The 71940-nt window shown below is 34.8% G+C and overlaps 6 protein-coding genes and 1 pseudogene across 9 annotated transcripts in view; 5 read left to right on the forward strand and 2 right to left on the reverse strand.

Moving 5' to 3' along the window:
• Positions 1-11257: 11257 nt before the first annotated feature.
• On the forward strand, positions 11258-12272 carry LOC147507392 (uncharacterized). Its single transcript, XM_086599045.1, has one exon. The coding sequence runs from the start codon at positions 11351-11353 to the stop codon at positions 11945-11947; it is 597 nt and encodes a 198-aa protein (XP_086455171.1). The 5' UTR covers positions 11258-11350; the 3' UTR covers positions 11948-12272.
• Positions 12273-13266: 994 nt separating this feature from the next.
• LOC147507393 (golgin Putative 1) lies at positions 13267-23714 on the forward strand. 3 transcript variants are annotated; one of them, XM_086600109.1, is made up of 20 exons: positions 13267-13450; positions 14011-14096; positions 14221-14916; positions 15054-15116; positions 15374-15451; positions 15549-15752; positions 16082-16138; positions 16256-16330; positions 16414-16485; positions 16583-16645; positions 16730-16828; positions 18073-18150; positions 18439-18507; positions 19019-19066; positions 19173-19262; positions 20060-20139; positions 20525-20570; positions 20655-20753; positions 20910-20954; positions 23303-23714. In XM_086600109.1, the coding sequence occupies exons 1-20, from the start codon at positions 13423-13425 to the stop codon at positions 23372-23374; spliced, it is 2148 nt and encodes a 715-aa protein (XP_086456235.1). In that variant the 5' UTR covers positions 13267-13422; the 3' UTR covers positions 23375-23714. The 3 variants fall into 3 exon arrangements, with proteins under 3 accessions (XP_086456235.1, XP_086456236.1, XP_086456234.1); XM_086600110.1 differs by lacking the exon at positions 23303-23714 and adding an exon at positions 21127-21276 and having other exon boundaries at positions 13281-13450; positions 19173-19268; XM_086600108.1 differs by having other exon boundaries at positions 13282-13450; positions 19173-19268.
• A 2617-nt stretch (positions 23715-26331) lies between these two features.
• LOC147507394 (casein kinase 1-like protein HD16) lies at positions 26332-30967 on the forward strand (annotated as a pseudogene). Its single transcript, XR_015217643.1, has 16 exons — positions 26332-26748; positions 26898-27032; positions 27156-27229; positions 27336-27405; positions 27511-27566; positions 27681-27752; positions 27919-28013; positions 28129-28195; positions 28336-28463; positions 28549-28767; positions 28866-29005; positions 29090-29264; positions 29810-29900; positions 29979-30136; positions 30234-30422; positions 30505-30967. The product of XR_015217643.1 is annotated as a casein kinase 1-like protein HD16 (transcript).
• Positions 30968-31613: 646 nt separating this feature from the next.
• On the reverse strand, positions 31614-35357 carry SHH1 (SAWADEE HOMEODOMAIN protein). Its single transcript, XM_086600111.1, has 9 exons — positions 35178-35357; positions 34635-34720; positions 34479-34524; positions 34208-34388; positions 33884-33947; positions 33396-33447; positions 32367-32510; positions 32147-32266; positions 31614-31930 (listed from the first exon to the last, which is right to left on the reverse strand). The coding sequence occupies exons 1-9, from the start codon at positions 35223-35225 to the stop codon at positions 31886-31888; spliced, it is 786 nt and encodes a 261-aa protein (XP_086456237.1). The 5' UTR covers positions 35226-35357; the 3' UTR covers positions 31614-31885.
• Positions 35358-37333: 1976 nt separating this feature from the next.
• On the reverse strand, positions 37334-37735 carry LOC147507396 (putative ubiquitin-conjugating enzyme E2 38). The gene has a single exon (XM_086596271.1). The coding sequence runs from the start codon at positions 37733-37735 to the stop codon at positions 37334-37336; it is 402 nt and encodes a 133-aa protein (XP_086452397.1).
• A 3909-nt stretch (positions 37736-41644) lies between these two features.
• Positions 41645-57996, forward strand: LOC147507397 (putative RNA-dependent RNA polymerase 5). Its single transcript, XM_086600112.1, is given in 23 exon segments — positions 41645-41963; positions 42160-42303; positions 42563-42823; positions 43868-44044; positions 44653-44848; positions 45923-46061; positions 47161-47235; positions 48596-48773; positions 49405-49597; positions 49676-49763; positions 49898-50041; positions 50269-50343; positions 50455-50526; positions 50935-51041; positions 52029-52180; positions 52432-52654; positions 53426-53651; positions 55322-55405; positions 55407-55468; positions 56137-56299; positions 56907-57045; positions 57382-57551; positions 57711-57996. Coding segments are annotated over 23 exon segments (3561 nt in total). The 5' UTR covers positions 41645-41692; the 3' UTR covers positions 57933-57996.
• A 12884-nt stretch (positions 57997-70880) lies between these two features.
• The window catches only part of LOC147507398 (ABC transporter G family member 36-like), a 10305-nt gene continuing 9245 nt past the window's right edge, over positions 70881-71940 (forward strand). Inside the window, exons 1-2 of the mRNA XM_086600114.1 lie at positions 70881-71181; positions 71672-71940. The exon at positions 71672-71940 is cut by the window's right edge and continues 132 nt beyond it. Coding sequence (XP_086456240.1) covers positions 71690-71940 — 251 coding nt within the window. The 5' untranslated portion in view covers positions 70881-71181; positions 71672-71689. The remainder of the gene's footprint in view (positions 71182-71671) is intronic.

The following is a 71940-nucleotide window of genomic DNA, read 5'->3' on the forward strand; positions in this document are numbered from 1 at the left end:
GTTGCATTTCAGGATATGTTTTGTTTTTCCTTAAGGTGTAATAGATTTTAGTTGAGACAAATTTTGTTTTATATTTTCAGTTGTAATTGTAACTAAAAAGGGTTGAAAGGAGATTTGTAACTTAATCAGATTTGTGAATTTTTGTAATGAAGATGACTTTTGTTTATTTGAAATTTTTATTGGTTTTTAATTATCCGCGTATTTAAACTGATTATGGGTTTTTGGGAGTTGAGAGTGCATCACACCTCGAAAATCGAAGAGTCGGGAACAAATATTGTTTTTCCGAATTCTGTCGAAATTCGGGGTGTGACACGTTATTAATTAGATTGATGTCTAAGTGTCATAGCGTCGTATATCCTAACAGAATTTTAATAATAAATGAAATTCACATAGTAGTTAATACACTTACACACTTAGGAAAAAAAACTATAGACTTAGCCTAAAGCCCAACACCCTAATAGCCCTAGATTTATCCTACTGGACCTAATCCTAACAAAAAGTCAAAATTCACACCTGGTCCACTAGTCAAAATCAACCCTAGTCAATTGGTCAAAGGGTTGACTGGTCAAGCAGTCTAAACTTATCTAACCCCAAAAACCCAAAGACTAAGGCCCATAGTCTTTAACCTTTCCAAGCCCAACTAAACACTTAAGCCCATAATTGAAATAGAAAAAAAAACACTCAAGCCCACCTAAACTAATCTCGGCCCAAGCCCAACAGAAAAATAGAATCGCTAGTCATCTTCTTCCTCACCTCACCAGCGCCTCCACCACCACAGTAGCCCCCACAACCACCACTCACCACCACTATTTAACCCAGTGGTTTGGTTCCTTGTGAAAACCCATACCCAATGATACCAACAAATCTCAATTCCCTTATACTGCGAAAATCGCGATCGACGCCATTAATGCTCTGTAAAAACTTCCCTCGAACCTAAACCCACAACCCATCTATTCTTCACCAGCCAACAACCAACAACAAAAAAAAACCCACCACAACCACCATTCAATTCAATCGACAGAAAACAAATCCAAGATATAGAATTCATCAGACATCAATGAAAATAGTTTACACTCACACAACCAATAAGTTTTGATTCAATCTAAGAACAATGAAATACTTCATTCAATGAAAACTCGATTCCATTCATGGTTAAACAAAAAGATAAAGTCTTCAACTTTCCATCGATATCAGATGACGAGGTTGCAGTATATCTGTTCTGCGTTATAAATCTTGTTTTTCTTTGTTAGACCATTTATTTAAGACCATTTGGTTCAAAACAATACATGCGTATACAACCACATTTCCAAAACTTTACAATCGACAAAAAAAAAACGATGATCCAGTAGTAAAACAGTGTTTTAAAGATTTTCAAAGTGTAACTTTTTATATCGTTGAAAGTAGGGGTGGGAATTTGGCCCTAACGACCCTAACCCGGCCCTGATCGACCCGACCCTAAGCCCTATAAAGCCCTCACAGAGTTTAGGGCCGGCCCGGCCCGGCCCTAATGCCTTCTAGGGCAGGGCTAGGGCTAAGATTCTAAAACATAGGCCCGACCCTAATTCAGCCCCTCATTAGCCTCGACCCCTAACCAAGCCCTAACCGGCCCTGTTTCACACTTTCACTATAAATACACATACCATAATTGTCCAACTCTTTGTTAAATATTTTCAATTAAAATAACATTGTCCTTTGTAATTTATCACTTACACCCAAGGGTACTTCCAATAACTTGTCTTATATAACAAAAATTTGTCAACTTAATGTACCATGAAGAACAACATGAGCACTAGCCTAATAAAAATATGACTTTATTTCTTTGATCATCAAGTCAAAGTCCATAACTTATTATTCTCAATTTTTTTTCTCACTTATTTCTTATAAATTATATTTTTATTCACATCCAAGCCAAGTCTAAAACTAAAGATTTCCTTCCACACCATTAAAGCAAAATACAGAGCAGACATTTGTAACATAGAAACCAAAAAACAACCTTTGTCAGAAAAATAACATTTGTAATCTCAAACCTTTCTCCATCACTTGTTCAAAAGCCAATATTTTCATTTCCATATACAAAGCTTGAATCACTTTTAAATTAGAAGAAAGATAATATTATATTTGTTTGAATCTATTATAGAAATAATTTATGATATTACAAATAGTTTAACAACTTCCATGACCCTTAACCAAAACTATTATGTTTCTTCTTTATATCTATTACTTCTTCCTTTAAAATGATAATATAATTATTTGTCTATGTATTTCAATTTAAAATGTAATTTTAGTGAGGTTTGAGTACAAGGAAGAACAAATTCCGAACTCTCGATGTACTTCAGTTCATTAGATTGTGGACGTGCATTTAAAACTTTTGGACTTATACAGGATTATTACTAGATTGGTTGGACTTTGAGTTTGTAGATTATTGTACATTTTTGTAATATAAATGAGTTTTAAAACTGATGTAGTAAAAAAAAAGAAAATATATAGGCCCGGCCCTAAAGCCTTTAAAGAGGGCTTAGGGTAGGGTAAGGGATTAAGGTTTAGACTTGTGACCCGGCCTGACCCGACCCTATGTTGACTTTAGGGCCGGGCCGACCCGGCCCTAATATTTGAAGGGCTTTAAATGTTTAGGGCCGGGCTAGCCCGGCCCAGCCCATTGCCCACCCCTAGTTGAAAGTATCTACTCACCAATACATAACTTATTTGCTCCTCCTGTTGTCAGCAAGATCTCCAACAAGAAACTTCTCTATTTTCTCTCTGTGAAACTCTCTTTTCTGTAAAACTCTCTGTTTTTGACAAACCCTATTTTTTTTCTTCTCTGTTTTTAAAAACCCCGAAATAGAGAAGACGGTTTATCCTATAAACCCACGTCTCCTATTTCCACTAACACTTATCCTATTTTATTTTATTTTATCTAATATTAATACTAATCATATATACTAAAAATAATAAATAAGAAAAACAGTGTGTTATAGGTGAATTCTTTGTCTGTTGCATTCTATTTTATTTAGAAATTTTCGATTTTGATTCAGCTTTGAGTTATTCCATATCACTGTTTTTCTTCCTGTTTTTTACATCCCATGTCACCAAAATGGACTAAGCCAGTTAAGTATAGTTGACTCTAATAATTTTATAAAAATTAAGCCCAAAATACAGGTAAACCCAAATGTTTAAAGCATACAATGAAACAATCCCGGCGTGGCCTGGTGAAATGCTAGTCTTTCTCAAACAAGCATTTAGCATTTAGTATTCACCTTGCTAATTGTTTTTCCCTTTTAATTTTTATTTTTTATTTTTTTATAGGGGCACATTTGATTATTGAGATATATTATATATATCTATTTGAGAGGATTGTTAATTTTGAGAAAACGAGTTACTTATTTTGGTCATTTTTTGTGTATAGACATTTAAATTTGAAAGAATAGTTGCTACGCCATACTTAATTTTTGACGTCTCTTTGGTGCCTTTTGAGATATTATAGTTGTTCGTGAGGGTGGAATTTGAACCGAGGGCTCGGGCTCGACTCGTTTAAGCTCGGTTCGAGCTCCGCTTGTTTAACTATATGAGCCGAGTTCAAGCTCAAATTAAAGCTCATGTAACAAATGAGTTTGATAAAGCTTGGCTCGTTTAGCTCAAATAGCATCTTTGTAGTGTAAAACAACCGAGCTACTCAGGCTCGACTTGGGCTCAGCTCGTTTAAGCTTAGCTCGAGCTTGTTTGTTTAGCTATATGAGCCGAGCTAGAGCTCAATTTTAAAGTTCGTGTAATAAACGAGCCGAGCTTAAGCATAGTAAAACTCGACTCGTTTAGCTTGAATTCCACCTTAGCTGTTCGGACTTTGGAGCAATCCAAATGCATAATTTCAAGATTTATTTTGTATTTTTGTCGTTGTTTAGTCCTATCATATTTGATTGTTTGATAAGACTAGCTAGAGGCATACGGAAATGATATACGCAATCCTACCTACCTACACAATAATGAACTAAAAGCTGGTTTTCTGGGGATGTGATCTCTACAGTATGGAGATCATCTCCACAAAAAATCAGTTCCTTTGAACATGTCTAACTCTACCAAAAGTTGAATTTATCTTATGATCCATAATTTAAACACTTTTTTGACAAGACTAGATACATACATCCAATTGAGCTGTTTATTTGTGGAGATATTATCCATGGTTGGTAAGTCATCTCAACCAAAAATCAGCCATTAGTTCAATGCGTGTGTGTTCGATCGACAGTTAGTTAAAAGGGATAGCCGTGTGGGACTTTACATCCAAGGTGCGTGGTGCAAACATTCCAATATGAGTACTCTTCAATTCCCATATATAGATTGGTGCATCAGCTGAGTTGTTGAGAAGAAAGAAAGGGGCAGCGTTGATTGAAACTTCATTGTCTTTCTATAAGAAAATCTCTGCTACTTATCTCTATATATATATTATAGCTCTACCCTCTTCAATTGAGGAAGCGTTTCTGGAGTGTCCACGTGTCATGGCTAATTAAGAAAAAGTAGGAGATAAAATAGGAAATAAATATATATATTATAGTTATACTCTTATAGAGATTCCAATTTTTTCTAAACTCTATTACTAAATATAAAAAAGTATGATATAAATAAGGAAACAATCCCATCTATAGTTTCACAGACTCTCCAACTTTTCCTAAACACTATAGCTAATTATGAAAAAACTATCCCATCTAGAATTTCACCGAATCTCCAACTTTTCCTCAACAATATAGCTAATTACGGAAAAAAAAATAGAGACAAAAAACTAAATTGTTAAAAACAATAACTTTCACCGAAAACGATTTTTCTAAAACCCTTTCGATTTGATGCGTCATCCACTGTGTGATTTAGACATTTATTCAGTTAAGAATTCAAAAAATCACAATTACGGCCACAATAATTACGACGTATTCTAATTCCTTAGATCTATATTATAGTTATACCCTCACCAGTCTGTTTTTTGGAACACTCGCAAGGACTCCAGTTTTTTCTAAACTCTATTACTACTTATAAAAAAAAGTAGGATATAAATAAGAAAACAATCTCATCTAAAGTTTCAGAGAGTTTTTAACTTTTCCTAAATACTATAATTAATTACAGAAAAATAATCCCATATCGAGTTTCACAGAGTCTCTAACTTTTCCTAAACAATATAGCTAATTACAAGAAAAAAATATGAAACAAAAAACTAAATTGCTAAAAATAATAATTTTCACCGAAAACGATTTTCCTAAAACCCTTTCGATTTGATGCGTCATCCACAATGGGATTTAAACATTTATTCATAGTCAAGGATTCCAAAAATCATTATTCTGACCACAATAATTACGACATATTCCAATTAAATTTATAAATTTATAAATTTTCAACACTATATATATATATATATATATATATATATATATATATATATATATATATATATATATATATATATATAACGAGATTCAGTTAAAGTGGACGTTGGGCTTAAATAAATTATATACCAAACCAAAACAAATTACATGTGGAAAATTAAATTATACAAAAAATAACATCACAAAATATATAATAGAAAATGAAAAAAATAAAATAACGGCAAAACAATAATGACAAATATTTTAAAACATATATAATACTGAATGAAACTAACGTCAAAGAACAATTAATGGGGAACCGAAAACTGGATGCAAATGCATCGAACTAACCTCAAATAATATTTAACAGGAAATCAGAAACTGAATGCAAATGCAAGCATTGAACTAATCTTAAAAAGTAATTAATAAAATATGGATACAACTGCATTAAACTAACCTCAAAAAATAATTAATTATAAATTAAAATTTGGATGCAAATACATCAAACTAATATCAAAAAATAATTGTCGAGAAATCGGAAACTGGATGCAAATGCATTGAACTAACCCTCAAAGATTAAATTAACGGGGAATCGAAAACTGGATGCAATTGCATTGAACTAACCTCAAAGATAAATTAATTATAAATTAGAAACATGATGCAAATGCGTGTAACTAATCTTAAAGAATAATTAACAGGAAATCGGAAACCGGATGCAACTGCACTGAACTAATCTTAAAAAATAAACTGGATGCAAATCTATTGAACTAACCTCAAGAAATAATTAACGAGAAATTAGAAATTGGATGCAAATTCATTGAATTAACCTCAAACAATAATTAACGGGAAATCGGAAACTATATGCAAATGCAACCTTATCAAATAATAAACGAGAAATCGGAAACTGTATGCAAATGCATTAAACTAATTTCACAAAATAATTAACGGGAAATAAAAAAAACTGGATGCAAATGCATTGAGCTGACCTCAAAGAACAATTAACAGGGAATTGGAAATTTGATGCAAATGTATTGAACTAACTGCAAAGAATAATTAACGAGAAACAAGAAACTAGATGCAACCGCATTGAACTAACCTCAAAAAAATAACGGGAATCGAAAATTGGATTCAACTGCATTGAATTAACCTCAAAATATAAATAACGGAAAATCAAAAACTAGATGCAAATGCATTGAACTAACCTCAAAACATAATTGGATTATATGTTGTGAGAATGTCTTGATAAGTATAGTTTTGCATTTAGAATTGTGTTTATTTTATCTCTTTCAGTATGATTGGTAACTCCTTGCTATTCAAGTAGCTTCAATATATATGAATTTCGCCTTATTAGGCAATCTCACAAAATTTCAATAAAACTTCTATTATTAAACAACAAAATGAAGTTTGAGGGTTTTATCAAATGTGAGTTTTTTTTTTAATGGAGAGAGGTTTTCACGTTATAAGAAATTTGGATGAATGATCAATATAATATTAATATATAATAATTATGCATATTTGCAAATATTTTTTAAAATAATTAATATAACAATACCCGTTCATAGATAATATTTGCAGATTCCACATAGTGAGTCATGCATAATTTAAAGAATAATTAACGGGAAATCGGGAATTGGATAATCTTTTATGATCTAACATAGTAAATCAAATATAATTATTTTTTATGTCATGTTTGCAAGGACACTACAGATGGATTAGTAGAAGTTGGTATTACACACCACATTGGATAATTAAAAGGAAATCGAAAACTGTATTCAAATACATAACTGAGCTCAAAGAGTAATTAATGGGAAATTGAAAACTTTATGCAAATGCAATAAACTAAACTCAAAAAGTAATTAATTATAAATCGAAAACTGAATGCAATTACATTAAATTAATGTCATAGAATAACTAACGGAAAATTAGAAATTGGATCCAAATCCTTGAAAAATATTTAATGGGAAATCGTAAACGGTATGCAAATACATCAAACAAACCTCAAATAATAATTAATGGGAAACCATAAACTAGATGCAAATGCATTGAACTAAACTCAAAAAATAATTAACAGAAAATAAAAAACTGAATGCAACTGCATTGAACTAACATCATAGAATAATTGGTGGGAAATCAGAAACTAAATGCAAATATGCATTGAAATATCCTCAAAGAATAGTTAACGGGAAATCAGAAACCGGATGTAATTACATCGAACTAACCTCAAAGCATAAATAATAAATTAGATGCAAATGCATTAAACTAACCTCAAGAAATAATTAACGGGAAATCGGAAACTGGATGCAAATTCATTGAAATAAGCTCAAACAATAATGAATTAGGAATCGGGAACTAGATGCAAATGCAATCTTATCAAATAATAAACGAAAAATCGGAAAATGGATGCAAATGTATTAAACTAATCTCACAGAATAATTAACAATAAATCAGAAATTGGATGCAAATGCATTGAACTGACCTTAAAGAATAATTAACATGAATTGAAAATTGGATGCAAATGTATTGAAATAACTGCAAATAATAATTAACGAAATCGAAAATTTAAAAAAGACATCAATGCACCGTTGAACTAACCTAAAAAAATAAATAATGGGAATCGAATGGGATGCGTTTACCGTGCATTCAACTAACCTCAAAATATAAATAACGGAAAATCAAAAACTGGATGCAGATGTATTGAACTAATCTCAAAGAGTAATTACCGAGATTGGAACACGGATGCAAATGCATTGAACTAATCTCAAAGACTAATTAACGAAAACATCTAAAACCGATGCAATTATCTTTAATTAACTTTAATGAATAACTAAAACGAAACCAAGCAATTAAATTATAAAGTGGATGCAATTTCAAATGAACTAACTTCAAATAATAATTAATGGGAAATCGGAAACTTGATGAATCACAACCGCATTGAACTAACATCAAAGAATAATTAATGAGAAATTGGAAACTGAATGCAATGTACTACATTGAACTAACCTCAAAGAATAATTAATGGAAAATCATAAATTTGATGCAAATACATTGAACTAATAACCCTAAAACATGTTTGTATTATATGTAGGGAGAATAAATGTCTCGACAAATATAGTTTTGCATTTTAATAAGTGTTTATCATAATTTTTTTTATTATGATTAAGAATGTCATGCTATTCAAGTAGCTTCAATATTATCTTCGTCACATTGGGCATTCTCACAAAACTTCAATCAAACTACTATTATTAAACCTAACAACAAAAAGAAGTCGATGAGTTTTATCAAGGTTTGATGCTTTCTTTTTATAGAGAGTGGTGCAAAAAAATTGAATGACTAATTAATATAATTTTTATATCTCATAGCTATGCATAGTTGTTAATATTTTTTACAATAATTTAATATAATGACACCCGTTCGTAGGACGGGGTCGAAAGCTAGTAAATGTTATAAGTGGCGTGGCCTAGCTAGCCATATGAGCCATGTGTCTGTTTTAACACATTTTATTTATGCGACACGTGTTCTCTTTGCTACACCTGTGCGCTGGTGTAACATTTTGTTTTTTTTGTCCAATCTAAAATTTTGTTTTCATTAGAACCCAAGCCATAAAAGCGTGTCTGTCCAAGAATCAAAAACTCAAATTTGTAAGGTCCATTCTAGTGCAATTAATGAATAAAAGTGATAGACCTTTTCAACAAAGCAATACAGATTTTCACCCATTTTAGTGATTATTATTAATTTTTTTATTGGCAAACCTATTTTTAAACGAGATCAGTAGTAATTCATTGATGCAGCGGGAAACTCTAGACGTCTCATATCATCACCCAAATATTTTACTAATTTTGCTAATTGGCACATGCAATATTATTTTAGTGATTATTTCTTTTCTTTATCTTCCAGTTTTCTTACTAACAACTCTTATCGCCTAGGTTACATTAACACTCCGTATCGGACACGGACAAGAATTGTCGGACTCGGACACGGCAAAATATCAAAATTCAAGATAAATTACATGCAATATGTGTCCAACACGGACACGTAGATACGTATCCGACACGGTTTTTTTTCAAAATATAGCGTGTCCATGTAAGTATGTAACCTTAGTTATCGCCTATGACTCTATCATGAATTATTTTAGATATTTAAAGTGAACATATTATTGGTACTCATCTAAAGACATGGATTTAATGACGTTGTTTTCAGGTCACAATCTTCATCGATGAGTCTTAAGCTTATTGATAGTAGACTTGTAGGTATAACACAAGAACTTGTGCAAGAAAGCTCTCAATTTTCTTCAAACTTAAATGTGATGAACCACTTCTTTCGGTTTCATTATCGCCACATGGCACTCCAGTGAGATCGTATACCCTAATCAACTTGATGGTCTCCATTCGGATGCTTGATGTATAAAACCTATATTGAAGGTGAATTAGTGAAATGTTACTTCCCACGTACGCGTGGCAAAAGAATTCCCGAACGATGGCTATCTTCCTAAGGTGTCCAAACTTGTTAGTTACCCAAAAAAAAAAAAAGGGAAACTTGTTAGAGTGTGGTTATGTCTCGGTATAGAGCTCGGCTTAAGAGTCCTAGTATTTAATTTAGGATAAATGTCTTGTAGCGTTGTTAAGTACACGACACCCCTATGAGGTCTCGTGTTTGAATATCCTTGTAACTTTGTAAGGATCCGATCGGTTTAGAGAATGCTGGTTTAATTTGACCAGACGGCGTGGTGCAATTGCTGTAAAATAGAAAAAGAATGATCTGAAAAAGACCGTGTCTTAGTAATACGCATTATCACAAGGAACGTAGAGGTAATCGATCAGTTTTCCACTCTAAGCTCAATCAAAATGAGGGAAAAAACAAGAAGGTTCTCAAAATAGGATACCCCTCATTCTGGCAGTGTTGAGGAATGAGGATTGTACAGTTGAAGCGCTGGGCCGGTTTGCTAGGTCCATATGAAGGCGTATATAAATATATAATGAATTAATGATCAACACTAAGTCTTCAATCAAACTTTTGTAAGTGCCCGCCTAGTTATGGTGAGAGAACTGGGCATCATAAGTTTTAGTTACTAATGGTCGGCAAGAGATTTTAAGGTGTTGAACTGTAGACGCCACTTGTCAAAGTAGGTGGTAGTATTTACTCCGGCTTACCATAAAAGTCGACTACGATCGAACCTCTCTCTTATATTTGATAGAGATGGGATTAGCTTACTGATCAATTCCAGTTCCAGCTAGCGTGGAACAAGAAAGACCATATCAAAAATTAAATCTTCTTTTTTTTTTTTTTTTGATAATTGAAAAGCGAACATCCCACCTCTTTACGTGAAAATTGATGTTGAATTAAGGTCATGCCTTAAGTTTTATTTTTGCATCATAATTTATCCATGACTTTCCTATCAATGACTACCCAAAAGAAAAAATGCAGAACTGCATGTATGTATATATATACTTCTTGTATGGTAAAGGTGAATAGTATTTGTTCCGAAATTGCAATGGTCAATTGTAATTGGTAACTCTTCTAAGATGTTGATGTTCACTTCAGTTTTTCCGAAGAGAGTCCTTCAATTCACTCCTTCCTTCAAATTAAAAGGTTACTTCAGAATAACTCATCCATAAGAATGATCCAGCACTTGCTTCCTGATTGTACTTTTTTGTTTACTATTAAACCTATTACATTGGATTATTAAATTATAATACGGTGTAATCTCCACTCTGCTTATAGCACAATAATGAATGCTAAAACATTCTTTTTGTGGACAGTAATAATGATCATTATTATAGTTTAAAGCTGATAAATATATATCCCATGCCATCTCCAGGCCAATCAAATTATTGTGAAAAGAAATCCTTAAAATTCCACTTTTATTGACTAAACAAATTATAAATTTATTAATACTTTTTGGCCCTTTAAATGCCACTCACGCTCTCCTCATAAGTCATACCATCCAAGAAATACATACAGTTTCTCAACTACTTATTCCCTCCTCACACTACTCTCCTTAGCTAGAATTAGAAATGGAACCAAACCCAGAGGTTATAGCAGATAAACTATGGAACATTGTACAAGTATTGCTCTTCATGATCAAAAAGAATGTCTCCAAGAACAAATTGGTACTCAATCTCCATCATCTGATGATGAAACGAGGCAAGACAGCAAAGAAAGCTATTGAAAATATCGTCCTCAATAACAATTCCACCTTCGGTTGCATACCACAGGATCCACACCTGGCTTTTATTTCTCCAAAGGAATATGAATTCAGTTGCAGCAATAGTCCTGCTTTTCCTTTCCATGCTAGCACTAAGCGCAGACACCGCCGTCATAGCAATGACGTAACGGCTGGAGTATGGAAGAGGTTAGAGAAGTTGAACAACGAAGCAAGGGAAGCTTCACCATTGGTACTGTATCCCAAGTTTGGAAAAAGTCCACTGGTGCGCCAATTGAGGATAACGGACTCACCATTTTCTGTAGGAGAGGGTGAGGCCAATAGCCATGTGGATGAAGAGGCTGGCGAGTTTATTGAGAGGTTCTATGCGCAATTACGGCATCAAAAACAAATAGCTGCCATTGAAGACTGGAACTACAGTATGTGGGCTAGAACAAATCCGAGTTAAGATATATCTTCCAAGATCATGTTAAGATAATCAGATGGAATCAGGTTGCTTCAGTTACTGATTTTAATTTGTTGATCTTAGCTAGACCGTCCATATTTTAGACACCTTTTGATACCGTATAATGTCTTGGGACACATACATTTTATTGGCTTTTTAGTTGAGGTGGTTCTGTTTCAAGCTGATGGATGTCTAAAACCTAGACGATTCAGGATCAGCTGATATGTCTTCTTGTTATACTTTTGGTTCTGGTATATATGTACATGTGTTCATCTTCTAAGTATATACTTGTAACATGAATAAATGAAATGCCATTGGTCGGAAAAAACATGTATCGGTTCTTTCTATACTTGCACCTGCGTCGCGAATTCTGAAGTCATTAACTGTTCACCAGCATGGTCACTATTGAAATTAATCAATTTACCCAAGTGTACGTGCTGATTATATATGGTGAGTTGACAGTAACATCACAGTTAAGAGGTAAGATAGAGACAAGTAATGATTAAACAAAATTGATGACCTTCTTCTAACAAAATTCAATAAATGGAAGGCGTACGTGTATATACACTACACAGTGTGACCTTCACAATCAGGAATCGCTTACTTCGCAACTTGTTATTGGTGCTACGTCCAAACAATTGGAATGAATAATATTGTTTTCATGTCACTAAGCTGGGGTTGTTTTGGACCCTTCATAAAAAAACTTGAACCAGAAAAAGTAGTCCCAATCTTTGTCAAAATTAAATGTTTTCTGTCCAAATGGTAGTCTCCATACAAAATATCAAGATATGGCAAAATATCGATTCTTGATTTATAGATGATATGTATCGTGAATATATTTCTTTCTTTGACGATATTTGATATTGTTTTACATGCAAATATCATAGATATATCTAAAATATCGATAAATATCATAGATATTGTAGAATATTTTTGATATATCATGATATATAATTTATATTTATTTAAAATATAATAATAAATATTAAATAAAATTATTAACTACATAAAATATCTCCAAATATCTCTAAATATCTCTAAATATCACAAATATCATTAAATATCATCGATATGTACAGTTGAATATATCCAAAAACATATCGTAATATTTATATATCATTATATCTCAATATATATTGCGATATTTTATACTATGGTTTCCATATGTCGATGGATCAACTACTCTAGCTAGACCTTCTTTATTTGAAGATGGGCCCAAGCTCGAAGGATGAGCTAATTGAGGGCCGGACCGGGGCCAAAAAGCCCAGCCCATAATGACCATGACGTGTCTATTAACTAACGCTAGGTGCAGCAGACGTGACAGTTTTCTTTTTTTTTCTTAAATTTGAAGCTACTGATTTTGCATAGCTCACTAGCCCTTACCATTTATTTAAAAAAAAAAAAAAAAATTGTCTGATCTCAAAATGTCGCGGGATTTCTCGACTCATTAATCAATATCGAAATTCCGATATTTTCCAATGGCTTCGTGGCTCAAAGTTGCTGAAGGTATCAATCAAACTTTTTTTTCTTTGTCCTTGATCTGTGATCATGTGTGTTGTAGGTTTTGATCTGTGTCCTATTTATTTAAATTTCATTTTGAATATGCAGTTTATAAAATTGACTTAAAAATAAAATGAATCATGATACCAGAGGTCTGGGGTTCGAACCCCGCTACACACAATTGAGTTACTGATCTTTTTAAAAACAGGCTTGCCCACACATTTTGCAGGTGCCGACTAGCAAAGTCGGTAAAAGCTTTGGGTGATGATACCAGAGGTCTGGGGGTTACTGATCTCATTTAAAACAGGCTTGCCAATCAAAAAAAAAAAATAGTGACTACTACCCACATATCTGGTTACTTCTATCATTCATGACATTTGGCATTTATGTTGGTGTCCTTGATGAGTAATGAGGAACTGAGGATGTAATCCATGGAAGCATAGGTTTTTCGGCTTTTAATTGTGTACTGAGAATTCGATATGCTAATTTTCTTTTAGTTAGTTTAAGATTGTGTATTGAAACTTGGATAAGCTGTTTACTTTAAGTTTTTAACATTGTGGATTCAGATCTATTAGAAGTTGTAGACCGAAGAGCAAAGTCGGTCGCTAGTGAACAAGAAATTCAAGCAAGGAGTATTAAACAAAAGGAGAAGGTATTTTGTAGCATTTCGCGTTTATATGTTGCTCTGTACATTGTTGTCTTTAATCAACTCAGTTTATGGCTTTAAACACATCAATGTTTTTAATCACCCCACTTAACCAAAAATGGGTCTACAGGCTCAGTTGAGACTCTCCACCATTGATGCCTCTGAAACAAGTGATGGTGCTGGGGAGCAATTTTCCACAACAGCGTCAGAAGGAAAAGTGTTTCCTGACACTGATATTGAGGAGCACGTTTCCGTGAAAGCATCAGAAGAAAAACTGTTACCTGATGCTGATGCTGATACAGAGGGTCTGTCATCTGAAAATGGTGGGGATGTGGGCAGTAATGAAATCCAAACTAGCAAAGAGCTGCAGATGGATCTTAGACATGATGGCACTACTCCGGAGATTTCTCTACCTGATTCACTACCAAATGAGGTGGAAGAAAATGATGGTGCTACTAAGGTGGAAACTCTCCCTACTGTCAATGATCTAGAAGCAGACTCGCCAATAAAAGGCGAGTCTATCACCGAGAAAACAATAGACGAGGGCAAAGAGCCATTTGCTTTAGATTTGCTAGACACAGGAGTTGATACTATAGATAGAGATCTTCCAGCTGATGCTGGGCAAGACATCAAAACTGAAAATGAGGGTACTTCTCAGAAGATTGATGATGAGGGATCTGAACTGGGAAGTGTGGAAACACATGTTCACAATCATTCTCAAGCAAAAGATGCCGATACAAAGGAGGAACCTCTCTTGGATTCAAAGAAGCAACAGGAATTTAAAGCTGAGACTTCAGCTGTAAAAGAACAAGAGCAACTTGATGAGGTATGTCATATAGTAAGAACATATTCAATTGCCGATCACAAATATACACATATTAAATTTGTCATTGGGATCCTTTTACATATTTAAGTGTTTAGCATTTAGTGAATCTCTGATTAGTCCCTTTAGTTGGTTGGCAGGCTCAAGGACTACTTAAAAGTGCCATTTCCACGGGTCAATCAAAGGAGGCCAGGTTAGCTAGGGTAAGATATAAGTAACTTTGTCAAGTTTATCTACTCATCTTTTATGTGGAAATATTTGTTCAGCATCCTATACCTGTAACGATACAATTTCTGTTATATTCATGACACTATTATGTATATGTTCATCTATGAAACACACTGGTTCAGCTCCATATTTCTGCTTGATAGGTATTTTCGCATGGATAACTGACTTTGTGAACACGTTAGATCACTACAGTTAGAGCTTAAGCTTCAGAAACTTTGCGCTATACATGCAGGTTTGTGCTGGACTTTCTTCCCGCCTTCAAGAGTACAAATCCGAAAATGCACAGCTGGAAGAACTTCTTACTGCGGAGGTGAGTTATCATATTGTTTTTCCATTTGTGGATAAACCAAACCTTAGTAGAATCATAAATTGATTTATCCGGTACTTACGAAGCGTTATAATTTCAGAGAGAAAGGAGTAACTCCTATGGATCTCGCGTAAAGCAGCTACAAAAAGATTTGTCCACTTCTAAGGTTGAAGTGTCTAGAGTTGAATCACATATGGTTGAGGCTTTGGCTGCAAAGAACTCAGAAATTGATTCCCTAGTCAATTTGTTGGATACACTGAAGAAACAGGCTTCAGTTTCTGAAGGAAAGCTGGCTTCCTCACAGGTATATTTCATGTATCTAATTACACCTATATATTATGTACTTGAAGTGTGATCTTTATGAGGGCACGCTATTGGCAAGGAAGGTTCCTGTGCTATACCCTGTCTGCACTTTGATTTATCATTTATTTAAGTGGAAGTTTTAATCATTAGAACAGAGAGGGAATCAAGTACACTGTTTACGAATAATATGTAGAATTTTACTTTTGATAACTGTACCCAGATACCTTGATATCTCTAATTATCTTGAATGTGCTAGCTATGGAGGCTCTTGCCTTGGATTAGAAGATGTTTGTGGTCATCATAACAGTGTCCATGTATGTTGTCAATCAGGTAAATATGGAGTCCATCATGAGAAATCGGGAACTGACAGAAACCCGGATGTTGCAGGTATCTCGGTTAGCTTAGTAAAATTTAAAAATGTCTCTTGTTTGGAGTATAGCGGTATCTTTGTATTTTCACCTATACTGGGAAGTTCTGACCCTGGAAACACCATTCAATTGTTAGGCTCTCCGGGAAGAGCTGGGTTCTGCAGATCGTAGAGCAGAAGAAGAACGTGCAGCACACAACGCTACCAAAATGGTCAAATCTCTACCATTGTTTTCATAATTTTTCAAATATTTTCGTCTGTTATTTGCCTGATGTCTTATCCTTTGAATAAGCAGGCGGCTATGGAAAGGGAGGTGAGCTTAGAACATCGAGCTGTTGAGACATCTACAGCCCTCGCAAGGATGCAGGTAACTTGGTACTCTTGATTTTTCTTATCTAACATATTGATGGATTTCCTCAAGTACCATATTCATTTTAAGTTCTTATAAAGTCGTAACAATTCAGAGAGCAGTAGATGAGAGAACGTCAAAAGTAGCAGAATTGGAGCAAAAGTTGGCGTTCCTTGAGGTAGGACTGGAGTATTTTTTTGTTTTAAATTATTATCGGTTTCATGCTCAAGTCCTCACAGTTATTACCACTATATGTTCTCAGGCAGAATCTGCATCTTTAAATCAAGAGTTGCAAGATATGGAAGTACGTGTCCGCCGTGGGCAAAAGAAACCAACTGAAGAAGCAAATCAAGCACTTCAGGTAAACAATAAAATAAGGGTGCAGTAGGTTGGAAAACATGAAATTTCACCAGATATAGTTATAGTTGAACTGTTGACTGTTCAGCATCATGAAATCACTGGTTTACCAGTCGGGGTCTCAATCTTTTACTTCTGAACAATCCCTGATCCTAAGCTCCCATAGCCTCTTGATGTTCTAGACAACCTTCACATTCAGTAAACCTATGAACTGTTTTGTGACCACCCTATTCAAGACACACAACTTCAGAATGCTCAAGGGATTCGTCTTTCTCTGGTCGAAGTTTTGGGAGTGGACAGATACAACGTTCGGGGACCTTATGTTCAGATGGGGTTCCTTGCTTGGCCATGCATGATTGCATCCTTTTGTTTTAGTTTTCTCTAATAGTCGTATTTTTATTATTATTATTTTAGTATTTATATTGTATGTCTTTCCCTTTGTTGTATCTCATCATACAAAGTTTGATTTTATGATTATATATATAGACACATCACATTTTACCGATCAATTATGATTATATATATATATACACATCACATTTTACCAAAAAAAAAAAAAAAAAAAAAAAACAGCATGCTCAAGCTTGGCTCGTTTTCTAAACAAGCTCTAAATTCTGTTCAAATTCATCTCTAATTGAAATACAAATTGAGCAGGCCGGAAACGTGTCAATTTCGAATAGCTCGCTTAATTTACCAGTAGGTTTAGTATTTGAGCCGAGCTCTTCGAGCTTCAATGTGTTCGTCTTGCTTCCTTAAGGAGCTCTAGTAAGCCAGAAAGTAGACTACCCTGAGCAGGAGGGCTCAGATTCCAGCCGTGTACCCCCCTAATATTTTTCGTGGAAGTCTCTATATTCAATGGCACATGGACACACCATATTTCAAAAATAAAAACTGTGTTGGATATGTATCCAACTACTATCCACGTGTCCATGTCGGACACACACGGACACATTTCTGATATTTTACTGTGTCAGACACTTCGTATCCGTGTCAGATATGGACACACATATCCATGTCAATGAAACTTAGTTTATATTGAGTTTACAGTAGAATATGCAAAATAATATTAATCTGGAACCTACTTTTGCAGTCGCCAGTTCAAAGTTATATACAGATTTTTAGTTGGAATGAAAATATATAAATTTAATGCTAATTGATGAAATTGTGTTAGTTCGTACTATTTTGATACTAATTATCACAGGTTGAGTTGTATTTCCAGTCTCGTAAACTGTTGGTCATGTGTCACAGATGCAAGCATGGCAGGAAGAAGTGGATCGAGCACGCCAAGGTCAAAGAGATGCAGAAAGCAAGGTTTCTTCTCTTGAGGCAAGTCCTTTTTGTATTCTTTCTGTTTTTGTCTCAAGTCAAACATAAAGAAGTTGGGGAAATTACTTTAGCTGATTTCCATTTTTTTTTAATCTAAGGTGTTGGGTTAATACCAGGAGTTCATATCAGGAAAAAATCAATCAAGTAGTCTATTAATGTGCAAAAAGGAAAATCTTTCGCGATTGATTTCTTTACGGGTGCTATATGTATTGGCTTACTGCATGCTTTACTAATTTAAGGAGCCAATGTACTCTCTTTACATAGAGCATCCATTTTAATGTTCGGCAGGCTCAAGTGCAAAAGATGAGAGTTGAAATGGCAGGCATGAAAAGGGATGCGGAGCACTACTCAAGACAGGTTTCTGGTTATATTTGCTCATTCTGTCTTATATTAATCTGTACACCAACCCAAACATGAAACCATGGGGAACATCATTTTCTCTTAGCGAGAAAAGGAAAATGACAGTTATTACTTTGCCATTCTCTTATGGGAATCACACAGACCTGATAGAAACATGATCCATTAAATTATTTGTGCCATTTGATATCTGTATTATGAAGACAATTTGGTAATAAGCACCAATATGGCAAACATTGAAACCTTATTTTAAATACAGTATACTGTATATCCCACTTCAAATTCTATTGAAATCAATTATTCATGCATAATACCCTTCTGAAATACAATTAGGAAAGCATGAAGAGAATGGAGCTTTAGCTATATTCCCACCAATATACTTGTGTATAGGATGTACACGAAAAGAATGTTTGCCTATATTCCTTTCTAAATATGGCATATTTGTAAATTATTTGCATCATTACCTGTCCTGTATTTTTCATGCTTTTTATGCTTCGCAACCACTTGACAGGAACACATGGAACTAGAAAAGCGATACCGTGAATTAACGGATTTATTGGTATGTGAGTCCTTGTAAATGTTTCTCCTATACTAAATTAACAATACTTTTTCTTATGGTTTATAACTAATTTTGAACGGTCCCCTTAAACAATGCTCTGATTCAGTACCACAAGCAAACACAACTAGAAGCAATGGCTAGTGAAAAATCAGCAGCAGAGTTCCAGTTGGAGAAAGAGGTGAAGCGTTTACAAGAGGTACAGGTTTGTGTTCTGTTTTCACCCTTTAGCTAAGTATTGCACGTCCAGGCCCTCCTTGAGGCTGTTCCCCAGAAACAATATTACCTTCACAGAAGGCATGATTTCACGTAGCGTTCATGCACTGAGGCTTGGGAAGAGATTTTGGCCTCATGCCTTCTTCACTTTGTTCAGTGTATTACAACTTATATTAGAGTAGTGCAACTCACATAAAATTTTTTTTGATGATTATGAAAGGCTGTTGCAGCGTTTAAAAACATATTTAAATAAAAAATTTGAAAAAAAAAAGAAACCTTTGCTGTTTTCAAAACATGTTTTATAAAAGAAAACGGACTTGAATTTAGGTTGGATCAACTTATATCAAATTTTTGGATCAGTTAATCTCCAATTTTTGGACACTGATGCCTACAATCATATCATACCCTAGCCATGTCTTTGTCTCAAAAATATAGGTTGTGCACACTAAATATCGGTTGTGTTGTTTTTCTTCCTCAGGATAACCTATCTAATTGTGTAGAATTGGTTGACCCTTTATGAAATGGAATCAGATTTGCAGATTATGTTGGAGCTTGTCAAACGTTAACCAAAACTGATTCGTATTAAAACCCAGAACTATCTTAAGGATCCAAATATGCAAAACACAGGTTCCGATATGGTTACTGGATCTCCTCCGAACCATTTACCCTTTAACAACACATCTATGCTAATACCTCTTACTATTTTATTTTTACCTTCTTTCTCCAGTGTTTTGTGTCCATTGTTAGTTATCATAAAATTGTTTCTGCTTTATCGAACAGGTTGAAGCCGAAAGAGTTAGACCTCCTCGTCGAGTGTCGTCATCTTACTGGGAAGAAGATGCTGACTTGAAAGCGCTTGAGTATGTTAACCTTATCTAACAACCATTTAACTTTTTTCATTCCTTTTAAGTAATAGTCAATAGAATAGTCCTTATTATCTCAATCAGGTATATGTCATTCTATCTATAATAGCTAATTCTGACTAATGGTTATTTTATTAATGATCAAAGTGAATAAAATTCTCTCTCTCTCTCTCTGGCAATTTTCCACAGCGAAGATAACAGTAAATACCTGGATTTGTTTTTTTTTTAAATAGTTATTCATCATCTTCTGAGGAAACTCTAAAGTACCAACCTGAAATTATCTTTCAAATTGACATCACACATCCCCATGTAACTCTATCTTTTATCTTTCATTGCAAATAAATCCAGTTTTTTTTTTTTTCTCATGAATTTATAAATGCAGGCCTCTTCCATTGCATCATCGACATATTGCTGGAGCTAGCCTACAGGTAAAGTAGAGACATTTTGATGCTCAAACCATTTTATTCCCCAGTTTTCTTACCTGCATGATAGTTGAAACTTTCATCTTCCAGCTGCAAAAAGCAGCAAAGCTACTGGATTCAGGAGCTGTTACTGCTACAAGATTTCTTTGGCGATATCCAATTGCTCGTGTGATTCTACTCTGCTACATGGTGAGAACAAATAGCTCCGTTAGGCATAATAGGATTGAAAGATAATAATTAATGGGTTATCTACACAAGCTTTTATTTTCAAAAAAAAAAAATGATTGGTAAAAAATAATAAATTGATGAATATTATTTTCAAATTTCTTCATATGTGTACTGCAGGTATTTGTACATCTCTTCCTAATGTATTTGTTGCATCGCCTTCAGGTATGAATATCAGCACACATTTTTCCTTTTCATATATTTGATATACATAAAGGAACATAATTTGCATGAGTAAGCAACTATAAATTATCAGGGGGAAAAAAATCAATGACTATGAAATCCTGTACTCTCCAGGGCAGCACTTCTCTTACTGTTTGTTATTTTTTCTGATCAGAGAAACCGCTAAAGGTGGTAAATTGTTCACAAGCTGTTTTGATTGTTCAAAACTCAAAAGACACTCTTATAACTTTTAAAAAAAAAAAAACAAATGTTAAGTTGAGCTACACGCCTGTTTAGAATTTTGTTCTTTTTGAGAGACATACCTCCCTGTTTCCTGCCTCCCATCAGTTAATGAAGGAGAAATTTGCACTGCCACCCGTATTTCAGTCAGTGCAACTTTCTCCACTTAACTGATTATTTCTTCTATTTTCCTTTAAAGGTGTCCAGTGGCCTACTGACCAAGATTTGGAAGGTTGGGTCCAAGGTCCTGGGTTCAAATCCCACCTTCACAGTTCACAAAAAGGGGATTTAAGGGGATAATAGTTCTACCCATCAAAAAATGACTGAAATACCCTTAGGCAACTATTTACTCAATTGTCATCAAATTTGTGGGTTGACATTTAAGTTAAGTAGCGCATGTCATAATCTTGACATATTACATATGATGAGAATCTAAGTATCTAATGTTTGGAAATCAAACACAACTTAAATCTAGAATAACCTATGGTGTGATCTTGACCGCTTAGGCTCATTCAATTGAACAGTTAGTGTTTAAACATATATCCTTCATAACCACCACCTGCACTCACCAACCTCCACAAAATTATAACTTTGTTACAACTAATTTTAGTATTATCACAACCAATCAATGGAATGTCATAGTTGGAATTGCTATGATAATATTTAAAGCCTAAAAGAATATGGAATTCATGTTCTATTTGTCAAAGTCTTAGATGGGCACATGTGATTAAAAAAGAACTTTAAAACTCCAATGTTAAATTGTTTAATTCGTACATATGCCCAACATTTTCTCTGTAGCTAAGATAAGAGAAAATGAAGAAGAGATGGGTATCAATGAATTGGGTTGGGGAAGTGATGATGTATCACTAAATTGGAAATTAAGCTTTAATGGTGGAAAATAGAAAAAATAGTAAAGCAAGATCAAAATAAGTGTGTGTTGATTCTTCATGGTGTTTGTTGAATCATTCCTTGACCCAATACAGTAATACCCAAATTCAATAGCCACACCAAAACAAAGAATTTTGACATAAAAACTGGTTTGATAGCAAGATTTGAAATGGGTATTGTTTATAATACTGAGTATAAGTATTTTGAAGTGGGGTAACAAAGCTAGTTGTTCCTAGATTTAAATAGACCAACAATCATGCTCATTAACACCATGAATACCCAAAATGTTATCGTTAGAGCTGGTTTTTTCATAACTAGAAAATTTATAATTCAAAGGGGTAGTGGAGGAGGTAGGGTTGGAGAAGATGAAGATATGATTTACAGTTGCAGTTAGATTAGCCAAATCTAAATTGCCAAGATCATGCCCGTGTTTGTTGAGTTTGATTTTCAACTTTGATCTCAACCATTACATTATATATGGTCACATGTTTCGTGATGACTATGACACATGCTGCATATCTAAAATGGGTTGACCAAAAACTTAGTGACAATTGAGTAATTATTTAGCTAAGGGTAATTTAGTCAACTTTTGCTCTGCTACTTAATACACAAGGGGGTGGGGTACGTCTCTCGATTTTCAAAATATAGGGTATCTCAATTCTCAAATTAACCCCCAAAAGGTTTTAAGAGTGTCATTTCATACCAAGAGTTAGGGTTTACTGGGGGATAGCATTTGAATAGGGAAGGAGAATTGTTAACAATAGTTTGTGGTTTTGCTTGGAGCTTGTTTTATAAGAGGATTCATTTGGCAACTTCCAAAATGAAACATGCCAAAGCTTAAAAAGAAACTTGCCATTTAGAGTTGCCAAATGAATTTTCTTATGAAACAAGCGCCCTAGCAAAAACCACCAACCTTCTTTAACAACTTTCTTCAAAGGCTATCCCCAATAAACTCCAACTCTTAGTATTATGACATGAGACTCTTGAGGCCTATTTCTTGTTTTTTGCTCAAGTTATAAGAGGGTCTTAGGAACACTCAAACCAGCTTGCGAATAAGCGGCATGGTAGAATCTGTGCGAACGTAACTAACAACTTGAGATCTTTGAGACCGGTAAACTATTAGTGGCAACACAACTTTAAAATTAGATAAATTCATGTGGAGTTTGAAAATTGAGCGTGCTTGTATTTTTGCTTTAACGGTGTTCTGTTTTGAGGGAGCACAGGCGCAAGCTGACAGTTTTTCTGCCCAAGAAGTTGCAGCTTCAATGGGACTCACCAACCCTACTTTGCCATGAGATGATTCTCAGCTGTTCCAGCATCAGAATTATTGTTTTGGCCTTTCGGGGTTCCCCACAATACATGCTAACTACATAAGTGTTACTCTGGAAAGGTTTTCTAACACATTTTTTTTCCTCCTATTTTGTTAGTTTCTGTTCGCCTAACATGTATATGAATTCATTCTATGAACATTCAGTGGCTTGAAGTTAGTTTGCAAAATATATAAATGAAAAAGATAGAAGGAAAGGGAAAACAAAGAAGAAGCTCAAATTGAATCTTGATGTAATTTGTATATACGTGATGTATTTCTGGCGCATCTACTAAAGTATCAAAACAAGCTTCAAAAGTTTTCTTTCAGTGCTTGGAATCACTTGGTACAAGCACCAATTGGCTCATGGGTAATGCCCATAGAATTTTTCATCCACCATTCCTGTTAATAGTAATAATTGGCGAAGTAGAATATTCTTAATTCTGTTAACAGTACGTCCTTGCAAGGATCGACCAGTTCGGCCGGGCTTTAGGTCACTCTCAAAAGACTACTAATTATGTACCTAAAACAATGTATTTTGTTATATTTGATAGACTGTTAATCATTTTGTCTTAGCTTTTATAGCTTGAAATATCAACAATGACTCTTTTATATCAACAATTGGTAGAACACACCCTATCCTATATCAAGCTGAAGCCATGATGAGAGAGATCTTTAAAAAGAGAGTGGCAATAAAGAAGGGTGGCATATGAGTAGTTCAAGTTGCATTCCGTAGATTACAAGGGATAGGACCGATAGGACGTAAAAAGGTCAACTAGATTGATCAAATACCATGGGGTAGGTTATGTAAATGTCTAGTTCTCTTTTTACTGCCTAATTCCTTCTTAAAAACTAATTATAATTTCTTACTACGAGTTGGTCATAAACGCTTGAAATTCTGAAAACTTGTATATGAAAAATGTGTACCCCTGCTGTAGTGTTAGCTCTAGGGTTTGATTTTTCAATCACTGCCAAGTGTTTTTGTTTACTGGATTTTACACTTTCTTTGTTCATGAAGTAATCCTAAGATAAGCCATTTAGCCTTCATTTTCCACTAAGAATTTCTAGCCAGGTATCCTTGACCCCAACTGTCTACAATTCTGATATCTTCCTTTCCACACTCTATGCGGCTGTTTTAAATTTCCAGTGTTTGTATTAGGGGTGTCTCTTTTTGCCGAATTTCCGATTTTTCCGAATCCGAATTAAATTGGTGCAGTTACAGGTGTAGTTTTCATGGGGCGATTTTCCGATTTTCCGATTTCCGAAAATTCGAACAAAAATGGATCGGATTTGGATATAATTCTAAAATCCGATTTCCGAATTTTCGATATTATTACCAATTTATTCCGAAATATATATATTTCTCTCACTATCCACTTCCACTAGATCTCGACCATTTCATTCATTTTCTAGTTTTTACTTCCAAAACAAAACAAAACATATGATTGAGTCAAATACAATGACTTCCGGACCAATCCAAAACCAAATTCCAATAGATAGAATATTATGTAAAGCTACTTAGAGTCACTATGCGATTGAAACATTACAAATACCCCGCTGTTTTAAATTTGTTTGAATGAAAATGGGTTTTCTCAAGAAACAAGTGTGTATTGTTGTTGGTACATGTGTCTGATGATTTTCTCTCTAAATCATATTCCAAAAATAATTGAAAGTAAAGTAAAATTTAAATTCTTTCCAAAGTTCAAATGAAATTTTTTGAATCGAAAAAAAAAATGGATCGGAATATTAGGTTCTTTTTTAGAAAAATTCATTAATCCGATCCGATCTGATCCGAAGTCACCCCTAGTCTGTCTGATGCAAAATCAATGTAGTATTTAAATTCTCCAAAGTAATGATTTTGTATTAGGAACTCATTGCAGCTCAGAATGTAGTACTATTTCTAATCAGAATGTAACAATACAGTGTATATTGCCAACACTAAATACATTTTCGAAAACAAGACACATTCCTTACTGGCTGGAAGAATGTAAGAAGTAAATTTTAGTTGCTAGTAAAGACACCCAACTTGTCATTAGTATTAAATTCCCTCCAGCCAACGTTTTCCAAATTGTTGCCAACCAAATTGGCCCCTGTTGCAAAAAAAATTCTGAAAGCACATAGCCTCACTGTTGGGGCTCCGAATCGTCTGGGTACAAGAAATCAGATTGAGCACAGCCGTACACCATATATTTACATCCTTTGCTGTGCATCAATCCAGGGAACAAGCACAATTTGATAGAGCATTTTAACCTTTACGTAAAGAAGAAACAAAGGATTTTCATAAAACATGTCCTCTGTGTTTTCACATCCGACTATCCTTAAATATCTTCTAGATTCATTCAACTTGAACAACATTTCCTCCCACTGCTCAAGCTCCACATCAGAGCCATTGCCGCTGGAATACATCTCCTCTGCGTTTTCATCACAGACTTCTAAATTAATTAAGAGTGATTTTAGACATACCCATAAAAACACTCCGTATCTCAATTTTAAAATTTTTTTTTTTATTAGGCGTATCCAAAACAAAATAAATCATTTATTTATTTTTTCTTTAAAAAAATAATAAAAAATATTTTTGAATTCTTCTCCAATAATTTATCTTGGTCTCTAACAACATTTTTCTCACCAATAAACATGATTACAAATCAACAACTAATTATTTTGAATTCTGAAATACAAGATTATAAAAGCAGTGTGTTGTTGCTTTTTTTTTTTTTTTTTTTGGAAATGCCCCAAATAAATTTGGGAGAGATATTATTGGGTTGAAACGGGTTATTGGGTATGGCAAAAACTTTAGTTAGTTATGGGGTATGGGAGTGGTTTTATGGGTGTGTCCAAGATCACCCTAAAATTATCTCAAAATTTACTTTATTGTATATATTTTTAGTTCCCTAAAAATTTCCCCCCATTTTTTTTCCCCCAACTGAATGTACTAGAAGCTCCATCCTCGTTTCTCTCTCTCTTCTTCAACAAACACAAATCTCCCCAATTCTCATAACCCTTATTTATTTCCATCATCAAGTTGTATTTTTTCACTCAATTCACGATCTAATTAACAAAACCCCTCAATCAATTGTTCACAACAATGGGTAAATGATGCGGGTGCTCCGTAGTGGAGTGCGAAGGGCCCGAGAAACATCATTAATAATAATAAAAGAAGAAGAAAAAGAGGAGGAGAATTTGATTGCAACAAGAACACGTGGAAGAAGAAGAAGAAGAGAGAATGTATTGTTGAAAGGAGCAAATTTATTAAAAAAAGAAGCAATGGATGATTTTGATAGTGCTGGAATTAGTCCTGATAATAATAATAATAAAGCTCCTGCTGCTGAAGATGAAGGAAGCACTGTGCCCGTACCTGAAAAGGTTCCTTCTTTTTCCTTAATGTGAATTTTAGTCTGCTCCTTTTATTGTTATGAAATGATTTAGGACACATGAAATAATGCTAGTTGAGTAAAAAATTTATGCCCAAACTGGTGCTGTGTTAATTATAAAGAGGTTACTGATTTGTACAGGTTCAAGTTGGAGGTTCTCCAAGTTATAGAGTTGAAAGAAAACTAGGTAAAGGAGGATTTGGTCAAGTTTATGTTGGCATCCGGGATTCAAGTTTAAGTGGAAACGATAAAGCTACTGGCCCAGGAACTCTTGAGGTATGATAATTTGTGTTCTTCTGTTTTACTTGTGTAATAGTTTTAGATCACACTTGATTCTTTAATATGAAACCCTTCAGATGCATCTCTGATTGACATGTATGAGTCTTTTATCTATTCTAGGTTGCCTTAAAATTTGAGCACAGAAGTAGTAAGGGATGCAATTATGGACCCCCTTACGAGTGGCAAGTATACAAGTAAGTCCCCTCCCCCGTAATATCAATCTCATAATACATTGGGCTGTTGCAAGTGTAGTGTGTAAGTTTTTTGTGTTCCTGAGCACAATTCTTTTGTTTTCCCCAGCACTTTAGGTGGTAGCCATGGGGTACCACGAGTCCACTACAAGGGAAGACAAGGGGAATTTTATATCATGGTCAGTTGTCTTTGCTCTTGATGACAAGATTCAGATTGTAGATTTTAATGTTTTAAACTCTTTTTAGGGAATGCCATTTAACAATACCATTAAAAATATTTACAGGTAATGGATATGCTGGGACCAAGCCTTTGGGATTTCTGGAATAACAATTCGCATACGTGAGTACTCGTTAGAATTAAACACCTAAAGTTGTTATTCTGAGGTTTTGAGATGCTTGGACATTTTTTATTTTTTTGTTTAAATTTCTTGCTCATTTTGTTCTACTATGGCAGGATGTCAACTGAAATGGTTGCTTGCATTGCCATAGAAGCGATATCTATATTGGAGAAGATGCACTCTAGAGGGTTAGTTTTCATTTCAATTGTCCACTCTTTTGTTAATCAGTAGTGGATCAAATTAAGAACCATATTAGTAAAGTAGATTGAGACGAGTTGTGGTGCACAATAAATCATGCATGGTTTGCTTATCCTCGGTCATAAAAAGTGGTTTTTGTTAATTAACATGTGGCAGGTATGTGCATGGTGACGTGAAGCCGGAGAATTTCTTACTTGGCCCCCCAGGGACACCAGATGAGAAAAAGTTGTTCTTAGTTGATCTTGGTTTAGGTAACTTTCTTATTATCAGCTTGGATGTTTTTTTTAATCTGCTTAGAGGTATAGAATACAATATGATAAATTATGTCTTGCATCTTATTTTTTTTTTTTTAAATATCTGTATTAGCTACTAAATGGAGAGAAAGTTCTACTGGCATGCACGTTGAGTATGACCAAAGACCAGATGTTTTCAGGTATGCAACTACACATTTTTTTTTCCTCGACTTGTTTCGTAAATGACTCAAGAATTTGTCAATGGAGCTTTCTGATAGAGATATGTATATTTTACGGTCAACATGATCTCTTCATGCTAATTATAATTCGGGATGTGCAGAGGAACAGTGCGGTATGCCAGTGTGCATGCTCATCTAGGTAGAACTGGGAGCAGAAGAGATGATTTGGAATCTCTTGCTTATACACTTATATTTCTTCTCGGGTCGTCTTCCATGGCAGGGATACCAGGCAAGCCAGCTTCCTTTTGTACTTCACTTTATTTCTAGTGTCGGTTTTGTGTCATGTGTTATTGAAGTTGGTCTACATTTCTCAGGGAGAGAATAAAGGTTTTCTTGTGTGTAAGAAAAAGATGGCAACTTCTCCAGAAACCCTATGTTGCTTTTGTCCACTTCCATTTAGGCTGTTCCTTGAGTATGTAGTGAATCTGAAGTTTGATGAGGAACCGAATTATGCAAAGTATATTTCCCTCTTTGATGGAATAATAGCCCCAAATCCAGATATCAGGCCAATAAATACGGAGGGTGCGCAGAAGGTACCAACATTTTTTTCTCTTCCGTCTGTGATACTCTGTATAAATTCATTCTGAAAGTCAGCTTAGGCACATCTAATAAATGGTTTTGTGCTATGAAGCTTATATACCAGGTTGGTCACAAGAGAGGTCGGCTGATGATGGAAGAAGAGGATGAACAGCCAAAGAAAAAGGTTCGGATGGGGATGCCTGCAAATCAGTGGATCAGTGTATACAATGCCCGGCGGCCTATGAAACAGAGGTACATTATCGCTTTAGCAACACGTGCCTTATCTAGGTTTTTGGAGACCAGCAATAGTTGTGACCCGCCTTTTCCATTTCTTAGGTATCACTACAATGTGGCAGATGTGAGACTTATCCAACACATTGAGAAAGGCAATGAAGATGGACTCTTCATTAGCAGCGTCACTTCTTGTCAAAATCTTTGGGCTCTGATTATGGATGCAGGCACCGGTTTCTCTTCACAAGTTTATGAACTCTCACCACAATTTCTTCACAAAGTGAGCATTGTTTATATCACTTCTATTTCAGCAATTGATAATTCTCTCAGATAAAATCATAAAATATATATATATATATAGGCACTTCAGTTCCATAGAAACAATGTGTGGGGAGACTGTCATACGGATCGCATATTAAAACAATATATATATATTGTTTCTATGGAACTGAAGTGCCTTATACTGGGTTTAAATAATAACTTCAGGGGAAATGTTTTGTTTAGTTGAATAAATCAATTCTAAATGTATGTGTTTTACCCAGGTGAGCAATTTTTGTACATGTGTTTCTTCATGGTACACTCGTTTTATGAAGCAGGAAGGATTAGATCTCTAATTTAGTGTTCTTCAGGCTAAAAGAAAGACTAGGAGTTGAATAGTTGTCTTCTGTCATAGCCTGTGCCTTGCCAAGGAACCCTTCTCATGTAGAGATTGCTTCAAGATTTTCCCTACAGTAGCCCACACACTGCATGCATCAATCGTAATTTATGATTAGCAAGTGCATGCCAATCATCAAATTAACCATTTTTGTTTACTTCTATTTGAAGGAATGGATCATGGAGCAATGGGAGAAGAACTATTACATCAGTGCGATAGCTGGAGCTAATAATGGAAGCTCATTAGTAGTAATGTCTAAGGGTTAGTTTCAACTTTTAGTATTATTTGGATTTTGACAAATTCTTGTCAATTTTCTCAACAGTTGTTTCCTGTTTACAGCTACGCAATATACTCAGCAGTCGTACAAGGTTAGTGACTCATTTCCGTTCAAGTGGATAAACAAAAAATGGAGAGAAGGATTCTATGTCACCTCCATGGCTACAGCTGGAAGTAGATGGGCAGTTGTTATGTCCCGCAGTGCAGGATTTACTGATCAGGTCTATTCTTTTATACGAGTCTATTTAGCCTCCCACTCTTCTATTTGTTGCACAAATTAAGTTATATATAAACTGATATTGTTTTCTTCATTTTTAGGTTGTTGAGCTTGACTTCTTGTATCCTAGTGAAGGTATTCATCGGAGATGGGAAAATGGTTATCGCATCACTGCAACTGCAGCAACGTTTGATCAGGCTGCATTTGTTCTCAGTGTGCCAAGACGGAGGCCTTCAGATGAAACACAAGAGACACTTCGGACATCTTCTTTTCCTAGTACACATGTTAAGGTAACTATTTGTTACTCATTATTTACTAATATAGGTTAGATTTTGTGGTCAGAGATTGAGATTGCTCAATATGTACTTGCAGGAAAAATGGGGAAAGAATCTTTATATTGCATCTGTTTGCTATGGTAGAACAGTTTCATGAGAGTTAGGATGTTTACGGAGTTACTTGCTCTCTTAAATGTGAAGATACTTGCCCACTTATGGAACCAGCTTATCCAGCATTCTGCTTAGTATGGGATACTTAGCAGATATGAGCTTGCTCGCTACGGAAGCTGAGGCTAGTGAATTTTTGCTGTTTGTAACTTTTCAATGCCGCATCTCGGATAATAGTTATTTCTAACATCTTTGTAGTGTCTCTTTATCGATCTCTGTTGTGATTTTTCGTGTACAAGGGGGAGGCCATTTGTATAGGTTTGAACAATGATTACTGGAATGCAGGCAGATGACATAACAATGAATTAGATTGATTGAAAAAAAAAAAAAGGAAAAACCAGTGTATGACTTGTTTGCAGTATATGTTAATGAATGCATGTTTATGATAAAAACAGTTCACTATATTGCTTGCTAGCTTCACCTTACCTGGAAGTAGGAACCCTTCAGCTATGATTTTGTCTGTTGTTGGAGCTAAGTTATTGTAGCATCGCTCTTGGGGAGTTCTCGACATGTACTAGATTTTCATATAAGTTTTATTTTTGAAGGCCACAGTCAACAAATAAGTTGTGAGGTAGCAGGTGCCAGCTCAGTTGGTGAATACCTTTCTCTAGGTGATGATGCTAGAGGTCTAGCATTCTAAATTGTTGTAGCATCCAGAAGCGCCGTTTTAAGGTATAACATCCAAGGATGCAATTAGCGCAAATCTACATAAGAACTCGTCGGAAACTGCAATTAGTGTGTTACCATCCAAACAGCTGTAACCCTCTAGTTCATAATTTTTGTGAAACGGTGTTTTTCTTGTTTTCTTCTTTAAAGGAATGCATGCTTAACCTGTACACGGACCAGAAATTATCACTGTAGGTGTCATGTTGTGCAAGTCCAGCGAAAGTTGGGATTAAACTTCATTAAGAGGAGGGTGCTGTGACTCTGTGACATGGGATCATGCGTGCTGTAAGAAAAAAAGCACAAGACGACACAAAAACAAATTAATCAACCTTAAATGCACTTATAATTGTACTAGTAAAAACATTCAACCCGTCCGAAAACACTAAATCATTATATATGCATTTTGTCGTGAAATGTGAATCAACAAAGAATGCCATTAACATTAAAAGCTCTTTCGGTTAGTTGTATGGAGTGCACAGAGATGGCAATGACTTGCCAAAACTTGCCAAAAGCCAATAACAATATAGAAAAAATATCGGTTATGAGTTCAATTCCTTCCCAGCTCCAAGTCTAGCTGGTGCAATGAAGAAATAGAGTAGCAGAGACGAATGCTTTAAGAAATGCTTCAACCATGTCCTCAGGTTCTAATATGAAGGGCGACGACATAATCTCCTCAAATGAACTCTTTCCTGGCACCAATTAAAAAACAGATGAGATCTTTTGAACAGCAAAGTCTCCAAATTAACGGGTAAAAAGTCCACTGGATGGACTGATGGAATCATATAATTCAATTATGCATGTGCAAATTCTTTATCCTGATATCAGTCAAAACAAATGATTTCTAACAAATGATTTCTAGGTTCGCATCTTAAGAAATGGATGGATGCTTTATTAAGCAAAAATACCTCAGCATTGTCATGGTCATATCGAACTAAGAACAGGCACCTGCAACCTCTTATGTCATGCAATTTTCTTTGGATTTCCACCACATGGGCATCGTAGTATATTGCTTGATCTCTCCTTTCCTGAAAATTGATGGGAAAGAACTTGTAAAACAAAGACTGGGGTGACCTTAAAAGAACAAGTTACAATAAAAAAAATAAAAATCATAATTTATGGAATTACCTGAAAGCAAAGCACAAGATTCCCAACGTTCAAATCCTGACATTCCGAAGATTCCAATGGCACAGAGCGCTCTCGGACTCCCTTCTTCACATTCACCCACTCATCCTCCTCAGGACCAAATCCAACAAATCTTACACGTACTTCCTGCAAGAATTTGAATTCTTCTTTAAAACCAAGAGGCAACTGTCCAGTACTCATACCACTGGAGACAAACTAATCATCGATTGAGAAGTTATAATCAGGGACTAAGTTACTCAAATCCAATACTCAAGGAGTCAACTATAATCAGGGTGAACACGCTACACATATGCTTTTCCTTAGTTGATTATTCTACTAAAACCTAGAGAGCTGAACAAGATGTCACTAATCTTACTGTTAGGGTATTTGTAATCTAGTCTAAAGACTAGCAGTTGAACAGGAAATTGTGGGTCAGGTATAGTAAGCATTATGTTAGGTGCGGTTGGGAAAGGCGTGGACTTAGTTGGATGTCGGAGATGAGTACGACTACCATTTTTGAAGTACCCATGCATCACTAAGCATATATTTTTTATACACGAAAATGGTAGTTAAGTACTAGGTATGTGTTTATATACAACAAAAAACTCGAGATTTATTTTTTGTTGGGCCATTGGGAGCTTTACAGCATATTTGTCCCCACCCCCAAAAAAAAAGTTAATAAGGTCCACCCTTATAGGTAGTACAAAATCTGACATTGTCCATGCAAATACTAAAAAACCCAAATTGTTACGTGGAAAATAAGCTTCGCTTTTAATTTGTATTACATTAAACTAACATCATATTTGACCATGCAGCAACATCAAGAAGAAACCATAAAACTTGACTGCAGGGGAACGGTACTCACATTTTATTTATTTATTTTTTTTGTGAGAGTGGGGGGGAGGGATAAGAGACTGTTTGGACCAGCACACATAGTAGTGTGCTTAATAAAGACATATGTTTGATTGGTTAACAAATTAACATGTAATGTTTCAACAACCAAAAATGAACGTTGAATTTGAAGGCCCTTACAGGTTCGCCTGAACTAAGTACTCTGTGCGCAAGGAACAAAGAGACATCATACCTGCAAATTCAAAAAGAAGAATAATGAACTTGAACAATTTCAGTAGTCTATAAAATCGTGAGCACATATAAATACTTTTTCTTGAACAACAAGGTAGAAACAGCTCTGACGTATAATTTGGAATGCTATTTGATCATTCTATTTATAGACGTGTATTCTTCACATGATCGGTGGAGACACTCTTGGTACTTTAAATTTTTGTGAACTGAAATATCAATGTAATCAAAATTGGGTTCTCAAATTTCTCTATCTTATACCTTAAGTTAAATTCCAAAATTTGTTGAAGGTATATTAAAATGTGGCACAAGCATGAAGAATACCACATAAACGCCTATCAATCAAAATGTAAGGGTCCTAAAAGACCTCAGGTGCAAGCACAAAGTTTCAGCACAACCAAGGCCTTCCTTTATAAGATCAAGCATCCTTAGTTCCTTACCATGCACCATCTTTTGACGATATAGCCTCAAACTCCAAGTCAGATATATCTGGGAGATTTTCACCTGTAATTGAAGCAAACAACAACAATTTTGAGGCACTCGTACGGAAAAACACAGTCAGAAATATGATATACAACTGTATACAGTAAAAGGTCAAAAAAGAAAAAATCATAAAGAAGAAGAAGACAAAATGTTCCATATGGCCATATCTGCAACAGTAACGTACTTATACGTAAGTGCAAAAGCCTTCATTCAATAGTTCAAGAGCATCCTGCCAATTTTTTCTCATTTTGAGTAATTTAGGTATCAGTGAAGGAGAAAACCTTTGGGTGTAGAAGAATTTTCAGCTGCGTTATTTGAAATGGAAGTGTTTGGAGGAGTAACATTCTTTCTCGATGGAACAACCGTTTGTTTGTTGGTGAGCGCAACCAAGTCTCTGGGGGCAATAGAAGTAGCAGCTTCAGTTTTACAAGCCTGCTGCTTTTTCTGGAACCACCTTTGTACCTGAAAAATGATATTAACAAGATAGAAATAGATATACCAACTTCAGAGCTCAATAGCTCAAAGGAGTGCCAATGAAAATCATATATGAACCTGGTCCCACTGGATGGCAGGCTTCCCGGAACGACCCACAGCCCGACTGAAAGAGAAAATGTTTGAGGTGGTTCATTGAAAAGTAGACAGAAAAAGCAGTCCTAGATAAACTTTGAATTGTACGTTCTATAACATGTAACGTAGCTAGTATCACACCTGAACTTTCTTGCGAGTTTGTCGCAAAAGTTTCTATCTAATGATTCTTCTCCTACTTCCTTGTGTAAATTTTCCATTTGCTGAATCTGTTGAAGGATAAAAAATATGAAGTGGCCACCCAGTATAATTAAAATTTCACATATATATATATCGTTTACTCATACTATTATTACATGCCAAATTTCAATAAACGGTATAAAATTCTTCGAATGAGAACAAAAGGGACATATTTTCAGTTGTTGCTTTGTTACACATAAGCATTTTTGAATGAGAGAAGCAGATACATGTAATGTAGATCAAACAACTGCAAAAGAATTTATCTTTCCTTCTTTCACATACTCCAGAAAATAAAACTGCTATCCTATGCTTCTTCACCAGCAGCCAGTTAGGCGAATATGTAAAATAAAATATAAGAGCCCAACCAAAAATATCAACACTTTCCCAACCCATATAACCAATCATTCAATATAACAAAGGTTTTGTTCATATAACTCAGAAAACTAAAGAGATAACCAAGAAAAGGGCATGAACAAATACACATACCTCTGCCCTTTTAAACTTTAGAGTTTTTCTCTCCCTAAGCTGATGCATTGTTCACAGCAAAAACTAATACCAAACAATCTGTTATTTACAGCTTCTTCCAAGCACTTTTTTTTTTTCACCGACTAGAAATCCAATGACCAAAAAAATTAAGTTTGAGAGTAGGCGTTGGCAACTTTTCTTCTTAAAATTTGAGCAAAAGAATGTTTATGAACTAGTATGTGTTTGGGCCGGAGGCCCAATGTAACTCAGGCCCATTAGTTATATGAAATAGGCGGCCTATCTAACTATAGATGTCCGAGAACTCAGAATCCCATTTTAGAGACGACGAAGAACTTACAAAATTGGAGATGATTTTACGTAAGATGGTACGAATGATGAGATGTTGGTGTTTTATGGCTACGACCTGATGTTGAGGTTAAATGGAATGATGAGATGTTGGTGTTTTATGCCTACGACCTGATGTTGAAGTTAAATGGGAATGACTGCACTTTTTTTGGGATAAGAGTTGCTTACAATTAAGTCTTTTGGAGTAAATTTGAATCAAGCTTTAAATAGTTAATCTCTCTTTATTTATAGATGTTTGAGCCATAGTTTGGGATTTTGGAATTTTCGGAATTTCGATAAATCTAAAAACCGAAATTCATTAAATTTCGACTTTATCACATTCGGAATTTCAAATTCATTCGGAATTTTGGATATTTCAACTCTATATTTGGAATTTCGGTTTTTTGGAAAACCGAAATTTCGAAGCGAATTCCGGAGTTTCGTTCGAAATCACGAACTATGGTTTGAGCTGAACTTCCATATTTGCTCCAGGCCGTTATGAAGTGTAGATCCATCTTTTGTGCTATCTTGGAGATTCGTCATTACTCTGATGTTACAAAATAAATGTCTCATTGATTGTTACGTTGACTGAGCTCCAGGATTGTACTAGCTGATTTGCTTCCATAAATGGATATAACTGATGTTGGGGACATTTTGGGGTTGGGTCGCTGGTACACTCTAATGAATTGGTACGAACTGATATATTACGATCTGGTGTGTGGACACGTGTACTATAGTGTAGAACGGAGGGTACTTACAAATGAGATATTGAGGAAAACAGTTTAAACACAGTACTGTATATAAATTAGTATATTGATATGCAATGGGGCGTGAGCGGAGAGAGAGAGTGGAGAGGGAGAGGAAAGGATTGAGAGGGCGTGGAGAGAGAGATGGACAAAGAGAAGAGATGAGGAATGAGGACAGATAGACAGTAAGAAACCAACCAAATGACCTTTTGTCTACATACACTCCTCGACCCAGATCGTTCGCTTCGCTCGCTTGATGAAAAGGCACAGCTTAGTGAAATAATAAACTCGGGTTCGTTCACATGCAGAATTAAACTCATACAGTTCTACAGGAACTTTACATTGAATCAAACAAATTCCACGCTCTTAACAGCAGCTAGCCTTGGCTCATCTTCATATGCAATAATTCTTGAACCATCTGGGCTCTGGCTCTCGAATTTCACCGGGCACTTCCAAGGCGTAATGTCTAACTTAACTTTGAGGATTAGAACATTTATATATCTGTACGTTAAAGAACTTCCACAACTTTTCTTGGGCAATCATAGTCCCCACTCCCCAGCCTTAAGTTGGTGGTGAGGACACATGATCGATTCAGTTGTTTTTGTGACTCAATAATCGATCATGATTCTGTCGTAGAATTCCTCCTCAACGAATGGAACTATGTAGTTTTTATCTTGGACCTCCTTCGTGTTTGAGTCTTCTAAAATAACAAATCTTCAGAAACTTGATCTTTCAAGGAATGTATAGTATGACCAAGAACCCTTATCCGTAAAATGTTGGTAGACTTTCATCCACATCTTCCAAATTAGTCTTTTTGCATCCTTTCTAAAATTGGCTTAGCACTGGGCTTAGACATCAACACTGCTGTAAATTCTTCCACAGAAGCTCCTCCTTTAGACGAAAAAGAATCCTTGAGCCAGAGCATTGCTGATTCAAGCTGCCGCGATGGCAATTGAAATAAGGCTGCGTTCTCGCAAATATATGCTCGCGAACAAAGTCTTTCCTAGTAATAGTTTCATTGTTGCGCAAGTCCCCAGCCAAAAAGCCTGGGGATATAGCGAGGATAGCTTCTGCAGTTCACGGTCTTCAGCTGGGTTTCTTAGTAGAATCAGGTAGCTGAGGCCTGAGAGTACGTGTTTGAAGCAAACACAAGATTTGAAGTACCGTGGACTTGGACGCATTCCACTCCCCCTCCTTTGATGGATGTTGGTTCTTCAAGAGAGGCAAACGTACTTCACCAGTTGTTGATAAATCGAAGTTCAAGTTCACGTACGCTAAAAGAGTGATAGTAAATGGAAGGAGGCCGTGCTGGGTAGTGCCTGCAGGGGAAGCAGAAATCAAAGAAGAAGAGCCCTTTGTGCTTTTGTAGTAGGGAGTGCCCAGCTCGGATCCAATAGTCACTGCTCTTAGAAGATCAATCCTGTCTCCATAAACTCGTACCAACATCGACTCTGGAAGGTTCTTCTCAAGAATCTCCCACTCTTGCATCCATAGTAACTATCACTGTTGTCCATCGGTAACAATATCAAAGCGTTTGAAATTCCTCATTGATCTTCACGAACTGTAGGTGAATCAACAGCTCAAGATATTATAACTAAGAACGCGGTAACCTTTAGAAATCAAATATAACTTCCTAACGAAAAAAGAAAAATAGACTGAAACAATTTTCTTTGTTTTTGGTCCCAATAACTTTAATATCCTACTGCTCAATTACAACTCCATTCAGATTCCAACTACAATTCGAATCTGATATATGTATTCATGTAGGGTTCTTTCTCTTGAGCAGTGACGTCTCTGCCCAATGGGGACTACTCAAAGCGACAAAGCTAAGTCTGGATAGTCTGATAATTATTAAAGTTTGTGTTAAATGATCTAACTACGTAAGTAAGAGTTACTATCGCAATAATATAACCAGAGAGAGCAGTAAAGCATAAACTTGGGAGTTTTTCTCTCCCTAAGCACCTAAGCTGATACATTGTTGCGGGATCTTTTGAGACAACAAAAACTATTGGAATATAATTTCTACAACAAGAACAAATTGTGAATACAAGAAGGATGAGGCGCGGATTGGTACGCTCTCTTTAAAATTGTTTCGCGTCTATTCTTCTCTGTGCAAACAGACCACGCCAACCTCCATGATACAACACTCACTAATCAATCTTTTGTGTTAACTGCACTTTAAACAACGAAACTGATATTATGACTGCCCAAAAACGTAGTTTAGAAGATAAGAAAATAGAGTTTTACAGATACTCTGCTGTAAGAGACGTATATATAGAGAGGAAAAACGGTGGAAAAACGTGGAGCACTAGGAGATCCGTTATAGTAGGGAACTTATACAGTTTCCCGTTTGGATTGGAATCTACTATCCCACTAAGTTTCTGTTTACTAATCCAATTCCATCGGAAACCGTTAAGAAAAAGATTTACCAAAAAGATAAGGGATCAAATAGCTCGAGCCACGAGCTAGGTTTGGCGTGCGCATGTCTTTGTATGAGTCCTCCCTCTTAATCCAAAAACATTTATACCCTAAGGGCATGCCCCCTTAGTGTGGGACTTTCACTTATAAACCATACTCACTAGCGTGTTCCTCTCCAATATGAGTAAAGTACCAACAATTGAATATTTAGAGCTACCAATTTCCTTGTTTTAACTTCAAAGGTTTTTTTTTTTTTTTTCACCTACTAGAAATCCAAGGATCAACAAGAAAGGTTCTTGTACTTGTGAGCACTGTTCAAGATTCTGAACGGAATGTCGGGATTATGCTGGATATTTCAATTTAAAAAAAAACGAAAAATATAATATAGGGTTGAAATATTAATCATTTTGAAATTTTGTCGAAATAAAAATTGACATAGATCGAAATATGATCAATTTCGGTTTTGGGATTTGTTGGAATTCCGAAATCCCGAACTCTACTTGTCAAACTTTAATGGGTGACAGGGTCAGATAATAAAAGCAGACCTGTTGGAATGTGGGAATGGGCTTTGAATATTCTATCCCCTCCAATTGTATTGGGCTAGATCGTGAGGGCCTATTTTGAAAGCCTTTTCAACCCATAAACCCAGTGGGCCGGGCAGACTAAGAGCCTTTTTGACACCCCTAGATACATTGCAAGGCGTTAGTAATTGACCAGTTGTCAATGAAAAATAGCATGAAAGAAAAAATGGCGAAAAATAATTGATGACTCATAATTGCAATAGATTTGCATTTGTACAGTCTCTCACAGTTGCGCTCTACCCCCCTACTCTAGTATATCTTTTTGAGTATCTTTTTCTACTTTCACAAAGTATTTTTTCTGCCCAGTACGATTTTGTTTCTTTATTTCTTTTTGGGTAAGATACTCTAGAATATCTTTTTGAGTCTTATCTTTTTCTATCAAATACTATTTTCTTTATTTATTTCGTTCAGTGACTCTCAAGAATAAAACTAGTGAAATAATCACTTTCAAACCCAAATTTTTTCATAATCACTCTCAAGGAGAGGGATGGATGGAGAAAATTCAAGTTTGCCCTTGAATACGCATACACCATCAAATACAATACATATTTCGAAAATTATAGAATAGGCGCAGGAAAAAAATACCTGCAAAAAACTCTCCACAAACAAAACCCTAAATCTCAAATTTTCATCTAAACAAAACAAAATGTCAAATTCACCGTTACGGACTGAAAATAACACATGCAACACTAAAAATTACACAAATTTAAAACTTGAAAATCATATTTATTGTGAATAACACCAAGAAAAATTATCAAATACCATAGAAAACGTGGTTCAGTTTTATGATGAGGATATAAATGAATAAGTTAATGTGAAAACATGAGAGAATAATATGATATAGAAGAAGAAAATCAGACTACGAATGAGAAAACAGAAAGTGGTGATTTGAATGAAGAAGATGAAGTAAACCAACAAATTGTGTTATTTTCACAACAAGTTGATGATGGGGAAGATGATGAACTACCATTACAGATACATTTAAATGATGTTGAATTATATTTTTCATGTTATAATGATCGAAATTCGTTAATTTTTTGCTAGAAAAATATATGAACATAACAAAATTATAGGTAATCAACGAACTCACACAAACAACCAAATTAATCTCCATAATTGGGATTTTCTTTGCAAAACAATAATAAGCCAAATAATGCAACTCCCCATCAGATTAAATCAAGTTATCATTCACGTCACGGGAGAAATACATATTAAAACACCTCAATCCTTATTCAGGCCATTTGCCACATAACCACATAACTATTGTGTAATTCAACCCAATACGAATGGAAAAAGTGCTGCCATTGTAGCAAAAAACACCAATCACAATATAATCCATATAAAACTGCCAAAATAAATAGACAAAATCACAAATAAAAAATACTTCAGTGATTCATACCAAACACTCGTATGAACAATCAGTGTTCATACAAAACAAGAATATGAATAAATCTTGTTTATACCCAACAATGATATGAACAATCACTGTTCATACTCCGTTAATAATATAATATTAAAAAACATAACAAAAACCAAATCAAAATACTAATGTTCAATTAATAATAACATAACAAACAAAACATTAAAATATAAATCTCAAATCTAATGAACAAAATATTAACTAATGAACAAACAAATTTAAAAACTCTCACATTTTTAAACAAAATTTAAAACATAACAACATGAAAAAAAAAATCGAAAATCATTATATGATTTTAAATATGATTTCAAATTGGTATAATGATTGAATATATTTTTTTAGAGGGCTTGGTATAATGATATTTGAGAACGATTGAAAGCTTCAATTGAAATTTGAAAAAATCACTCGATTTTCAGGGTATAGCAACCCAGAGCGCGCAGTGTGAAAATTTGAAAATTAGTTTCCTTTATATACAAAACGGGAAAAGGATAAAAGTGAGATTTAAAAAATATAAAAATAATTGGACCAACTTATTTTGTCCTTAAAAATTATTAAAATTTAAAAACTGAGTTCGTTGGATATTTAAGCATGGAATTTGGGTTTGTGAGTGATTATCACAAAATCATGTCCTCTAGATTTGTTTTGAAACTTTGGCCCAATTTACTGTCTTTCTTTTTGGGTAAGATTCTACCACTCAGGCGAAAATTTCGATCTTTTAATAAGATTTCTGGAACAAAGAATCTAACAAAGTAACAAAGTTAACTTGATAACAAAAAAGAATCTAACAAAGTAACTCGTCTATTTTCTTACTAGTTTCCTACTTTATAGCAGCAGTACACTTTAAACAGTACCACAATCATGTCACAATAGTCCTTGAAAGTTCAAACAGATCACAATCATCACGCCACATGTCCCGCACGACTTTCTTAAGTCTTAATTTAAGCGCCAATAAAAACTACATTCGAAGCAACTGTTTCCCATTTCATCACTCTCACTCTCTCTCTCTCTCTCAAGTCTCAAAAAAAAATGGCGAGCACTTGTTTCTCTAGCTCAAAAGAAAATGATGTAGAGCTACCACCTTCAATAGAAAAACAACTAAGAATAATCTACAACGAATACTTAATGCCACAACTTCATTTTAGAGAAAGACAACAACTTGCTATTCTTGGAGAAGCACCTGCTTTCAAGTTACTTCAAAGATTTCAGAATCTATCTGATTATATTGATTACATGCATGCAGTTTCTGACTCTTTTTCTACTCAACCACATGCTTCTGTCTCTGGTCCAACTGTTCCTAGTTAAGCACTACAGTGCTCTCTTTTTTTTTTATTTATTTATTATTTTGGGTATGTGGTAGAATCTTAGTTTAGGTGTTTTGATTGATATGTGAAGGGTATCAAGTTTGGATATTTGTACCAACTTTTCAAGTTTTTATTTTTGTTAATTAGTGTTTTATGGTGTATGTTAATTGTGCATTTATGTCATGGGCGCAGATGATGATATATTGCAATCTTTGAGTTTGGAGGAAACGTGGGGAAGTGGAAGAGGAAGTTTTGCGTGTTCAAGATCACCGAGACAAGTGTTGAACTTCAACTCTTCAAGTTTTATGAGTTCAGATCATAGCCCAAGTTATGAAGGTATATCAGTTTCTTTTGTTTATATATGGCATGCTCGTTTGTACATTATTGTGACATTTGATAGTCTTGAGTATGGTAAAATAAAGGAGAGTATGTGTCTTATATGTGTGTGCGTTCATTTTTAGTTGGAAAATTTGAAATGTTAATGGTCTTTATCTAGGGAGTTGATTTTAGATTTTATGTTATACGGTTTGCTTATGCAAGATGGTCTGTTTTCATTTGTTTTGATTTTTTTGTTTTTTTGGGGGTCCTTGTGTAGAAGTGCCTCTTCCACTTTCGATGGAGAAAGCCCTCAGAAGAATCTACGAGGAAAAAACAATGCCACCATTAGATGCGAAAGGAAGGAGAAAACTTGCAGTCCTTGGGGAGGAAGCAGCTCTGAGAATACTTCAGAAATTTCGAAGTCTATCTGATTATATAACTTTTGTAGTTGGGAATTTAGAATCTCTTTCAAGTCAAGGAAGTGTTTTCTTCTCTGACCTGCAAAACTCTGAAAGTTCTCTCTCTGAATCTCAGCAAGGTACCTGTAAATTTCGTTAATCTTTTTAAAACCTATTTTACATTTCCTTTGCGTTGATAATAAATCAAGAACGTTATTTCCTTTGACTCGTTTTCTGTTATGACGTATCTGGTGGTTGAACCTTTCTGAGTTTAATTGGCAAAGTCAAATGATCTTTACAGGGGGGTTGTTGTTGTTTGATACAACAACTTAAACCGATCTTTTTAACCTTAAAGGATGGTTACCTAGACAATCACTTTTGAAAACCAAGTTGGTTTTTGAAAAAAATCTATGTGTCGACGAGTGCTTTCCAATAAGACCACACATGAAAACCATATTCCATAAATGAAAAGAAAAATACTAGAAACATTTTTATTACTTTCGAAGGAGAGCCATACTATGCAGAAAGAATAACATTATTGGGTGCACTGAGGCATTAATGCCACCAAAGGCCTGGTGCATTTTGATTTGATGCATGCCGCAATGACCACACATGAAAAAAAAATACTTGAAACATTTTTATTGCTTTCAAAGGAGAGCCGAACTGTGCAGAAAGATAAGTGTTATTGGGTGCTTTGAGGCATTAATGCTGCCGAAGGCTTAGCCTTCAGAAGCGACGGAGGCATCTTTATTTCATGCACGCTGCAAACCTACAAGTAACGAGCTCACACTGGTTTCATAAATGGGTTCCAAGTTTCAAATTTTATGCTAAGATGCTAAGTAGGTGGTTTTTTTGTGAATTTTCAGTTGACGGGTTCCAAACTTTTATTCTTAAACAAAGTAGGAGAGTTTGTTAAGTTCTATCACTAGGTTTAAATTTTCGATTTTTCCATGAATACAGGTTTCATGATTTTTAGTCATTGAATGTGGTTCACATTTAGTTTAGTTTTTAATGAAATACATGGGTTTACTGTCACATTTTCTATTTCAAACTTTCAAGTTTCAAGTGCTATGTGTAGGTTCTTCTGTGGTTAGATGTACAGTTTTTTTGTTTTCATTCTTGTGTGTTGAACTGTTACTTTTGATAATGTAACAAGGTTTGTTAGCCATTTATGATGTGCACAGATGATGGTAATTTGAACTCTTTGGAGTTGGATGAAATGAGAAGAGAAACAAGTTTATCCTCACCAAGTTTGGCAACACAAAAGCAAATGAACTTAAACTCTACAAGTTTGAGGAGGACAAGCATGTCAAATGGTCCTCTCTTAGCATCTGTGCCATATGAGAATCATAGCTATACAGGTATCTCGGGTTGCATTTTCTTTTATTAATGTCTATTTTGGATGTTTATTTTCATTTCTGAATCATATTGCTTCCTGTGATGAAATTCCTTTGTGAAGTTGTATGCTGTGTGTGGTAGGACTGTAGGAGGTTTGGTGTTTTCGTGTACAAGTCAAAATTGGGTGTTTGATGGGCTTAGCTTTAACAGAGCGACTCATATGTCCAAAATATCCAACTAGGCAACAAAGGTTTTACTAATCCGGCTTTCGAACAGGATGGTCTTTTGGTCTCTGAATATGGAGGTACAACGGAAATGTACATTATATACCTTTCCAGTTTCTCTGAGACATATGAACTTGAGTTCGTCAAGTTTTAAGAAGACAAGTATAAAAACTGCTCCCCTCCTTGAATTGTTCAAACCATAATCAAAGATAAATTGCAACTTATCTTTTAAACTTAGTTCTTGTTGTTTCATACAGACTAGCCTTTATATTTTATTCTTGCATGAAGTAGAAGATATACACGTAGTTAGGTTGCAATGTGTTTTCGGATGGGGTGAACTGTTAGGAGATTTTTTTTAAGATCTGGTTGTTCAGTGTCTTTACCTTGTGTTTATACTTTGGCTGCAGATAATGATGTTTCAGATTCTTTGTGTATGCAAGAACAGGGGAGAAAACAAAACTTGGCCTCTTCAAGTACATCTAGTCGAATGAACTTGAATTCTGCAAGACATGAGAATCCCGGCATTTCAAATAAACCTATCCTAGAAGCTTTGGAGAAGCTTGAATTTCGGAAAGCATTCTTAATTTTAAGCTACTGTGGGAAGTAAGACAACTATGAGTTGATTTATATATTCAAATTTGAAAGTTTTCTGGTCGTGGCATTCATACCGCACTTTAGTTATAGTTAGTATAAAAAGTTAAATACCAAATCAGTCCGTACAGGGCTCCTTCATCACTTTGGGGTTCCACCACCACCACCACCTCGCTGCCACTACCATATTGTCGCGGCTTCCGGTGCAACCACATTTTTCTTCATATCTCTCTTTTTCTTGTTTTATCCTTTGCTTTCTTCTTTTCCTTTTAGACTCTACTTCCTTTTTTCTCTTCTTATGTTGTTCTGCTTCTCCTGTTCTCTTTTAATGTTCTTTATTACTCTTCTTCTTTGTCTCATCTTAACCCACCCAAAGAACCAACGTTTCTCCCTATGTTGTCTCATTTTTCCTCTCTTTCTTCTCATTCTCTCTTCTATGCAATACTTGACTTTACTCCAGTCCTCCATACTAAGGCTCTTCACCCTTCCCTAAAATCAGAACAATGAAGAAGGATAAGTAAGAAAGAAGAAAGGGGAGAGAGAGAAAAAATGGGGATGAAAAACTGGTGGTGGTGCTGCTGGCAACAAAGCACATTGAAGATGGGTTCCTGATCATGTGGGTATGTTGAAATTCTATAATGTTTTGGCGGGGTGTTACATAATACAAATACCATTACGTGTTTTTTAGCTTAGATTTATCATTTAAGGCGTTGATATTGTTTTACAGTTCTACTAGGTGGTTTTCATAATTACAGTTACGTATTTAAGTTTAGTAATGAAGGACAAATTTCGATTGGGGCATGTGATACCCTGAGGATAGCCTTTTCAGGAAAACTTCACACCTATCATTTGTTTGGGGGGTGTTAGTGTTACATTGGACCGGTCATCACTGGGTGTTTGTGACCTTGTGTAATACCATATGCCAAACTGCAAAAGATAAGGGAACGAATTTACTGGGAGTTATCAATTTACTGATTTATCTGAATTTGAACAATCTATACTTTTCTTCTATTTTTTTTTTTTTGGTCTCTTAATGGTTGAATATAGAAAATTGTTTACTGTATGTTGGGCTACTTCGATGTGCAGGATGAAACTCGAGGATGTTGTAACTGTGGATTTGATCCAAAGACTACAAAACATGCCAATCAGAGCTTTTGAGTCAGAACTTTGGAGGGTGCTTGGGTCCAAATGTACTAATGAAAATTATGAAATAGACAGGAGGGAGGTAAAACTTCATTTCCAGACACTGCTTTTGTTTCAATGTTTCCTAAATATGAGGCACAGGTAAGAAGCAGGAACCCAAGAATAACCATTTTTCTTTTTTACTGCATAATATTGGGTTGCAGAGTAGAAACAAGAGTGTAATCATGTATCAAGTAATCCATAATGTTGTCTATCTTTTTGGAGAGCCTGATATGGATATTCAACAATCTAGCTCATTGAGTTTGATAGTATTCAGATGTCTTAGTCAACATTAATGGTATGTCATTTGAGAGTTTGGAAAATTTCGAAGTCTCTGGAGAAAATTTTTCAGGAATTTAAAGAGTCACCTAGTGCATGCTGTGATAAGTTAATGAGGCAATGCAGAAGTGTTGTTTCATTAAACACTCCTTTTTTTTGGGTTAGAACTTGTTCTTAATAGCTTGAGATTTTAGGCTGAGGTGTTGCTATGAATATCAGATTTTAGGCATAGTGCTGTCGGTGAACTGGAAACTCAAATCTGCAACCTCTTGGAACTTACCATTTTCATATTATGATGACAAGCAGTTTTGTTAAAAGTTCGGGCTATATGAGATAGGTGTTACAATGTATACTAGAGGATTGCAGGGTCTTAACTACTAATAGGGATTTTTATATCATTGGGATTCACTCCACCGATCAGAAATACCCACTATGGCAAGTAATTGAACACCTTGAATCTGAATTTTGAATTAAAAGATCGACTTAGTTTATCACTTTAACGTGATTGGTGTTTTATGAGACAATAAGAACTATGGAAATCAAGTTAATAGAAGGTCTATTTCTCGTAGCTGTTCGTTGTTGGTGGTAATTTTTAATTACCTGCCCAACTGTGAGAAAGAACGCAACTTAGGTGATCATTAATCAACGAAAGCTAAACATGTGTCGCCAAGTTGGCTGCTTGAGTAACTTGTGTTATGAACTGTATCGGTTTTGGTAATTACCTGATAACCATATGCTCAGGGAACAGGAATGGGCACATCACAATTTCCTATCTTAATGGGCACGTCACAATTTGATATGGGCTTAACTGTTTGCCTTAATATTTGTGATAACTAAACACCGATCTCTGATCTTATTAGCAGAATGAGGACTGGGATTCTGGAAGAACTTACTTATATCACTGTTATGTTGATCCAGATGCAACATACAGATTTAAGGTGTGTATGTTTCTCTACTCTCAACATAATTACTTGCAGAATTGGTTATATGTTTCCTCATTTTCTGTTGTTTTTACCCGAAGTCAGTGTTTTAAAAGGTGTTTGAGGCATACCTAAAATGCTCTTTAAGCGCTGGGTAATGCGTTTGTGCAATGGAGGCATGAGCTTCAGGGTCTGAGGCGTTAAAGTGTTCCCTTTACTATTGAGGTGTAAGCCTCCATTGCGAAATATTTAGTCCACATTTTAATATCACTTAAAAGCATTTTATTTTTGTTATAAAGCAGGCATCAACATCTTAAGTTGTATTGATGTACCATTCTATGCCCTCATTTAAGTCACAGGAGCTTCTATTTCTGTTGATGATCAATGATGTTAATGGAGTCTTAGAGATACTGATCCTACTTTTGGAAGTTTGATTGCAAGCTTTGGTGAATGCACTCTTTGTTATGCCTCAGCCTCACTCTACGTTTTTCCTTTTTTTTTTGGTGGAACGGTAATATATTTGGAATTTGGATCATTGGATGTAAAACTTTAAAATGTTTATTTAACAGTTATTAATGAGTAATGACATAACAATTCTTTGGTGAGAATGTCCATATAGATAGTTAGATACTGAATTATTGATCAATAAAATTTTATATCTAATTGTGTACACATACTTTATATGATTTTATTTATAATTCTTGTTATATTTTAAATTTGTAGGATGTAGAACTTTGTATTTATGTATTTTTTTTGGAATTTTAAAAATTAGTACACGCATGAGGTTTATGCCTCTCGTCATGGGCTTGTGCCTCAAGTTGTATGCTTTACCTTTCCTCAAGTTGTATGCTTTACCTTTCAAGGAGAGCTATCTAAAACTAGTGTTGTAAACTTGTCATGCCACACTGTAGGCATGTGCTAATAAACTATCATAACTATACTTTCTGTTAATTGAATCATTTTTATCTCAAGGGTATCAATATTGTACTTTATGTTTTGATGTTAAGACTTCAACTTATGCTACCTCTGGCCCTTGTGCACGTACACAATTCATTCCGGATTATAGTTTCGTGTACTCTGGGTTTTCCACAAATTTTATTGGACATTGTTTCATGCATCCTGTTTATGGATATCGATGACTTCATATGGCTGTTCAATTACTACCAAAGAATGTTTCCTTCTCTTGTGCTAAAAGTATATGGTTGAGCGCATCGTGAGTGACAGTGCGGGGTATGCCATTTAGAAGGATTTTTACCTTTATAAAAGTTGCTGTATTTCATTAGTCTTGATTGATTCTTTTTCATTATTGTCTTCCACTCTCATGCTCTCATTTGTTTCCTTGGAACTTATAAAAGCTGCATTATTTTTCGTTGTTCAGGGACCCTATCTGCACAAGCAAAGAACTCATCTCCAGAGGGTTTTAGGGGATGAAAATGTTTTACTTGTAAAATTTGCAGAAGAGTCAGCAGAGGGGAATGATTTCCTATCCAGTTCTGAGTATCGTACAATTGCAAAAGATGGAATTCTGGTGGGTTTAAGGCGTTTCTGTTTTTTTGGTAAGTTTATTTTCTTTATTTGCTGTAAACATTGTCTCATTGGGCTCTCCTTTTTATGTTTTTACTCCCCTTTTTGGTCCCCTTTCATATTTCTTGCCGCAAAGGATTACATGAAAGCAGTAGCTTCCGTCAAGCTTTACATACTTATTTCTGAATGCTCATGTATGCATAGTCCTAGTAAAACAAGAAGTGTATCTGTTAGAGTTCTAGGAGGACGTCTCCCGAATATTTTTAGGCTATTTCTATTATTGTAAACACTGATTTTCATATATATATATCGAAGTGATACAAGGCTCCCCAAACTTCTCCATTAACATAGATACAATTTCACTGTATCATATCTTGGATCATGGGAAGAAAGGGATGTGGGTACAATTATTTACAGGATTTTTCATCTTGATGACCTGTCTCATACTCTCATCTCTTTCTGTGAAATGTTTCATACAGCAGTAGCGAAACCTCAATTTCCTTAAATGATACCAAAATATGAAGGCATAATTTGATTGATTTTGTTGCACGCATTTCTGTGCGCGGTTGTTTTATGCCTTCTCTACAATTGTTCCGGCAAGGTAACTTAGTTTAAGATTGCTAACTTTGTCAACTTTTTCTCTTATTTGCTAATTTGAATTAGTTTTCAAAGATGGAGGGAAAGAGGAAAAGAAGAAAAATCCAACTTCCTCGGCAGTGAAATGTTACTTTGTTTGCAAAGAGGCCAATGCTTTTGCTGATATGAGGGGGCCATATACTTCATTTACTAATCACGAAGCGCGTTGTTTGTTTATGCATGTGCATACGGTCTCCAGTGTGGTTAAATATATGGCCAGGTTGGTAATGTTTAGGACCTTCATTATTGTGAGTTACATGTAAAATTGTAAATTATTTTTCTGATTTTGGGAATGCAGGTTTTCTCTTATCTTGTCCAAGACAGTCCAGCTAGACATAGATCTTGCATCAGTGAATATTGAAAGGATTTCTGACATACCTTGCCTAGTAAGTTTACTTTCTTACTTTCATATGAGGATAGTGCTTTGGTTGGTTACTCTCTTTGACAATTCTGCATCATCCTTACATATATTTGTGTTCCAGCCTGTGAACTAAACAGACAAAGTGGTTAAAAATTGCAGGATCCTGACGGTAATAGCATTTGTAATGAAGAAGGGGAACCTTTAATACTTACGGATGGGACAGGTTTCATATCTGAAGACCTAGCTGTAAACTGTCCAGAAAACATGTACAAATTAAAATTCATGTGTCAAAGAGAATCTGAGGTTGGTTGTCATTTTGCTAAATATGGTTATCCACACACACACACACACACATGGTTTATTCTGTGTTTGTGTTCCTTGTTTTATACATCTCAAAACAGTTTTGAATGATCAAATGCTTGTACTGGTTATGCTTATTGAGATCTCAACTAATAAGCAGTACGCATATAATTTTGCTGACCACAATTCTCTGTGTTTTGTATTGTACTTGGATGTTATTCCACTTTTAGATGGTGTTAGATTGTGGTGAAAAGCAGGGGGAATCTTCAGTGTTGACACAGCAAAAATATCACTTACGGGAACCGGTACGCTCATCTCATAGCGACAGCTCTGTTTTATTTTTGTGGCCTGTCATATATGACGCCATGACGGTGTTAATTAGCACCATAGTGATGTTCTATCTTTTTGCCTTGTAGCCACTGCTAATTCAATCTCGTTTGTTCCATAACGGTATTGCTGTCAAGGGAACCTTTCTCGTCAACAAGAAGGTATTAGTTGTGTCATAGTGATTTGTAGATTCATTTATGCTAAAACTGATTTCTTATAGAGAGATCCAAGTTGGAGATTCACTCTTAAATATTTAGAGGCTGGGTTTGATAGAACAAAGATATTTAAGAATACAAAATTGACGTGAAAACAAGCTCACTCCTATTAATTGAATAAAAAAAGTTGCACTAACAATATGTTGTAAGAGTTGCAGAAATATTTTTATAACAGATGCAAGTATCAAAAGCACTAAACTTCAAGAACCAACAGAAACAAGTTATATAAGGTGGTTGGTGATTTTGTACAGTAGTAGGTTTCACTTTCTTATTAACACTTCACATATGCTTATAAGTAATTTTGTATAATATTGTTTGTCATTTTTTATCGTTAAAATATATCTTATTATGCAGCTTCCGCCAAAAACAATTCAGATACGTCCTTCAATGATAAAAGTTGAGGCAGATCCCAAACTTTTAGGCACTCTGTCTGCAAACTCTTTGGAGATTGTTTCGACAAGGTATCTGTAATGTAAATAAACACTACATGGTTGTGTTTGTTGTGTCATCTATTATTTATTTTTATTTTTATTTTTCCTTTTGTGTATTTGATATTCCTATCTATCGACTTGACTTAGTCATTTCCAGAGTGTATCATGACGAATTAATGTCCAAGTCAAAGAAATTGGTTTTTAAGCCCTACTCAATATTTATACTACAATACCAGAGCAGTAAGGTGCCACCCTCCCTCTCCTTCACATCACGTTGATAAGGAATTTTGTCAATGTAGAGCTGCATCAGCATACTTAAAATTCAATAAGATCTACTCGAAATCAGCATGAGCTAACCCATAGTGATTAGGAGACCCACTAACCTATCAATCAGGACGCTTTGCTTATTGATCAGTTGTGTGCCTGTGGAACTTCTCATTTTAGCTGTGGGCCACCTGTTTCAACTGTTGTTTCATTGCCATTAATGGCTATCCTATAAAATGCCCATCGTTAATCTCACAACACAATCAACTGATGTACATCCATTCAAATTCCCTGAAAGATTCATAACAAGCATATATTATCATCTCCTCTTCCCTGATGAGGTCCACCAAATTATGATCTGAAGCATCAACCTGACGTGCCTGCCTCTAGAAAGCATACCCCCCCCCCCACACACACACACAAAAGTAGAATGCATGTTTTAAATTGACTGATTTCCTTAGGGTAGTGTTCTACAGAGGTTGTATTGCCCAAATCTTCCTTTATTAAATCAAGGTTCCAAAGTGTAATTTTCATAGTACAATTGTACTAAAAGTAGTTTCATCAGTGTCTCCAACTAGTTTTTTCTTAGTTCTACCATGAACCGTGATTGGAAATTCAAACTTAAGACTACCTGAAAATTGGCACTATATGAAACTTCTTAGTTCATATTGTTATGTTCTGTCTTTGATAGTTACAGTTCTGGAACGTTTTTAAGAGATCATTAATTTGTTAATTTACTTTTATTCTCTTCAGCTCGAAACCAAGAAAAACATCATATCTTTCAAGGTATTTGATTGCACTTCTTAATTATGGTGGGGTTCCAACAGAGTTCTTCATGGAACTTCTAGTGAATGCCTTGAAAGATGCACAACAAGTTCATTCCAATAAGCGTGCAGCCTTATCAGGTGATTTTTGTATCGGTTTCTTGACTTTATCACTGTCAATTGGGGTTTCAGGGTAAAGTTATACTTTCTGTTTCTTATTGAAGGTTACAATGTCTGAGTTCTCATTGCTTCCTTAAACATCTATTTGATTGTAATCATCCTTCATTAGCACGTATCTCCTAACTGTCTTTGGTGATATATTTGTCGTTTCTTCATGTTTTGAAGTTTCTTGCTTAGTTGCTTTAATCTAATCCCTTTAATTTATTTTGTAGTTTCACTGAGGTATGGAGAAATGGATGATTTTCTTGTTCCAAGGATGATTTTATCTGGGATCCCTCTTGATGAACCATATCTGAAAACACGTTTGTCGGTAATAATGAATGAGGAAAAGAAGGGGCTCAAGGGTGGAAAGCTTCCTATTAACGAGTGCTATTATTTGATGGGGACAGCTGATCCAACTGGGAGGCTAAAAGGGGACGAAGTTTGCATCATACTGTGAGTAACAGTAGCTTGTCTTTAATCACCATATATACCCTGAGTATGTTTGGTGATCATGACGTACAGTAAAACTCCATCTTCTAGTGTTCTAGTGGGGCGAAATATTTGACCACCTCTAATAGCATGAGCCAATTTACAAGAATGTGCTACTATCTACCATAGTAACAACATTATATTAGGCATTATAATATTCTATACATGAATCTATCATAGCAATAAGCCGATATCATTGAATCAATCATAAGTGTTTGGTAGATGTGGATAATAAGGGTTAGTGATGATTATGTTAATAGTATACATATCTTATTGAATAGACTTGCTTGGCTATATTAGAGGTGCAAGTTTTGTCTATAGTACCCCACCCCCACATGAAATCATTTCCTATGAAAGATTGATTGTTGACACTAAGCGATGCTGTACCTGCTTTGAAAGGTTTGCAAGGTTGTCCTCAACTACATACTTTTGTAGTCTTTGCGTTCGTTCAACTTCAAGATGAACTGCATAAAACCTACTCTGGAATAAGCCCCTACTTTCTATCACTATAAGTATGCAATTTCTTATTTGTTTTCTAGTGTCTACTGATAATTTAATGTATCTTCTTTTAAGATACTAAGTGTAGGTCCATAAATCTTGTTCTTCATAGCTTTTCTTCTGAGGTGTATGTTATGAAGCTTAACATGGATATATGGATGAGTAGCCACAATTTTATTCGTTTCTCTTCCCTTCTCCAAGTGAACTTAAAATGTTATTGCTTATATCGATCCGCAGAGACCATGGGGAAGTTACTGGAGATGTACTAGTATACAGGCACCCTGGACTTCATTTTGGTGATATCCATGTTTTAACCGCAACCACTGTGAGAGGCTTGAAGGAAATTGTTGGAAACTCCAAATATGCAATTTTCTTTCCTACAAAACGTTGTCGTTCATTGGCAGATGAAATAGCAAAGGGTGACTTTGACGGAGACATGTACTGGGTGTCAACAAACCCACAGGTTTGTAGTGTTGATTCATCAATTTTCATAGTAGTAATAACTAATAAGTATCCATCTTGATACTAAATAAGAGAACAAATAGAACAGAATAAGCCTTCTCTAATGGTTACATACTCACTGATGATTTTGGCAATGAGGCTGAAACCTTAGGCAGGAGCATATTTATCAAGTCTTCTTGTGGTTGGGTGGTTTGAAACCCTTAACTGTGCGTAGCATATATTTCATTTTATTTATTTTTGAAAATTTAACTATCACATTTGCATCAATTGTTTGAAAAGTTTCTATCGCATTTGCATAAATTGTTTGTCAGTTTATTTTTTTTTGACACGGATAGGTGTGTTTGTATCTGACACGGAGTCGAAGTGTATGACATGGCGAATTATCAAAAGTGGGGGTATATCGCATACAATGTGTCCGACAAGGACACGGTCGTGCATACGTATCCAACAAGGATTATCTTTGAAATATGGCGTGTCCATGTTACATAGATTTTATCTCTTTTTTTTTTTTTTAAAGAATATGTTTTATTTGATATCCAAAATAAATCATAAAAAGAATATAGGGGTCAAGCACACTACAAATTGCACCGCAATCCCCTTCTGAATAAATTATTAAAAAAATATACGGATTTTTTTCTTTTGAGTTTTATTTGGACTTCTTTCAATATCTCTGAACTGGCTAGGTCCACCATGAGAGTTGTTTACACCTTTTTTTCTCCCTTTGGTAGGCATGTCCTTATATACAGTGGCAGAGTCAGGAATTCATTCTACGTGGGGCACTTATAAGAACCATCTGCGACTATTTTTTTTCCGAACAACCACAATTGACTAATAACCACACTATCGTATAGTATTTACGTTACATATGCAAAAATAGTTAGTAATTAACAATTACATCCTTAAAACTCGCACATTTACATAGAGAGTTGAAAATGATATAGGAATTTCCTAAAAAAAATCTTTCTTCTTACTTGGGGCACATGCTGTCAAACAACATTAAGCAATAATGTCTACTTAACAACTTAGTATATTGTAAACAATACTGAGCCTAGTTAGGAACTTAGTGAAATGAAGACAACAATGAGCCTAGATAGTAACATGGTATGAGGCATTTTAAAACTTGGATCCTTGTTATCTTTCAGCACTTAGGTGGATCCAGCATTGTCATTCAAGGTGGGGCAGCTATTACCAATATACACTAACACAAATTTTTTTTGGGTTGATTATACACTATTAACACTATTAAAAATTTTATTTTAGGAAAGTTGGGGTGGGCTATAGCCCCCCCTGGATCCACCCGTTAGCACTGATTGTCTGAATAATGTACAGTATAGTGGTGTTTGAACTTTGAACATGGGTGGTACATGTAATTTTGGAGAATAACAGGTGACACTATAAGATATATAGTAACTTTATATAGAGTATTTCACCTGGGGAACGTGTCACAGGTCAGTTCAATGTGGCTTCGCCACTGTGTCTATATATCTTTACTGAGTCACATTTGTTTTCCTCTTTGAAAAACTATGCACTTTCCTTTCCCTTCACAAGTTTTCATAGTTGTTGAAATATAATTACCTCAAGTGTATGATAAATTTTGTACGTGCATGCTGTATATATTAGAATTTTGATTCAGTGTAGGAGAACAATGATTAAGATATTTCAACTTTCCAGCTATTGGAATTGTACAATCCAAGTGAACCTTGGAGACGGAAACATTCTACCAAAAGTACCTTCCAGCCTAAGCCAATTGGTTTGATCTGACAACGAATTGGAGGACATCCTTATCCAGAAATTTTTAACAGCGAGATTTAGCTCAAGGTTTGTGATCTTATCTTAAAATATTAGTCTCTTAAAGTTTTGAATTGTGCTTTGTTGGGTCTTGGTCAAGCTAATGTCGTTCTTGATTTATCACTGAAACATATGCTGATATTCCTCTATGTTAAGTAACATCATTAATAGTGTTTGTTTATAGTAATTTTTTTCAAGTGTATCAGTAGGCTTAAACTTTATGTACATCATTGATCTTTTTACCAAAGTGGCAAAAGTCAAAAGATATAATTGAGCATAAGATATTGGAGAGACACTTGAATTGCCGTTCAATGCCATTTTTTTAAAAACCAAGGCAGTAGTTAACACGGCCTACACCTAAATCTGTTGTATCTATTGTCTGATGACAAAGATTTTACTACTATAATCGTCAATCCAATTAAAAGTTTACTGGAAACTATGGGGATCAATGTTGTCAGAGTTGGACTGAAATTTTGAATAGCTTGTTGTGTCAAATGCCTGATTCCTTTTAACATGTTTACCTTTCATTTCTTTTCTCCATACTCAGAGGCAAGTTAAACAGAGTAATGAGTATTGCTAATGCATATTTGAGTTACTACGTTTTATTGTGTTTGTTTGTAGTGCCTATATGTAGTGTCTATAATGCCATCTTTAAGCGTCCACAATAGTAACAGTTGAAGCTGTTTCTCCCCCTCCAGTAACCAAATAGGTTCTGCAGCTGATAGCTGGTTGGCTTTTATGGACCGTCTTTTGACACTAGGCGATGAATGTGCATCAGAAAAACAACGTTTGAGGGACAATATGGTTCATTTGGTTGATATTTATTATGATAGTTTAGATGCACCGAAAACAGGAAAGAAGGTTAGTCACTTTACTTATATTCTCTGAACTTAATGCCTGCCTTTTATTTTGTGATTCACATCTATTAATGTACTTATCCTCTATAATTGGGACAATGGATCCCCATGTTTGATAATACCTCTCGAGTCTCACAGATGCCTACCTTTTGTAATAAGCCGATAGTTGATAGTCTTCAGCAGAAAATCTCTTGGAGAAAATTATCCAAAATACCCTCAATGGCTTTCTCAGACCCTTACGTGTTTGGAAACTCCTTTGCTCTAGGAATTCCCAAATGTTGTCTGAGAAACCATCCCTATTGGGTTTATACAGAAACTCATAAGAGTAAACATTAGCAAACCTCCTAAATAGGATTTGCTAATAGATATGACCTAATGTTGCTTGATGCTGAAATTTTGTGAATTCCTAAGGTAGTCTTTGTAAACTTTAGGATTGCATGAAAGCACGAGAATATTATGAGTTCTGGAGTACCACATCTGTCCTACATTGATTTGTAGCCTAGTATCCTCTAGATTTGGTACCATTTGGGGGCGGTGGTTCCATGGGTCGAAAAATTGCTTTTGAATGTTATTGTCTTCTTCTAGTGAGTTCCAATTGGTTTTGTACGCAGGTTGTAGTTCCCAAGCAGTTAAAGGCTGAAAAGTTTCCGCATTTCATGGAAAGGCAAAATAGTTATTGTTCAAAATCTGTACTTGGACTAATTTATGATGAAGTGAATTTATTTCGGACAACAGAGCTGCAGTCTAATGGTGAGAACTCTATTTTTTCAGTATGACAGTTACTCAAAGTTAAAAAAAATATATAATAAATGAGAAGATAGCTTTTTTGTATGGAAATCTTCCTTTAAAGTATTGATTGTACTGTATGTAATGTGAGTTTTTTATAGTTTCACTTTCCTTCACAGCTAGTCTAAGCACATGTAAGACCGTTTTGAAATATGAAATCCTGGCAAATCATCACAAATACTCGGGAAACTTTAGAGGTTGATTAGAGCAGACTTAGGAGAGAGATCAATACAGAAAAATAACCATTTTACGCCAAATTTATCTGTGTGAATGCTAATATTTTTTCATTCTGTATTATAGACGCATGGAAACTCCCTTGTTTTAGAGAACAAGTCGTTCCTTCAAGCTGTGAGGATAAGTGGCAGAAACTTTATGTGCAATACAGAGCTGAAATGACAAGTGTCATGGAAATCAAAGACAAGGAGGCAAAAGATATCGCTGCCAAGGACGTTATACAAAAATATAAGCAGGTAAAGGGGATGTGTGATGGTTCTTCATCCTGGAGATGCTTCGTAGTCTTTTTTTCCAATTTTCTGCCTAACTATCCCTTTTTTGTGTATTGAGTTAGAAGTTGAGGCCTTCCGGAACAATTACTGCATCAGGTATAATTATTGATTGGTTTTATGCAGATATTATATGGGACAACGGAGTTTGATGATAGTACGAGGGAGAAAGAAGTCATATATAATGAGGCTCTTGCAATTTTCCACGTAACTTATGATTATGCAAAAACCAATGGAGTGGGCAAGTGCAACTTTGTATGGAAAGTTGCTGGTCGAGCTCTCTGCACTTTGTATGCTACGTTACAAGACAAAGATATATGGAAAGTTCTACGTGAAATCTTGAACTGATAGCATATTGTTGTATGTAACAAATATGTAAGTACGTATATATATGAAATTTGTTAGTTTCTTATCCTGTTTTTTCTATTTGTTTTGTTTCCTTCGGTTTTTCTGTTTAAATTAAGTTTCTGTTTAAAGTTGACTAAAACTCCGGAGTAAAAAAGGCATGGGGGGAGGGAATACATAAATTTTTACTAGTTGGTAAGTAGTTGGTAAGGACCAAGGCTCAAAATATTGCCGATATATATTGTTTTTTTGGATACACGATATGGAAATATTTGATATATCTCTACTGAATATTGAATCTTGTTTTTGTTGATATATAACAATATTTTTGATATATCCCGTTTTTTGGATACACATTATATTGTCTGATATTTTTGGTCTTGGTAAGGGCACTATTTAATTGTTTTTACTTTTCAAGTTTGCCCAGCAAGTTAAGTTCCGCTTGTTGGCCTGTGCATGTTTGCTTGTGAAATTTTCTATGGAAACTTGAGCTAGAACAAATTATGTTTGAGCTAAAAGATAATGTTCCCAGCAACTGGTAGATGTTCCCACACTCCTACCGCTAAAATTAACAAAATTGAAGTAAATTTACTTAAAAATTGCTACCATTTCCAAACTTGTAGTACCTGCATTTGCATATTTTGGGTGCAAATTCCGTTAGTTGAGACTTGAGAGGTAACTTGTAGAACACTTTGTGCTAGTTAGTTAGTTACCAAGTCTCTATGACATGTCACTGTAGTTGAGCGAAAAAACAAATTACGTACCATTGTCATTGTCAGTTTGTCCCTACAAAGTTGTGGGGCAGCCAATCAGGGCCAGTGCCAGGCTGGGGCGCAGACAGGTAGGATTCCGTTAGTTTTCTCATTTGTAGATTAGGCCAAGTTGTGCGTGCAGACAAGATTTTGGACCCGTAGCGGCCACTTGTAGTGAACAAGATGATACTCATACTATTTTATGAAGACGAAAAATGGAATTATAGGAAGCGACAACCCCCTCCACATGAGATTTATGTTTAAAAAACCATCTCATCTGCATCAAGATATATTACCAATTTACCACATGGAAAAATATCGATGATAAATTGACCCCCTGAATTTGCCAATGAATATCGCCTGATGTATGGGAAGATATCAAGTGATATATGTTCTGGTTAAGGTAGAAATGAAAAAGGGCGTGAGGATATATATATCTATCTATCTCTTAATATTAAAGCTCCTATAAGGGATATTTTTCTAGCTCTCTTAAAATTTCACATTATTAACTCCTATTAAAACGAGAATTTTTCTCCTATTTAAAAAAATAAAAATAAAAAATCTAATACTTTTAATTAAAACGGGAATCTTTCTCCTATTATAATAAAAATTTCTCTCCTATTGAAAAAGAAAAATCTAACATTTCTAATTAAAACGAGAATCCTTCTCCTATTAAAAATGAGGATCACACTTCTAAATTAAAACGGGATTTCTCTCTCAATTAAAAAACGGGTTTTTAAAACTTAATTAAAATAATTTGTTGAGAAATTAAAACGGATTTTTAAGACTTCAAGGGATATTTTTCGAGCTCCCTTAAAATTCCACGTCATCAACTTAATTAAAACGGGAACTCTTTTCCTTTCAGAATCCAACTTCAAACGGGAATATCCTTACTTTTCTATATATCTATATCTATATCTTAATATTAAAGCTCCCACAAAGGGTATTTTTCGAGCTCTATTAAAATTCCACGTCATCTCCTATTAAAACGGAAATTTCTCTTTTATTAAAACGAGAATTTCTTTCCTATTTGAAAATCAAGAATCCTTTTTTACAACAGGAATTCCTCTATTATTATAACGAGAATTCCTCTCCTATTAAAACAAGTTCTAGCACTTCTAATTAAAGCGGGAATCATTTTCCTATTAAAAGGGAAAATCTAGCATATCTAATTTAAACGGGAATTATTCTCCTATTAAAACATGATATCTCTCCCAATTGAAAAAACGAGTTTTTAAAACTTAATTAAAACAATTTGTTAGAAAATTAAAACGGGTTAGCGATTAAAATAGTAGTCCCAATTTTATAAATAAAAAATTAATTGTTTTCAAAAGAGCCGGTGCATATGCACATGCATACAAGCTAGTCTTAATATTAAAGCTCCCACAAGGGGTATTTTTCGAACTCTATTAAAATTCCACATCATCTCATATTAAAACATAAATTTCTCTCATATTTGAAAAACGGAAATTCTTTTTAACAACGGGAATTTCTCTCCTATTATAACGGGAATTATTCTCCTATTAAAACAAATTCTAGTACTTCTAATTAAATCGGGAATCCTTCTCCTATTAAAACATAATCTCTCTCCCAATTGAAAAAATGGGTTTTTAAAATTTAATTAAAACTTTATTAAAAACAATTTGTTAGAAAATTAAAACGGGTTAGCGACTAAAACGGTAGTCCCAATTTTCTAAAAAAAATCTAAATATTTTCAAAAGAGCAAGTGCGTATGCACGGGCCTATATATATATATATTTTTTTTCGATCTTAGAAGTACATATTTATTTTAAGTTAAAATAAGCACGTATATATATATATATATATATATATATATATATATATATATATATATATATATATATATATATATATATATTTTTTTTTTTTTTTTTTTTCGATTTTAGAAGTACATATTTATTTTAAGTTAAAATAAGTATTGAGTTAAACATTATCTAAAAAATGAATTCAACTCTAATTTTTTGTGGGTATTACTTACACACCATAAAGATCATCTTTACAAAATTTGAGCTCATTTGGAAATTTCTAACCTAGATAAAAATTGTTGTCATCTTTAAAAAGAAATCTAGTGGTCTAGAAAATAATATTTTTGCAATAATCTTTTGCTTAGGTTAGAGATTTTCAAATGAGTTAAAATTTTGTAGAGATGATTTTTATGGTGTGTATGTAATACCTACAAAAAATTAGAATTGAATTCATTTTCTAGATGATGTTTTACTCACGTACTTATTTTAACTTAAAATAAGTATGTACTTCTAAGATCGGGACTATATATATACCACACTTTTTATACCATAGTTTATACCATGTCTAACAACTTTACCTACAAACGTGAATCATAACCTAGTTTTTTGTAGATGTGTTCAACTAACTATGAAGATCACCTCTATAAAATTTCAACTCATTTGATAATGTTTAACTATGTCAAAAGATGATTGCAAAATCGAAAACTCTGAGCAGTTTAAAAAAAATCAAAATTGAGAACGATTTTAAACTAGATTAGATATTTCCAAATGAGATGAATTTTTGTGGAGATGTTATCTATGGTTAGTAGATCATATCAACAAAAATATTAGCACTTAACTCATCTTGTAAGGAGGTGTGGTATAAACCATGGTATAAAAAGTATAAGTAAAATGAACCTCGCCGATATATATATATATATATATATATATATATATATATATATATATATATATATATATATATATATATATTTAGTTCTTTGCAGTAATCACTAGAGAGAATTTATTTGGATGGAGAGAGAGTCACAAACACAGAGAAAATAGGAGATTATTTTGTGTGCGTGGGATTTTTCCCCTTTTTCTTCTTTCTCACGTGAGATTACTCTTTTTCGTCAAGTCCGTAAGTTAGTAGAATATGTACATCCGTTTGAGAGCCGAACTATTTTCTCTCTGTTTGTGACTCTCTCCCATCCAACTTCTCTCTAGTGATTACTGCAAAGAACTTGCTATCGCGTAGATTTTCACAAACGAGTTCTTATTCTCTAATATATGAATAGTTTTAATTCATATTCAATTTTACTTCGAGTTTGTAATGATATAAGCCATAAAGTGCAAAACTTACAACCAGTAAGTATTATACTACATACCAAATTTCAAATGGGCGGTATGAAGTGCAAACTTGTTATAAATAAACTAAGAATTTCTATCCCTCTTCCCTCCCAAGCAAAAAAAAGGACCATTTCAATCTTTTGGCTCCCAAGCAAAAAAAAGGACCATTTCAATTTTTTGGGATATTTTCAACAATAATCTTGGCAACCTAAATCCTTCAGTTAGGCTACCTCCCTAGTTATTTTGTTCATAAAATGTAATAAAATGCAAAACTTCATATGAGATGGAATCAATCTGAAATACTTGGTCCAAAGTAACCTGACAAAAGATATAAGTAGAAAATAGAATTAACCCAATAAAAATCAGGTTGGCCACTAACTTAACGAATATTTTTTTAGCAATTTATGATATATACTAATAATTTCCATCAAATTGAAGGTAGCCTACTTAAAAGACTTAATTTAATGAACGCGTGTTGGTTTCCTTTTCTACATCACAAATTAGTATGCGTTGGTGCTCACCAAACAAAGTGTTTTTCTTCTTCTACCTACAACAGACTTGACATCTTAGTCATTCAGCGTTGAATTTAAGGCTGACTGGTCAATGGGGTGAGCGTTAACCAAACTTTTCATCTAGGTACTGGGTACCGAATCAAAGTCAATGGTCCCGAGTGTAAACGTGTAATGTTTTCAAGCTTATACATTATCCATCCCTGGTTAAATCGATCGTGTGACATTTCTCAAGGACTTGTTGAAAATGAATTGTGTGATATTCCGCAAGGGTTTTCATAAAGACACCACTTATTTTACAAGGATTATCCACACCCAAAACAAAATCAAATAGACTCTAAGAACAAATGAGCACTATTTGAAAATTAAATATGTATCATTTAAGATTTTTTTTATATAAAAAAATAATTTAATTTTGATTAGTTTGGTTTTATCTTACGTTCAATTTAATCAATGTGCCTTTTCAATGTTGACAAAATTTAAAATTTCAATCATCTTTTATAAAATTGAATGAATGGGTATATTTAAATGTGTGATTGAATAATTTCATTTAAAATTTTGTTTTGATTTCAATTGTGATAATGTGGAAAAAAAGATTATAGATTTGATTCGTAAATTATTATGAGACTAATTTGTTTTCGTGCTAAATTTTGATAAATTTTATAATTCAATTATTTTTTAATAAATCAATGAGTATCTTCAATTAGTGATAAATTTTATAAATCTTTCTTGTTTGATTTTGAATATTGTAAAATTTTGTAAAAAGAAATTTGTGTTTTGATTATTAATAAATTATTTTAAATGATTATTCTTTTCATTCCTAATTCTAAGACATGTTTGTTTTGTAGTTAGTGTGTTTAATTTATAGTGGAGTGATTTTTTGCTCCCAACGTTGGTTCTTCCAAGCGCTCCAAGGAGATTTTGAGTCCTACACGTCTCATCTTTTCCACAAAAAAATGAAGTTACAACATGCACAAAATCCTTAAAATTTCTAATTTTACTAGTTTGTCCCTTATAAAGGAAATAAAAATAAGAAATAAAGAAAATGTAAAGTGGAATAAACCAACAAACGTGTGTATTTCTTATTCATCTTCTTCCTGCAAAAACGTGTTAATAATAATAATATAATCTTCTTGTTAGCTTGTTCTTAATGCATCCATCGTGTTTTTCATATTTTGATTCCTATTTTTTGTTTTGTTTCCTTTTCTTTTTTATTTTCTTTTTAATTATTAGTTATGACTTATGAGGAACAACTAGTAAAATTGAGAATTTTGAGAATTTTGTGTGAGGTGTAACTACTCTTTTTTGTGGAAAAAAATGGAACGTATGTGTATGTGGTTGATAATTCCCTTGGAGCACTTAGAGGAACCAATACTGGGAGCAAAAAATCACTCATTTATAGTGTACGTTGGATCAAGTATATGTTTAGAAGACATTTAGATTGAAAGGCCTTGATGCATAAGCTGCCTGCAAACCAGATTGAAGGTCTATAACTAGAAGCTTGATTACTTAATAGTAACTTAAATAAAAAAAAATTGTGACATTAGTCTTCCAACAAAAGACCCGGACTTGTTCAATCCACGTACGACAGTGATGGATCTAAGGGTGCTCCGCCCAATTTTTTTTTTTAGAAAAACAATCATTATATAGTAGAATTAGTTAAAGTACTGTTTGAATGTTTGAAATGTTTGAATCCACAAGGTCACACACGCACACACAAATATTTTTTCTTAAGTTTGAACTACTGCCCTTTACAAGAGTTCCCCTCAAAAAAAAAAAAACTCAGATTCCTAGCTCTGTCCTTGCCTACGATTACTGCATTTATCTATTGTTATTTTTCTGACTGACAAAATTAAAGGAATCGGGCACAAAGTGGAGGACTCAGAGGCCAAAGAAAAAGGCAGCTGCTCCGAAATTACCTTCTTTTTCTTCAGTTTTGACCAAGGCAAATGCACCGGCCAAGAGACCAAGGCACCAGTTAACCAGGTGAAGCTACCGGAGTTGGGTTTTGGTATTTGCAGAAGATTAGTCAAATGTCACCCCCTTGCCTAAATGACTAATTCACTCACCAACAGGAGAAGGAACTCATTTTATAAATCACAGACAACATTACAATTGCCTATTTCCTATTCCATTAATTAAAAGAAACTCAAAAATGTTATAGTTATTTTTAGACGACATGGTAATGGATTATTAAACAGTCATTCACTAGCTAGTGACTTTTTTTTCCTTGACGTTTCTTCATATTTGACGAAACAGTAAACTCCCCTGAAACAATGATGCATGTTGGACGAAAGGTCATTTAATTTCCTCAGCAGTTGTTGTCTTTGGGACCATAATTTTCAGGTTTCAAGTTTCAACATGCTTTTAGTTCACAAATTCTATAACGTCAAAAAAAGTTAAACTTCGATCCCCTTTTAAAAGCTATACTATACAGTGACCTCATGTCCTGAATTCAGTGACCTCATGACTACTCTAAGCACTAAGGAGTAGCTATCGGAGCCTTGCGTGGTTTTGTCAACCCATACCTTTCTTTCACCTACTCTTTTGTTCTCAAGTATGTAGGAGAGATTAAACAAAAATAATAACTAAATTATAAGGGGAAATTTGTCCAAACCCCCCACTTTTATCACAATTTTTGTATAAACTCCACACATTTGTAAACATTACGATTTACCCCCCACTCCGTCTGACTTCCATCCAAATTTCGTTGGTATTTAACCTAATACCAAAAGTACCTCTCAGTGATGTACATTGACTGAATTACCCTTGAATATTTTTTTTGTTGTTTTCTCACTTTATTACATAAACTATCTTTTAAAATAGCGGGAAACTATTTGGGTTTTTATTATAGTAAACCCCTATAATTTTATTGAACCCTAGTACTTAACCTTCGTTGACGATTCAACACTCTCCGTTGACGGCATTCTCAATTCTTCTCTCCAACTTCGATTCGACGACAAGTTAAGTTTGATCTATTGATTCCACTCTATTTTCTCTCTCTTTGCAACACGATTCGACGGCAAGTGAAGTAAGTTTGCTGTAAACCAATTTTCCCTTGCATGTTTCTATTTATATGTTTTGATACTTTGATTTGTATAGTTTGCTATAAATGTAGGGGGTTTACACAAATTAACCCTTTATATATATTATTATAGAAATGGTAGAGTATGGTTTTAGGAATTTAATATTTCATTATGGAGGAGAGCTTAGAGTATAATAGATTCAAAGAAGGGTGTGAAAGTGTTTAATTACGTGGGTGGGGATGTAATTGATTCTTCATTATTGGATGATGATCTTGCAAACTTGATGAACATGATTGCATGGATCAAAGACCATGTTCCAGGTCCTCCTGATCCTGTAATTGAAATAGAGTGGGTTGATGGTGAAAATGTAAGGAAAATAACTTCTGATGGGGATTTGTTATACATGTGGGTGCATGCAAAACCTGATAGGCGTAGTTATACTCATTTGTATTTAAAGTTGGCTAAAATGATAACTATGAGTAGTGATAATGATGGGGAGAGTTTCCACAATGATAGTATCCCCTCAAGTGGTAATGAGAGTGAAAGGGGTTTCTGGGGTGATAATGAAGAAAACTTGTATAATATGGAAGAAGAGGAAGGGGAAGGGGATGAAAGTGGGGGAAGCATGCCTTTGCATAAGGGTAGAACATACAGAATGGAAGAAGCGTTTGACTTAGATGAGTGGCCTGAGGTGGAAGTATATGAAAAACTTGAAAAGTAGACCAATAATAGTTCCCAAAGGCCCAAACTTATAACATATAAAACAGGACCTTTAGATAGTAGGGAACAAGAACCACATGAGGGGGACTACAATAAAACAAGTCTTGACAAACCTGAGAAAAGGATACAAAATATTTCTTCAGAGAGACAGAGGGAGGGGAAGTATATCCAGACAGAAGGAATTCAAACAGAAGGAAGGACACAAAATGATGGTTTACCGGCCTCTTGATCTGAACAATGATGATTTACCTACTGCTTATGAGTTTCTGACCCTTATTAATTTTATTTTAAGACTAATTTTAACCTTAATTTGTTTGTTGGTTGTACATCATTTTTAACCCCTAACTTATGTTTGTTTGTAGCTGGTAAATTTCATAGGAATAAAAAGATAAATGTTGAACAGATTAATACATATGATATATTTTCAAGTTCATCTGATGAGGAATATGAGCCATGGGATGATAATTTTGGCAGTGATGGTGAAGGTTATGTGGGTTTGGTAGATGAGAATGAAAATTATAGTAGACAACAAGATGAGAATTAAGTGCCTATAAATGATGATTTACTAATTCAGGTAGTTCACAATACATTTGAGATACCAACTGATGAGGGTGTGGCTGCTGAGGAACATGGGCCTAACCTATATGTGGGTCAAAAATAGAAAAATAGATATGAATGTAGAGATTACCTCAGAATGTATGCTATCAAGAATAAGTTTGTGATTTGGTTCAAGAGGAATGATAGCAATAGAATTGAAGGTGTCTGTGTGAACAAAAGCAAATAAACATGTGGTTATAGGGTTTATGTCAGGATAATGACAGATAACCACACCATGAAGCTCAAAGGTTTAACAGATGAACATTATTGTGAGGCTGATACTGAAGGTAAGAATCCAATGGCTAATGCTACATGGATTGCAGCTCAGGTTGAGGATGCATCATGGGAGTTTTAAAGCTAAGGACATCAAGTCAATAATATTGACTAGATTTCAAGTGAGGATAAAGTACACAGGCTTGGAATGCATGGAACCTAGCCATGAAGAGGATACATAGTAATTATGATTTGTCATATGCTAAAGTACCTGAGATGTGTACCGTCGTTGCGTCTAGCGTTCTTCACTGAGTTGCGTCTAGCGTTGCATGCTTCAACTAGTGAGAAGTGCTAAGGTTATGTAGCCTGTGGGCTCGAGTGAGCGTCTTGCTCGTAGAGAGCATTCTCCCTTGAGTCGGTCCTACTTAGAGAGGACTTTCGTACGTGTTTGGCACGTTTGTGAGCAGAAATAGTAACCGCCTTGTGTTGTGGAATTTGAAAAGGTGGTGGGCAATGTGGCACGTCGGTTAGGGTTTTGATGTATTAATGGTATGTCTTGGAAAGTGAAACGGTTTACCCTACAACACTTTTCGTGAGAGGTTTAGGGGTGCTGGTTTGTTATTTCCCTCAAGCTATTACTCCCTCAAGCTATTTTCTAAAGCTATTGCCCAAGTTCTAGAGCGCTTCAGGTATGTTTCCAACTTTTTTTTTTTTTTTCCTGATATGTAAGTTTTGTATGCTTCTTTTGTTGGATGTTGCGTTGTTAATGGAGTGTAGGATGGTTAGGCTAAATGGTAATGACAACGGAATTTTGGTCTCTCCAACGGGTAGGGTGAGGGAGGGTTCTCCCCTCGTTGTGGATGAGATCGATTTTTTGCCGCGTTGTAGGTGCGATCTGGGTAAGCGGAAGGCTGTTGCTTCTTACTTGAGGGCCGCTAAGTGGTCAAAAAATGTGGGTCGCTCTAATTCTGGTTCACGCAAGCGAACTGGAGGTGTGGTGTTCAGGTGCCCGAGTTCTAAGGGTGGGGTCGACCTAAGCGCTCACAATCGTGGTATGGCGGGCAAGGGAAAAGTTGCTGCTAGAGAAAGTTCTGAGACTGGTTCGTTGGGGAGGCTGGGTGGTGACCTGGGAAGCGTCTTCGTCTATACTGGGAAGACAGGGAAGAAGCGTGCAGTGAAACGATCTGACTGCAGCTTCGGGTCGACACCCATAGCTAATTATCTCTTTGAAGGGGTTGTCTTGGAAGGTGATAAGGAAAAGCTGGAAGACCAAAATTTGGACAAAACTTTGGAGACCATGGATATGGTTTGCTATTTGGTAAGCTTTTAATCTTCTCTGGTTCCTTAACTTTATGTTTTATTGGCGAGAGTAACATTGACGTTTCTATTTGTAGTTTCTTGCTGGGTATCAGAAATTAAAGTGCATGACCCAATCTATAGAAGTTGAGAAAAACGATATGGGTCAGGTAAAGTGCATGGCCCAATCTATGGAAGTTGAGGAAAACGATATGGGTCAGGTAAGGAAGGAACTGTTGAGCTTGTAGCTCACTCGAGAGGCTGACAAGAAGGAACTAGAGGATTTGAGGAAAATGCTTCAGGACGCTATATATGAAAGAGAAGGAAGCAACAAGGAATGACATCAACTCAAGCATCATGCACTGGTGGAGCTTCACAACCTACTAAAGTTTGGAAACCATGACTGAAGTGTTGGAATGTTTGATTGGGTATTTTGTATGGTTCATGGGTTGTTTTTACTTTTTGATGGGATGTTGTTAGGTATTTTTGGATCCTATGGTCCTATATTATTCTAGTACTCTATTTTTATGTTGTTTATGTTAGTTCTTCTACTACTCTACTGCAGTAGTGTTTTAAGTATTTTTATATTGTTTGGGATGTTGTAGTGCTATTCTTATGCAGTTATTGTCATATGGTTTTGAGTTTGCAGTGCATGGTAGGTGCATGAGTTTGCAGTTATTGTCATATACTTGGTACATGTTGTTTTGTTTTTGTTATTTGTTTATTTGTTAGGTAGCTTACTAATACTAGTAATTGCAGAATGAATGTGCTGATAGGAAAAAAAAAATAGAGAAGTGAATGTGCTGACAAAAAAAAAAACAGAGAAGTGAATGTTGCCCTTAATTTAGAAGTTATAGGTTCTTAATAAGTTGTGTTACATTAGAAACATTGCCCTCTATTTGCATCTTCACAGGGCCATCAATGCAAAGCTTCAATTTCTCTTATTTCATATTTTTCCCCTTCATTTTGTCATGTGCACTTTCTACATTCAACTCTGCTAAAACTTCATCAAACCACTTGAAGCCTCTACATATAGGGGTCATTATAGCTCAAAAACAGTTTTCCTTTGCTATGTTGCACTCCACTCCACTCCAGACCACTTAACTTTTATGGTTTGTCCACAACCTTTGACACAAGGATAGTGTAACCAAGGACAGTCAGGCTTCCAATGGTCACACTCTCCACAATTAAAACAAAGGCCATATGTGCTACTTGATGGTACCATTTGTCCATGAAAACATAAAACAACAAATTTAAAACAACTTCACACATTTGTCTAAACCCTCCAAAAATGGATTACATTTTGTCTAAACCCCCCACAAGAGTATTTGTCTAACCACCCCCCCACCCCCCAAAATAATGTTTTCATTTCACTTTACCCCCATCAAAAACCAAAATGTGTTTTCAATATACGACAAACGACAAACCGAAAGAATAAGGGTAAAGAATCAAATTGAAGAACTAAAAAATTAGGGATCCCAAAAATTTAGGAAGATTAAGCAAGAAAAACCCCATAAAAATGTTTTCAACAGACGACGAACCAAAAAAAAAAAAATGAATTGAAGATAAATCCCAAAAATTTAGGAAGATTAAGCAAGAAGAAAAGTTAAGCTTTATCAAACCTTGCTTGAGCCACCATCACTGCCACCCATCATGACAAATAACGTTATTACTCTAAGAATTAAAAGTTTAAAAAAAAAAATGAGGAAGAAAATAAAATGAAGAAGACGAGTTGTATTTAGGGTCAACGAAAGAATGGTCAGATATGTATGGGGGTGGACCAAATGTTATAATGGGTATTTCATAACTGGTCTTTTTTTGGACAATGACAAAATTTGGTAACTACTCTTTTTGAGGGGTACTTTTGGTATTAGGTGAAATACCAACGGGACTTGAATGGAAATCAGACGGAACGAGGGGTAAATCATGATGTTTACAAATGTGGGGGGTTTATGCAAAAGTCGGAGGTTTGGACAAATTTCCCCAAATTATAAATGTTTTGGTGGTTGTAATAGTTTGCTCTTATGCCCATATAGGACCATGGTTCCAAACTTCTAATAGGACTATTATATGCCAAGGATACGTTGATACATAGTATCTTTTGTTTTTTTTTATAGACGACGACGTATATATTTAGTACACGGCCTACTTTTTTATATCAAAATTTTCTTTTTCTAATACTTCCAGGCTTCCATATTTTATACATCCTGTAATTCGCAATAATTCAAAGGCTATTATATTTTAGAAAATTGGATAATTTTGTCGCTGCATGTCTGCATGAGTGCATGTGCATATAACTAATTTAATTTGGAACGGACTATATATAACTATATATGTCTTTTTTCCCGAACTCAATTCAACATTCTACTGTGCACGTTTTAGCTAACATTCAACATTCTACTGTGCACGTACTTCTAGCTTGGAGTAAAAGAACTTAATTAGTGATACTTTTACAGCCTGATCTGAGGTGCTTAAAACTACGTACAGATTTTGGAGCATCATACTCTTTTTTTTGGGGGAAGCTACTGTAAAAGTGATTTAATCGTATTTTTCACGTTTGTTGAAGCAGGTTAGATTGACTACATATTCTATTGTTATTATTACAAGTTGGTGTGTAAACCACTTGCAAGAACCCAAGAAGGGAGTAGGAAATGGCTTTGGGTTTCTCCACATGTGTTAATAGCCAGTCAAGGGTGCCGGTCTCTGTGTTCATATATCACCTTAAAAACCAACCCAACACACTTTGTCTTCCAGAAGTTTAGAAAATATATAAATACATAACGTATCTATATTTCCTTCTCTCAATGCGATGTTTTCTCTCTACCCAACCATTTTAGAGCAATAAGCATAAGAAGTTTTTCTTTCTTTGCAAGCAACTTTGAAAAGTAGACAGAAAGAGAGCTTGAGGAATTTGAAAGTAGTCCTAACAGAATTAGCTAGTTGAAAGTTCAAACCAGTTAGAAATTTCAACAACTCATTTGTTTAAATTGTTGAAACAAGCAAAGGAACCTGTTTCAGTTATCAGCAGTTCTCATTAATTCAAAGTATGTTTCATTGTTCATATCCTTACTTCTTTTGTATTCTGTTACTTGGAAACTGTTTTTTATGGTCTGGGTATGTTTTGTTTTTTGAATGCGCCATTTAGAACCATAACTTTAAAGATAGGATAGAACCCTCAAGTCCTCAACTCTTAACAGTCCAATGTCATTCCATCTCAAGCTCCAAAGTTGAGATCTTCATGATAGCTTTATAACCAAATCTTGAGCCAGAGTCTTCAAACTAGCGAAGGATTTCATATAAACTCAGACTTCATCGCCAACTTTCATTTAAATCTTTTACAACTCACATAAAACAAAGAACTCAACTTCATTTCTGCCCTGTTCTGTTCTGTTTTGTTCTGGTGTTTTTTTGTTGTGTGTCCATTTAAGTATGCAGTGTTCTGTTCATCATTTAAATCTTATATGAGTCTATTTACTCTATTTACTCTATTCACAAGTTTGACACGTTGTGTATGTTTGTTTTTCCTTGTATTAGTTCATTGAGAACAACAAGATGGATGGATTAGAGAGAGTATGGAGTTCGGGAATGCGGGCTAGTCAAAGAATGAGTACTAGTATAAGCAGGAACATGAGCAAGACAAACTGGGGAATGGAAGATGTATTTGTTTCCACATCAAGAAAAAGTATTGCTATAAATGAAGATGAAGAAGCGCTTGTATGGGCTGCTTTGGAAAAATTGCCAACTTATGATCGTTTAAGAACTGGTATAATGAAATCTTTCATGGAGAATGAGAGTCATGATAA

The sequence above is a fragment of the Coptis chinensis genome, chromosome 3, assembly GCF_015680905.1.
Source record: "Coptis chinensis isolate HL-2020 chromosome 3, ASM1568090v1, whole genome shotgun sequence".
In the NCBI taxonomy this organism is placed as follows: domain Eukaryota; kingdom Viridiplantae; phylum Streptophyta; class Magnoliopsida; order Ranunculales; family Ranunculaceae; genus Coptis; species Coptis chinensis.

Bases quoted from the DNA above. Each gene is read 5' to 3' on its own strand.
- LOC147507393 (XM_086600108.1), top strand. From the start codon at position 13,423: ATGGCTTCGTGGCTCAAAGTTGCTGAAG. The intron at 15,753-16,081 runs GTATATTTCATG...GTTGTCAATCAG, and splicing joins GAAAGCTGGCTTCCTCACAG to GTAAATATGGAGTCCATCAT. The intron at 19,269-20,059 runs GTTTGTGTTCTG...TTTATCGAACAG, and splicing joins AGCGTTTACAAGAGGTACAG to GTTGAAGCCGAAAGAGTTAG.
- SHH1 (XM_086600111.1), bottom strand. From the start codon at position 35,225: ATGCATCAGCTTAGGGAGAGAAAAACTCTAAAGTTTAAAAGGGCAGAG. The intron at 34,721-35,177 runs GTATGTGTATTT...ATCCTTCAACAG, and splicing joins TAAAGTTTAAAAGGGCAGAG to ATTCAGCAAATGGAAAATTT. The intron at 32,511-33,395 runs GTAAGGGCCTTC...AAATTCTTGCAG, and splicing joins TACTTAGTTCAGGCGAACCT to GAAGTACGTGTAAGATTTGT.
- LOC147507396 (XM_086596271.1), bottom strand. From the start codon at position 37,735: ATGCAAGAGTGGGAGATTCTTGAGAAGAACCTTCCAGAGTCGATGTTG.
- LOC147507392 (XM_086599045.1), top strand. From the start codon at position 11,351: ATGGAACCAAACCCAGAGGTTATAGCAGATAAACTATGGAACATTGTA.